Source organism: Haemaphysalis longicornis, unplaced genomic scaffold, assembly GCF_048455015.1.
Source record: "Haemaphysalis longicornis isolate Haplotype H1 unplaced genomic scaffold, Haemaphysalis longicornis Haplotype H1 scaffold_1, whole genome shotgun sequence".
Lineage (NCBI taxonomy): Eukaryota > Metazoa > Arthropoda > Arachnida > Ixodida > Ixodidae > Haemaphysalis > Haemaphysalis longicornis.
The window spans coordinates 202,772,693-202,844,781 of record NW_027526203.1 but is presented as its reverse complement, the minus strand read 5'-3'; the positions used below and the strand labels follow the sequence as shown (position 1 = coordinate 202,844,781).

The following is a 72,089-nucleotide window of genomic DNA, read 5'->3' as shown; positions in this document are numbered from 1 at the left end:
CGACAGTGGGCCTATATTTGAGCTGTGTAGATTGCGTTTAACTTCCATATACGGGAGTTTCTTAGCAAGTGAGCATTTTCAGCGTAGTTTCGATAAGTACTGAACAGTCTTATCTCGACGAAAAATGACCCAACAAGTTTGTAAAACCCACGCCTTTATGCCTGTGCAGCAACACGACCGTTTTTGTGAATCTCGTCAGTGCGAGGTTCCGTTAACCAGCTTCCGATGTAGAGTTCTTATTCTCAACTTTTATATGCGCCGGGCTCGTCTCACCTCTTCTGGCCTCAGCGCTGTTTGTGGTGCATACGAGACATTAGATCACCGAAGATGAAAGTTCGCCTACAGTTCTGACGCTCAGTTCATCTCTCGCAGATGCACTCGACTTTTTCGAAATCACGTTAAAGCTTTAATCCAAAATTTAAAGGTGCGGATTCTACGCCTAAGTTCATAAGGATCTTTGACCACCTTTTTGATGTTTTGAACTCAAGAAATCCCTCCACCTGATCGTACAAGGCACCTCTGCGAAAGGCGAATGAGGATTCAATGAGGACTTTTTTAAAGGCTGAATTGTACATAACAGCACTCCAGGATGCACAAGGAAAATCAGCGATTGAGGGCCTCAAGAAAACCGTATTTTTAGGACTCCCCATACGTATGAACAGTGTCATGGCAACTTTTGACAGGCTTGTGGAAACAGGGAAGCTGCAGAATTTGCTCACGCACAAGATGTCTCATAAGCACCTGAAAGCATTTTTTGGTTGCGTAAAAGGAAAGGGGTGTCAAAAAACAACAACCCTACTACCTTTGTTTGTTTAAAGCAGTTGTTTAAGCAATTTCATATTATCCGTACGCGATTAAATATGATCGAATACGCATTCAGCCGTTCGCGGGCGTAATGCGTATTCGCTTGAAACATTCCAAAAGTCATGTACTTGGTGGAAGCAACAAAGGGTGTATGATTTTTATTCACCCGGAATTAATTCGAAAGGCCGTAGAAGGTGAGACCAGCCCGGCGCACATAAAAATTCAGCACAGGAACTCTACACCGGAAGCTGGTTAACGGGACCTCCCACTGATGAGGCTCACAAAAACTGTCGCACTGCCATGCGGGCCGGAACGACCACACTCACGTGTTTTGCCTGAAGCCAGGCAAAACACGTGTTGTTTTGCCTGGCGAGCATCGGCGTCAATAGCGGGCGCCTCCTTCACTCCAGAATGTTTCCATTAAGGTCATCATTGCAAGTGCGCGTGCTTTGCAGCGACCAACTTTACTAGTAACGTTGGCAGCGAGTGTGTACGCTTTGCTCGTCGGTCATTTTTGGAACTGTTTTCGGCCTCGCGAAGGAGCTTGCATGAAGACAAGTACGTCATTCATCCACGGTTCGGCATGTCGACTTGCTTTGCGCCGGGGTGCAAGAGCGGCTACCGCAACGGCTACTCCACTTCACGACACTTCTACGGGCCACCAAAGGAACCTACGGAATTCAAAAGGTGGGAGCAAGCTTTACATCGCAAAGATATAAAGCTAACTGCGAAATGCAAAGTCTGTGACATTCATTTTGAAGATGACGACATTGTAAAGCACTACCGCATGTTGTTGCCGGACAAGAAATTTTGATAGCACGCGGAAAGTGGGAGCTCGCGCCCGGTGCCATTCCGCGTTTGTTCCCGGCACTTCCACCCCATATATCGAAGCCGAAACTTTCGGGATCAAGGCGCAAATCACCCCGAAAACGCACGGTGTCCCGCAAAAGTCCAGTGCCTAGTTCTTCGGCGGAGGAGCCGCCAGAAGTAAAAGAGCAAGACGAAAGGCAAGCGATTATTAGCAACGCTGTCGTGACTCAGAGTTGCCCTGGCCTCACACTGACAATTGATAAATTGTCAACTGTCACGCTGCCTTCAAAGCAGTGGATTTTCGAGAGTTTTTACGACGAGGCAACGAACAAAAGGTGTGGAATATTTTACACTTGCCGGCTCGTGAATAAAATAAAATATAAAATATAATATAAAGTAAAATAAATATAAAGTCACTATCTTACAGACGTGTTGGGTCGTTTTTGGTCGAGATAAGACAGCTCAGTAGTTATCGGAACTACGCTGAAAATGCTCACTCGCTAAGAAACTCCCGTATATGGAAGTTACACGCAATCTACACAGCTCAAATACAGGCCCGCCGTCGAATCAGCCAACCAATGAGTAACGCACGCAAGTCAATGCATACAGACGACCGTATGCATATCTACGTAAAGAGTGCGTAAATGTGATGCGGGGTGTCAACTAGAAGGATGACTAATTTTGAAGTTTGTCGACGGCAAGGATGATAAATGTTTAAGTTTAGCCATAGCACGACTAGAAAGCCGCCGCGGGCAACTCCGCGGCGGCCCACCGCGGCACGCCGCCGCCGCCGCAGTAGCAGACGACGCCCCGAGAGTAGCGCAAGACTTGACTGCAGCGCCGCTAGTTCTCGTGACCGCCGTTTGGCCCACCCTCCTCCGCTGGCGGAGATGCGGAGCTCCGAAACTGAGTTTATTCTAGTAACGTTGGGGCCAGCTAGGGGGCGCCACTGAAAGATCTCCGCCAATCCTGAGGTGCCGCGCTCGAGTGTTTCATTGGTTCCATCGCTCCGCGAAGACTGCAGCCAGCCGCCACGAGAGCTAGGCACCTGGCATTCTTCCATCGCTGGCAGAACGTTCGCACGGTGACATGGCGCACTGGGAGCCCCGGGCCTTTATGCACGGCGAGGATCCTCTCAAGGTCGTCGTTTGCCCATACAACCCTGACCACAAGGTCAGGAAAGACCACCTCGAGATCCACATTCCTGGATGCCGCGACGAATGCCGTCGCACCCTGGTCAGGTGCCGTTACGATTCCGGCCACCTGCTCCCGAGAGACGGCCAGCACCAGCACTTGACCTCCTGCCCCGACCGCTGCAGCGCCGGCCAGGCGAACCACCAGCCAGGGGGCGCAGCGGTGGCGGAGGCCGCCTACCCGACCGGGGCGTCGAGGAACCTTCCCGAGCCCGACCAATCCCTGGACAAGGACGCCGCAGAGTGGAAGAACTGGCGGATCTTCTGGCCAGTGCCGACTCGGGCGAGGCCAGCTGACCGCCGCGCCTTTTGCGACACCCTCAACGCCGCCCCGCACCAGCACTTGGCCCCCTGCCCCGACCGCTCCCGCGCCGTCCAGGCCAACCACCAGTCAGCGGGCGCAGCGGTGGCGGAGGCCGCCTACCCGACCGGGGCGTCGAGGAACCTTCCCGAGCCCGACCAATCCCGGGACAAGGACGCCGCCGAGTGGAAGAACTGGCGGATCTTCTGTCCAGTGCAGACTGGGGCGAGGCCAGCTGACCAACGCGCCTTTTGCGACGCCCTCAACGCCGCCCCGCACCACCACTTGGCCCCCTGCCCCGACCGCTCCAGCGCCGGCCAGGCCAACCACCAGCCAGGGGGCGCAGCGGTGGCGGAGGCCGCCTACCCGACCGGGGCGTCGAGGAACCTTCCCGAGCCCGACCAATCCCTGGACAAGGACGCCGCGGAGTGGAAGAAGTGGCGGATCTTCTGGCCAGTGCAGACTGGGGCGAGGCCAGCTGACCAACGCGCCTTTTGCGACACCCTCAACACCGCCCCGCACCAGCACTTGGCCTCCTGCCCCGACTGCTCCAGCGCCGGCCAGGCCAACCACCAGTCAGGGGGCGCAGCGGTGGCGGAGGCCGCCTACCCGACCGGGGCGTCGAGGAACCTTCCCGAGCCCGACCAATCCCGGGACAAGGACGCCGCCGAGTGGAAGAACTGGCGGATCTTCTGTCCAGTGCAGCCTGGGGCGAGGCCAGCTGACCAACGCGCCTTTTGCGACGCCCTCAACGCCGCCCCGCACCAGCACTTGGCCCCCTGCTCCGACCGCTCCAGCGCCGGCCAGGCCAACCACCAGCCAGGGGGCGCAGCGGTGGCGGAGGCCGCCTACCCGACCGGGGCGTCGAGGAACCTTCCCGAGCCCGACCAATCCCTGGACAAGGACGCCGCCGAGTGGAAGAACTGGCGGATCTTCTGTCCAGTGCAGCCTGGGGCGAGGCCAGCTGACCAACGCGCCTTTTGCGACGCCCTCAACGCCGCCCCGCACCAGCACTTGGCCCCCTGCCCCGACCGCTCCAGCGCCGGCCAGGCCAACCACCAGCCAGGGGGCGCAGCGGTGGCGGAGGCCGCCTACCCGACCGGGGCGTCGAGGAACCTTCCCGAGCCCGACCAATCCCTGGACAAGGACCGCGCGGAGTGGAAGAAGTGGCGGATCTTCTGGCCAGTGCAGACTGGGGCGAGGCCAGCTGACCAACGCGCCTTTTGCGACGCCCTCAACGCCGCCCCGCACCAGCACTTGGCCCCCTGCCCCGACCGCTCCAGCGCCGGCCAGGCCAACCACCAGCCAGGGGGCGCAGCGGTGGCGGAGGCCGCCTACCCGACCGGGGCGTCGAGGAACCTTCCCGAGCCCGACCAATCCCTGGACAAGGACGCCGCGGAGTGGAAGAAGTGGCGGATCTTCTGGCCAGTGCAGACTGGGGCGAGGCCAGCTGACCAACGCGCCTTTTGCGACACCCTCAACACCCCCCCGCACCAGCACTTGGCCTCCTGCCCCGACTGCTCCCGCGCCGTCCAGGCCAACCACCAGTCAGCGGGCGCAGCGGTGGCGGAGGCCGCCTACCCGACCGGGGCGTCGAGGAACCTTCCCGAGCCCGACCAATCCCGGGACAAGGACGCCGCCGAGTGGAAGAACTGGCGGATCTTCTGTCCAGTGCAGACTGGGGCGAGGCCAGCTGACCAACGCGCCTTTTGCGACGCCCTCAACGCCGCCCCGCACCACGACTTGGGCCCCTGCCCCGACCGCTCCAGCGCCGGCCAGGCCAACCACCAGCCAGGGGGCGAAGCGGTGGCGGAGGCCGCCTACCCGACCGGGGCGTCGAGGAACCTTCCCGAGCCCGACCAATCCCTGGACAAGGACGCCGCGGAGTGGAAGAAGTGGCGGATCTTCTGGCTAGTGCAGACTGGGGTGAGGCCAGCTGACCAACGCGCCTTTTGCGACACCCTCAACACCGCCCCGCACCAGCACTTGGCCTCCTGCCCCGACTGCTCCAGCGCCGGCCAGGCCAACCACCAGTCAGGGGGCGCAGCGGTGGCGGAGGCCGCCTACCCGACCGGGGCGTCGAGGAACCTTCCCGAGCCCGACCAATCCCGGGACAAGGACGCCGCCGAGTGGAAGAACTGGCGGATCTTCTGTCCAGTGCAGCCTGGGGCGAGGCCAGCTGACCAACGCGCCTTTTGCGACGCCCTCAACGCCGCCCCGCACCAGCACTTGGCCCCCTGCCCCGACCGCTCCAGCGCCGGCCAGGCCAACCACCAGCCAGGGGGCGCAGCGGTGGCGGAGGCCGCCTACCCGACCGGGGCGTCGAGGAACCTTCCCGAGCCCGACCAATCCCGGGACAAGGACGCCGCCGAGTGGAAGAACTGGCGGATCTTCTGTCCAGTGCAGCCTGGGGCGAGGCCAGCTGACCAACGCGCCTTTTGCGACGCCCTCAACGCCGCCCCGCACCAGCACTTGGCCCCCTGCCCCGACCGCTCCAGCGCCGGCCAGGCCAACCACCAGCCAGGGGGCGCAGCGGTGGCGGAGGCCGCCTACCCGACCGGGGCGTCGAGGAACCTTCCCGAGCCCGACCAATCCCTGGACAAGGACGCCGCGGAGTGGAAGAAGTGGCGGATCTTCTGGCCAGTGCAGACTGGGGCGAGGCCAGCTGACCAACGCGCCTTTTGCGACGCCCTCAACGCCGCCCCGCACCAGCACTTGGCCCCCTGCCCCGACCGCTCCAGCGCCGGCCAGGCCAACCACCAGCCAGGGGGCGCAGCGGTGGCGGAGGCCGCCTACCCGACCGGGGCGTCGAGGAACCTTCCCGAGCCCGACCAATCCCTGGACAAGGACGCCGCGGAGTGGAAGAAGTGGCGGATCTTCTGGCCAGTGCAGACTGGGGCGAGGCCAGCTGACCAACGCGCCTTTTGCGACACCCTCAACACCCCCCCGCACCAGCACTTGGCCTCCTGCCCCGACTGCTCCAGCGCCGGCCAGGCCAACCACCAGTCAGGGGGCGCAGCGGTGGCGGAGGCCGCCTACCCGACCGGGGCGTCGAGGAACCTTCCCGAGCCCGACCAATCCCGGGACAAGGACGCCGCCGAGTGGAAGAACTGGCGGATCTTCTGTCCAGTGCAGCCTGGGGCGAGGCCAGCTGACCAACGCGCCTTTTGCGACGCCCTCAACGCCGCCCCGCACCAGCACTTGGCCCCCTGCCCCGACCGCTCCAGCGCCGGCCAGGCCAACCACCAGCCAGGGGGCGCAGCGGTGGCGGAGGCCGCCTACCCGACCGGGGCGTCGAGGAACCTTCCCGAGCCCGACCAATCACTGGACAAGGACGCCGCGGAGTGGAAGAAGTGGCGGATCTTCTGGCCAGTGCAGACTGGGGCGAGGCCAGCTGACCAACGCGCCTTTTGCGACACCCTCAACACCGCCCCGCACGAGCACTTGGCCTCCTGCCCCGACTGCTCCAGCGCCGGCCAGGCCAACCACCAGCCAGGGGGCGCAGCGGTGGCGGAGGCCGCCTACCCGACCGGGGCGTCGAGGAACCTTCCCGAGCCCGACCAATCCCTGGACAAGGACGCCGCGGAGTGGAAGAAGTGGCGGATCTTCTGGCCAGTGCAGACTGGGGCGAGGCCAGCTGACCAACGCGCCTTTTGCGACACCCTCAACGCCGCCCCGCACCAGCACTTGGCCCCCTGCCCCGACCGCTCCAGCGCCGGCCAGGCCAACCACCAGCCAGGGGGCGCAGCGGTGGCGGAGGCCGCCTACCCGACCGGGGCGTCGAGGAACCTTCCCGAGCCCGACCAATCCCGGGACAAGGACGCCGCCGAGTGGAAGAACTGGCGGATCTTCTGTCCAGTGCAGCCTGGGGCGAGGCCAGCTGACCAACGCGCCTTTTGCGACGCCCTCAACGCCGCCCCGCACCAGCACTTGGCCCCCTGCCCCGACCGCTCCAGCGCCGGCCAGGCCAACCACCAGCCAGGGGGCGCAGCGGTGGCGGAGGCCGCCTACCCGACCGGGGCGTCGAGGAACCTTCCCGAGCCCGACCAATCCCTGGACAAGGACGCCGCGGAGTGGAAGAAGTGGCGGATCTTCTGGCCAGTGCAGACTGGGGCGAGGCCAGCTGACCAACGCGCCTTTTGCGACACCCTCAACGCCGCCCCGCACCAGCACTTGGCCCCCTGCCCCGACCTCTCCCGCGCCGTCCAGGCCAACCACCAGTCAGCGGGCGCAGCGGTGGCGGAGGCCGCCTACCCGACCGGGGCGTCGAGGAACCTTCCCGAGCCCGACCAATCCCGGGACAAGGACGCCGCCGAGTGGAAGAACTGGCGGATCTTCTGTCCAGTGCAGACTGGGGCGAGGCCAGCTGACCAACGCGCCTTTTGCGACGCCCTCAACGCCGCCCCGCACCAGCACTTGGCCCCCTGCCCCGACCGCTCCAGCGCCGGCCAGGCCAACCACCAGCCAGGGGGCGCAGCGGTGGCGGAGGCCGCCTACCCGACCGGGGCGTCGAGGAACCTTCCCGAGCCCGACCAATCCCTGGACAAGGACGCCGCGGAGTGGAAGAAGTGGCGGATCTTCTGGCCAGTGCAGACTGGGGCGAGGCCAGCTGACCAACGCGCCTTTTGCGACACCCTCAACACCGCCCCGCACCAGCACTTGGCCTCCTGCCCCGACTGCTCCAGCGCCGGCCAGGCCAACCACCAGTCAGGGGGCGCAGCGGTAGCGGAGGCCGGCTACCCAACCGGGGCGTCGAAGAACCTTTCCGAGCCCGACCAATCCTGGGACAAGGACGCCGCGGAGTGGAAGAACTGGCGGATCTTCTGGCCAGTGCAGACGAGCGAGAGCTCAAAGGAGGCGTTTACGAGGTCCACCCTCGAGGCTGCTGCTGCTAAGCCTGCCGCGCCGGAAGACCCTCGAGCGCGCGCGTCCACCCATGAAGAGCTGAGGGAGTACCCTCAGCCTAAGACCACCATTCGGTTCCTCCCGGCAGCCTGTTCCGATCCTTATTCCGACAGCGACTCCAAGGACGAGCCAGAAGTCTTGGCGAAAAGGCTGGCGGCGCTGGGGAGGGGGACCCGCAGAGACCCTGCTGAGCTGAGGGAGTACCCTCAGCCTAAGACCACCATCCGGTTCCTCCCGGCAGCCTGTTCCGATCCTGATTCCGACAGTGACTCCAAGAACGAGCCAGAAGTCTTGGCGAAAAGGCTGGCGGCGCTGGGGAGGGGGACCCGCAGATACCCTGCGGAGCTGAGGGAGTACCCGGAGCCTAAACCACCATCCACTACCTCCCGCAACTGCGGCTGGCCTGCCCCGGAGCATGGCCTCCTGCCCGGAGCCAAGGGCGAGTCTGAAGGCGTGCCAGACACCTTGAAGAAAAGGCTGGCCACTCTAGGTAGAGGGAGGGGCAGAGTGTAGACCCGAGAAGGCTTCCAGTCTAGCGGTGCCAAAAAATTTCTTCTCTTATGAAATAAATAGCTGGGAAAAGTCATTTCTTTTTCTTGTATTGCCTCTCAACTCTGTCAAAATTTATCACTTTCTTCAAGTAGCTCTCATATGCACTTTTTAATGCTAAGGGCTTCATATAATGATATTTATCACAAGATGGCAAGAACAGTCCTTGCTTTAGACCTGTTAATTCATTTAGTTTCCATGTATTGCACTGCAGTTAGTATTGGTGGTCTGAGCGCGACAAAACATGTTTTGTCACACTATGATGTATCACGAAGTTGGGCGAGCTAGTCCACGTTTCTATTAAAATTAGGCACAAAAATTACGCCCATCTTCCCGCGAGGGGAACCCTGATGTGATGCGACGCATCGGGGGGTTCAATTGGCGTTTCCATTGGTTGATTCTCTATGGTCGTAACGTTGCCTTGAGCGTTTGGGGTGACGCTGGTATTGGATTGTGTTAATCCACTCGCTGAAGGGACTGTCGCTTCCATCACGTCTTCATCGGAAGAATTAAGCCAAGCACGAAGTCATCAATCGAAGTCACGCGGAGTCGAACGAGAGCGAGCGCTGACTGAACCGCCGCAGCGCGCTACCCGCTTTATATTCACAGCGCCTGAAGGAGAGGAGACAACGGAGGAGAGTCGCGCATGCGCGCACTTGCGCGACGGGAGCGGAGCGCACGCAACTGTTGTTTATGATGAGACGGAGTGAGAGTGTTGCGCACAGCTGTCGGAGAGAAGACCGGAGGAGAGTCGCGCATGCGCAGGTGGCGTGCGGACGCCGCCGACGCCGACGCAGGAGGGACGTGCCTCAAAGCAAGAGATGCGTTGCATCTAAAAAATGTACACTGGTAGGACGTTCAACGTGGAGTGTTAGTTTTTTCTATGGTCCGTGTCACCACCTCCTTGTCCCCCCCCCTAATCCCCTTCCTGGGTGGATGGCTCGCAGGCACTCTGTTTTGCACCTATCTGCCCCGGTCCCTCTTTCTCTACTTCTTCACCCCTTCCCCTTCATTTCCAGTGCAATAAAATTACTAATATATTACTAAAAATTACTAATATATATCTGGCCTCAATATTGTTCTAACAAACTCCAGAAACGTTGTTAGACAGTGTGCCTAATTGCAGTGGAAAGCAGGCACTGCATGTTGGACAATTGGTTATCCAACTCATGGTCTGAAAGACAGGTAGCCCTCATCACCCACAGAGATGCATTTCGCTTCACAAAGCGTCTTGATGGGCAAGGTGCGTTTCAGAAGTCTGTGGGAAACCGCTTGATATTGCTTCTCGAAATGGTATAAAGGGCAGGCAGGCTGCAATGGAATGAACATACAAAGACCACCTTGCAAAACTGCAGATGAGGTAAAGAGAGAGAGAGAGAGAGAGAGAGAGAGAGAGAGAGATAAGCTTTATTAGAGCATGAGATTTGGTGTGGTGGTGCAAGAAGGCCATATAGCGTCGCAACTACCATACCTCGGCGGGGGGGACGAACCCAGGAGGAGGGAGATGGAGGAAAAGGAGGAAGTCAGCTGGACATTGGCAAAGGGGGGGGGGGGGGGGGTAGAGGGTGTCCAGCTTTCTACAGGATGCGCAGTTTGGGAATGTGAAGCGGTTGGGGTTGGTGTGGATAAGTTGTATTCTATGGGGTAATAAGTGTGGCTGTCGGGGGGGCAAATGTTTGTGGGGCAAGTGTGTAGTGTGTTTGTTGATGTTAGAGTATCGAGTAAGGCGTTCTGCAGACTGCCTTAATCCATACAGAACATTCAAGCTGCTTTTGGAACAAATATGTGAGTCAATCAAGCACAAATTGCTGAACGACGACTGAGCCCTTGGAGGAATTCTGCCAACTTCCAACATTGTGTTGGAACCAACATTATGCTACTGCTTACCATTGCACTGCCCCAACCAAAGTTGATCTGGATAACCTCACCTTGTTCTGCTGCAAATTCACTCGTCAATGTCCATTTTTCTCCTACACCAACTCTCACTCCGTGGACACTCACATCCCTTACCCCCATTCCACAATTTCCTCCCTCAGGCTGTTTAGCACAAGGAGATTAGAACGATCAGACAAATCCCCGTGACCAAACATGATCTCCACATGAATTTTCCTCCCAGAAGGCCCATGACGAGATCAAATGCCTATTTCTCAGAGCCCCCTCAGGTCGCCTTCACCCTTTCCCGCCTTTGCCCAACAGGGCCACAGCCGCCCCATCCTCGATGAAGACTTTTCTTTCTCTCTTTCAAATACAGAAGGCAAACCCGAATGAAATGTTGGAAACAGGCAGGGAAACAACTGACTGTGAAAAAGGAAACATCCTAAAAAGCATTTGAACAACCCTTTTGTTTGTGTTCGAAGCACATGCCATTGTAGGAGCTACTCAAGTAAGCTCCCACCTCCTGTTGATAACTCATCCCACAATTGCACAGCACAGCTTTTATTCGGTCAACAAAGCCCTCACCCCCGTCACAATGGCTAAGTGGCAAAGGGCCGATGCTACCAAGTAAAATGCCACAACTACAATCCCGGCAATTTTTCTGATTGTGCTGAAAGAGTAAAACACCTCTGTGCACCCCATTTCTGGGGATAACGACGAACCTCGGCTTACTGAAGAACCCCGTGTGACCAGAATTAATCCATAGCCCCCCACTACAGCACACCTCTCAGTCAATTAAGGTGAAGGTTTGGTTCGTAAAACTGCAAATTCGAAACATTTGACCAGTTGGTGTATCCAGAGAGCCCATCACAACTGCAAAACAGGCAACTCGATTGGTAACTCCTCCATGAATGTGCCAACACTTTCAGCCCTATTGCATGCATTAATGTAAGCAAACGCCACAGACGGCAACTGTGTTGTGCCACATGGGGTTGCAGTAACCGCACTGCCAACCCAATAATATGGGCTGGGTAGCTTGGGTGTGATGTGATCAGATAATGCACAAAGACTCAAAAAAACATGCTTGCACCATAAGGTATTAATCAGTGCACCTTGCATCTATGTGAAATTGGGTACCCATGCATGAGTATTTTGTCAGGGCTACTTAGAATGCAGTAGTAAGAGCCACATAAGGGAGCAGGGCAAGACGTTTAAGAAACCAAAGTTATTTCAAAACGTGCCTGGCTGGTATACGTCATATATTTGGGTAGTAACCTGACCAGTGACCTTTCATGGTCTACTCATACGAACTCAAATTACAGGATTATACCATGCTTGTCCACTCCAGATCAGAGTATGCTTCAGCAATCTGGGACCCTTACAAAAATTACCTTATCGACCTAGTGGAAGCGATTCAAAATCACGCAGTTAGGTTTACATTTTCTGACTCCTTTTCCTTCACAAGTGTCACAGAACTAAAGCAACCTTCCAACCTTCCTCTGCACAGTCACTGCCGAAAACTCGCGAAAATGGACCGGTTCCACAGATACTATCACTCACTCTCCCCCAGTAAGTACATTACCCCCTTCCGCAAAGTTCTTTCTGCAGTAGCAATTCAGTGTAACTATCATAGCCACACCATAGAACCACCACATTCGCAAACTCATATTTTATAACCCGTGCAAAACTTTGGAATCACCTGCCTGACTAATGCTGTTCAAATAAGCGACGACCCAGAACTGTTCAAATCAACAGTGCACGCCATGGCTTCATCTTAGTTTATACCAAACTGTACAATCTTTGCCTCAGTGCTGTTATCTATGAATTCAACAACTTTCCGTGTTATCCTGCTATCCAAACGGGCACACACACTTGTTTCGGTTTGGAAGAAATAACAGCACCTGCTTTATTTTTCGTGTAGCCTCTAGCCGCATTCTGTTAATGTTTGAAAAATATTACGGGAAATTAAGGTACAAAAATTCGTAGCCAAGTTTCGAAGAGGACAAGGTGGTGGATTAAATCGCACGTTTTTACATTTTCTTTGCGGTGTTATGAAATTAAATTTTGCGCGTAGCGTATTAACCACAAAAGTACTAAACATATTCGGCGGCAGAAAAACTCACCGGATGTTTTCAGACAGGCGACCCTCAGCAGATTGGGAACGCGGACACTGTCTGCAGAAAATGAACGGGTCACTGTGCCCGGGGCACGTGCATGACAAAAGGTCCATTCTGCCAATCTATTCCGTTGGGGTGCATTTCAGTAGATCAATTTTAGGCACACCTAATTACTCCATGTCAAACCCAGAAACGCCGTGTTCCTTGTAGCGTCAAGCTGACCTTCAAGCTCAGCCAGGGTCAAGCCAGCGTCTCGTGCGCTTCCGCAATGAAAGTGGCCAATCGCTCAAGTTCCAAAGGGAGGGGTGTGGCGGAGGACAATGGGAAATAGTAAGGGTGTGTGCCTTCAGGGGTGCTGGCTGCACCCGTTTACTGCGCGTTTGTGATAAGCAGCCGCGTTTTGTCTCGCAGGCACGAAAACAAAGCCTTCACTTGAATAACTTGGTTACGTGTTCAACCACGGCAAATTAGTCTGTAAATTCTGTATCACCTGCATGTCGTGTGCTAAAAAGCTTTGCTGGTCACCCACCTTCAGAGAGCAAGGGCTAGATTTTTCAAGTAATCGTTTGAACAGTCCAAAAACAATACGACTATCTCTTGGGTTAGCAAGAAACAATAGACGGTACCAATGCATGTCTCGTTTCGTCTGTAGTGGCAGTAGTACCCGGGTTAGACCATGGTATATTTTTCATTTCCTCTTATCCTTTTCGAAACATCGCACCCATTCATCCACTACTGATAATTTCATTATCACACACACCTAACATTCCGAGATGAATTCGCTGATTCACACCCATCAGCGGCAAGGTAATGGATTCTCACGCATAGGCACACTTCAAATCTGTCACACCAGCCGGTGACGTCAAGGGCATCTATCCAGCATAAGCCAGACATGCGATGACAGCTATCACAGGAAGTGCCACTTCACTGTGTGCCACTCTACTTGACATTGCAGGGAGATGCCCATAGGCTGCAGACTTGAATGCTATCAGTATTGCTTCGAGTATTATGCCAATTTCATTTTATTTGTGGCCACAAAGAATGCTTGTTGCGCTGCCAAGCTCAAGGAGACTATTTAAACCCTGGATGCGGAAGCAGTTTTTCCGATGGAGGCGAAGACTGGTAACACATTTCGGATCCCCAGGTGGTTTAAATGAACCCACAGCACCCTGCCACAATTAAATTGAAAGCACAGGTAAGGCTTCAGCACATTCCAAAATGCAAGTTAAATTTCTGTATAACTTTAGAGAGGGCGGGAGGAATTTGGCAAGAATTGCCTCAGCAATGGAAGGACAGTAGAAGTGATACTTTAGAAGCACTGTTTGCTGTTGGCAAAATAACCCGCAGGCATCTGTTTACGTAGTGCAAAATGCAATTTACTTCATGCCCCCGCACTTTCCACAACACAACCAAAGCACAGAATACTTTCCATGTGAATGGGGAAAGAAGGGTGAAAAAAGAGCTCGCGTCAAATTGAACCATGACACTGGCTCGACTTCAAAACACTGCATTGATAGAAAAAAAAGGTCACCGAGCTCCTTCGAAAAACTAGCTATCGGTTGAGAGCTGGGACGACGCAAAAAGCAAACATCAATTGGCAGCAATTTCTGCGAGAGTTAGGAATGCCATGGAGCCTAAAAATGAAGCATCCATGGCCCATTCCAGGTTCACAGAGCTATTCACACCTTGAAGAGGGTATTATTGACAAGAAGCACCGATAACAGTTAATGCAAGTATTTGGATTCCCCAAACAAACCTTGTGCAAACAAACCTTGTGCAGTCTGACAAGCAAGCCAATGTTTCGAGGGAGAGGAATGCACAACATACTCGGATGTGCAAGAAAGTGCAGTCTCACTCTGTGCGGGCCAAGCACTTCTGGTGCGAACTAGTACTTTAATAAAACGTGGTGATAGGCTCCATACCACACCCATGCTAGACCACCCTTATTAACAAAAGAATGCGTAGAACTGGTCTAAGAGATCATTTTACTAACAAAAAAAATCACAGAATTAAACAAGGTAAAATTGCTGGGGCTTGAACCCGGGATGCAAGCGTTAGAAGGCGTGAAGCTACCCACTAGGGCACGTATGCGGAACAGCGAGTTCGTCTTGGCAGGTCAAGAAGATTTCGGCAGTGTTCAAAGCTAATCACTCGATGGCGCTAGGTGTGTGTATTTCATGTGTATTTCTCCTTCGTACCACTTCAGGCAATTCACCGTAAAATTTTTAAAAAATTGTCTGCTGTGATTGCCGCTTACAGCTCTCTGTTAAAGCCCTGTTTCAAGGTCCCAAATACAGAAATTTGCGCAGGGGGAAACACAGTGCACGTTTTCTCCACACCCAAGTTCCACAGGAGGCACTGGTAAGCACACAATAAAAGCGTTGTCATACATGCAATGCAGTAACGTGCAGCCCGAAATTCTCTACTCTCATGAGATTCCTCACTTTGCGTCCAAATAAATATCACATTACTGACTTAAAATCTCATTAAAAGTTTGCACAACAAACGCCATGCACTAAAATGTCTCTCAAAGCATATCTAAAAACTAGTGGTGTGCGAATATGAAATTTTTCGAATACGAATCGAATACGACTATCTAGCTTTGAATATCGAATCGAATATCGAATACTTAAGGGGGGATGTTGCTTTAGAAATCAACCTTTTGATTTCTTTGTGAATTTTGATGAAAATTAGCACAACAAGTGGAAATGCTTTTGTGATAACACGTACCATAAAAATTTCAAAGTAATATTTTGAAAACTTCTTATTTATAAAATTTTCTTTCTGTCCACCTTGTACCGAGCTTGAGCGGCCTATAAAACATGATAGAAAACTTGTTCGAAGTACTTTGCATTCCCAAATGAATGGACGAGGTCGTGACAGTCTTAGATTTTTTTTAGTTTTCAGTTTTTTAGAGGTGAATGTACAACAGGCATATAGACAGTGAATGACCATTTGAATAAAAAATTCACAAAAAGTAAACCTGAGAAACCAAGAGTGTCACAACCTGAACTGTTCATCAAGGAATGTAACGCAAAAAACGGAATCAACAATAGACCTACAGGTCATGAAGAAATCACTAAAACAAGAGACGTAGGTTGCCAAAAAAAAAAAAAAAACTCTTTCGCGAAAACGGATTCCGAAGTTGAAAAATATATTTCGTTCATCAAAAGTCGCTCAAAAAAAAGTTTTTTTTTTTAACACGGGGCTTCTGGAATGCCTTGCCTTGAAATTGGAGTGCCTTTTGCAGCCTTTTTCTTTTCATAAAACATCAATTTCAGCTTCTCTGTGAAGAGTACACAGCCCAGTTTGCGGACCAAAAGGGGAGGAGATGGCTTTTGATGCAAAGTAGGTTAGCTGGTTGCTTGTATTGCACTGCAAAACTTCCCTCTGCAGTGATCATGGCAACAAATTAAGCACTCTTTTTTTTATATCCTTGCCTGGAGCAGCAGCTTACGTGCAGGCGTTCATTGCCAAAAGTTTACATACCACAAGGGTACAAATGAGCTACTTGGAAGCTTGGTATAATATTCTGCATAACTCCAACTTCAATACACGGGCATTTTTTGGTACTCTTAAAATTCAGGGCATCCAATATGCACTAAACTATAGATGTATGCATTGGTATTAATAATTTCGCTAAAAATCAATTTGTTAAATTCAACGGCTGTAAGGTGCATTTTTAACGCTGTCAACACGTTCTTGTTCCTAACTCGGACTTGTTTGCATAATTATTTGAAGTGCACGGGAAACGTTGCGCAAGAAAGCGATACGGCTCACCTGCATCGCGGCGCTCGTATACCGCAACATGTCGTACTTTGTGTACCCCTGGGCCCTGACATGGCCGGTAAGGTCGCTCTTAAGATTAATCTAAAGTCACAGGCATTAATTACCACTACTGGCGTTCAATCGTACCAGTTTGCGTACTCAGGCGATGCTAGCGGCTACGCCGTGCGCGCCGAAGCTTTTGACGCGTCGCCCGTTCCTTTCCCAAGGCTAGCGAGCATACTGCCAAGCTTAGCAATAACTAAGCGTGTAACATCGCAAATAAGGCGAAAAGTTCACTGCGTGAACTGCTATCACAAGCGTGCACACCGTGTTTCCCCCTCCAGGGTAAAGTCATGCGCACCACAAAAAGCGTTTGGTGACCGATCCGCCTTTCGAGCCACGCAACTTCCCCTAATATGGCTTGTGATCTCAGGCATTCCCATCGCGATAATGTCTTTGTTGAATACCACAGCAGATAAAATGATTGAACAGAAACTTGGCCAAGCGAAGCGGTGCAAATGAACTCAGAAACGTTCAGGTGACCGCCATCTTGAAATGCCGCAGCGACGCCCAATCAGGAGGGCCGTTTCAACGCGCGCCGACAGAAAGGCCAACCGCGCTTCAGCATCTATATCAAACTTCGTGTGTGCGCCTTTCTTTTTCTGCCATTCGTGCATTTGTGAATTAACGAAGATAAAAGAGACTGACCGGAAAGAGGATCGCTCGGTCGATCCAATGGTATAAAATGGCCGCGATCGGTGGCACCGTTGCGGAGATACAGCGCTCCGAAAATTGCCGCTTTTTCGCCCATTTGCGCTAACATTGTGCCACTTTGCGACGGTTTTCGGCGGAAAAACTTTCCAAATGCACAGGCTAGAAAACATATAAGCCGAATATGTGGCTTTCAAAAAAACGATGTTGTGGTCCTTTTTCCGAAGTTGAGAGACGCGTCCCCCCTAAACTAATCAACCCAAATATTCGATAATAGCCGAATATTTGAACCCGTTCGAATATTCGAAACATTTCGAATACATAGTTTTCGAAGCGAATATGAATATATCATATTTAATATTCGAGTAATATTCGAAATTTCCGAATATTCGCACACCCCTACTAAAAACCCACAAGGCACAGCGATTACTTGATGAATGCCCACCAAAAAAGTTTTTTCACACTCGCTGGAGTGGGCACTTTCTTTTTCAGTCTGCTCTCCTGAGGCGGGACCAAGGCTGGGGCTGTGTAGATAAAAAAAAGAAATTTAAAAAAAGTGGAAAAAAAAAAAATTCAATTAACTTTACAAACTAGAGAACTGTGAAGACAGAAGTGCATACTGGGAAATTTGATATTACCGTTGCAATAGGAAGCCACAAATTAATTCTTGTAGTACGTTTTTGCGGCTGGCGGTGCCATCATGATACCAACGACACACACCTACACCAAGCCACCTTTTAAGACTCAACTGACTTTAAATTCTCTTATAAACATGCATTAATAGTACTCGCGACTTCTCAAAGAAGCTGTCAGACACGCTTGACAACACTGAGTGCAACAGCTCAATGTCTGGCTGCCCACAAAAGCGCTTGCACTAAATAACTACGTCGGTTGCAAACGAAAATCATTAGGAGCTGACGGTTAAAGGATTTAAAGACATCAACAAGGTCCTGCTTTAACACAAAACTTGCACTTTTTACAGTTTTCATTAAGGTTTCTTGGATAATACCTAGGTTTCGAAGCTTTGGAACCAAACACAAATTTCTCCTACTTGCATCTCAGTTTCCAAAAAAATGGTGCCATGTTTTACAGATCAGGTCAAATATTCAAGTGCAGCATTTCTCTCTGAAGTTTCACATAAGTGGCTCTTTGATGCTCCAGGTGTGTTTGCAGATCGGCAGACTTCTGTTGAGTACTCTAATGACTGGCTTGTTACCCTACCCTGCAGACCTTCTTACCACACTGTCGTCATACCTTGTGGTCACAGTCGTGGGCTAACATACGGGATAGCAGATGACCCCGGCTACCTTCACTGGAGAAAGTGCTACCAGCCGTACACTAGCCCCAGCGAAATCGGAAGACTCACGCACGAATTCGGGCCCTCACATGCGGTAGACAAACTTCGGCAATCCCAATAAGGCTTTATTACCTGGCAGATACAGTGTACATAGCAGACAACGCAACTGTCGCTTGCAGGGAGACAAGGGCTCCATTCGCTCGCACGAGCCGCGGGGACTAGGTCTCAAATGTCGGCCATCGCAGCAGCAGAAAGAGAGGGGCTTCCCTTACAACCGAATCTCTGAGCAGAGTGTTGTGGCGCCCACTGGGTTGTCAGTCATCGTAGCCTTGAGAGTAGGCACTCCCGAACCAACCGAGTCCAACCGAATCGCCCAGTCGACCCCCTGCGGAACACACCCGCGTCCTGCAGGTCGGCTCAGGGGAGGAGATCCTGGGTCGGGGAGAGGGTGTCGCGAAGAAAGGCGACAAGCTGGCCCTCCATCCCCCGCGCCCTCCCGCACACGCTCAAGGCGAGCCATTTCGGTGCGTTGCATGGGGTTGTCACTCCTCAAGTGGCACGCCGGCTGTCGAAAATGGCGGCTCCCAGCTTGCCAAAACATGTGCGGACAAGGTGTAGGGAAACAAGGGTCCCCACACACTTGGCCTCACTATGCCTTAACTAGAAAAATCAAACAGTTGCGCCTCGATGGTATGCACTGGAAACTGGTGACTGCAACTACGCATACCTTTCCCCAGCTGCCAAAAGGTGAACATGCAAGAGCTCGAGCTTCTTTGCAGACGAAATACGAGTGGCTCATTTTCGTTTGTTTACTGCCTAAAACTTTGTGAATAGCACTGTTCTTTTTTAAATTGGGGTAAGGCAAAATTTTAGCTGCTGCGGCGGGATATTTTCTCGCTACCAGTAACTGTGCAACAGTGAGACCCCCAAAGCATCACTGCAGCATGCCAACTGCATTTAATTATGATTCTTACAGACTGCCTTTCTGCCCAAAAACGATTGCACGTACACCTGTGAAAATAGGAATTGTAGCCGCACAGCTGTTTTCTACCTTACATAGCTGGCATATACTCACAGGGCCTTCAGAGCACCCCAGGAATTGAACCGTATTATAACAGAACGGAACGGAACAGAACAGTATTTCAATGGAACAGAACATACCCCTGCACACCTATCAAGGGACACTGGGGGTGAGGGGGGCGGTGCAAATCATTCCGCTTTCGGAGTTCAAGGTAGCAGTGCTTGGAAGCACCAAGGAAAGTTCCCATGCTTCATTAATGAAACGATTAGCAGCATGGACAGCCTCAGTGGGCAGTTTTTTAACAGAGTGAGACACCGAAGCCACGGCAAGGAGCGCTTCAGTATTTGGACCTAACTGCTGTTGTTTTGAAATAAGTGCTAAACAAAAATTAAACCCAGAGACACCTAGTGTGAAATCTTCTGAAACAGCTGAGCCATGGTTCTCTTTGTGTCGGCTCGAATGTCAACAGCCGCATTCCCAGGAATGGCAGCAATGGAATCGGCAGAGTGGTGGGAGAGGAACCCAACCCTGCAAGACCAGTGCGCCCTCTATCGATGGGTCTAGCAACCTGCTCCAACCCCTGCGTGATGCACGACCTACAGCAGATGGACTAAAAGGCTCCACCTACAACAGGTCTGCAGTTTAAAAGAACGAGCATGCATGCTGTGGTATCACTCAAGGATCGACCACGCAGACAAAGACAGAACTGGGGAGGACAGATACAACGCAGTGCTGGTGTAGTACATTCTCCATCCTGTCGGCCCTTTTTTCCATATATGTCAATCACTTTTCCTTTATAACACAATGTGATGCGTGCCTCAAAGGCATCTTCCCAGATTTCCCCTCTCTTCCCGTTTGCTCCAGAGTGAGGCCATTATGGGAGTGCACACAGACACACTGATCAGGAGACAAGGCTGAGTGGTGTCAGTGCAGCCCTTACCCAGTGCCTGTCGCTGCCCTCTCCAGCACCAGTGGTTGAACTGGTACCCTTCGTGCTGCACCAGACCCCTCTGTCACCTTGAGCAGTATCAGGGTGGAACACAAAGCCCGACTCAATGGGGGGAAGCAGCGGTGGCCCAAAGCCCTGCATCATCTCCAAGGAGTAGCACGACCTGAGGTGCAGGCGAACCAAGGAGTTGCGCCGGTGGAGCTCGCTGAAGCGCCCCAGGGGGTCCTCCTCTTCCCCCTCCTTTTCGGGGAGAGGGGCCCAGGCTCCCCAAAGACCGGTTGAACACCTCCTCCTCCCCATCTTCCTCTGGCGCCTCTCTCCTCTCTGAAGGAGATTCAGGGCAAGGGGGCACACATTGCTCAAGCGGCACTCCAAAGAGAGCAAAAAGATAAGACCCTTCAATCTCAAAGTACATTTTTTGATGCAAAACCTTTATTAGAAACACCTGCAGTCACTTGGAGTAGAAGTTGAAAGCAGGTAGCCCACCTTGATGAGCTAGAAAAATAGAAGTAGCACTGGAGACCGCAGTTACCCTATAGTATCCTCGATTCTAAGCATGCCTTTTTCTCAAACTTGTCCTATTTCACATAGTTACACATGATGCTTGTGGCCAAGGCACTTTTATGTTAAAAATGTTTTGAAATATCCTACGCTAAAATATGGGGCAGGGTGTGTACAATCAGTGGTGCTTCGAAGTTCTGCTTCGTCCAAGTGAATGGCTACGCCGTGCCAAGAGTACTTTCATATTCTCTAGCAAAACCTAAAGGGGCCACGCTGAAAAAATACAACTTTGTTTTATTCGAAGATTTCATGTTATATAATGTCCCGAGCACTTTTCCGGCAGAAAACGATGCTCTATTCCCTGAGAAATTAATCAATTTAACTTAAAATTTTGATTCTCCCAGCAAACCGCGTGTTTCGTGACGTCTGACATGACATCACATGGATGGGTCTTCAAGCAAACTTCTAGTTGGTTGTGTTTGCACCTGCAATCTTTTGGTTATGGCAGGCAGTAATGGTTTCATGAAACATGGGGTATGCTCGACAAACAGGGTCACATAAGACAATGTCACTTACGCCAATCAGGCAGTGTGGTCTGAGACAATCCCAAAGCGCTGCACTGCTGTGCAGCTATGACAAGCATAGTGTGCGCAGTACCAACAGCAGTACGAGCTGGTATTCCTATTTTCGTGCACTTTCGTTACTTCCATTGTTTCACCCTATGATTCTTACTGCTATAAAATAATTATGCATTACACTTAAGTGACAAATAGGTTGTTGCGCAAGTTCATAAGCCCCAACTAACTTGTGTTTGCTTTTGTGGGCCTCAGCCAATCACACGGGTGTGCATATGATGTCATATGTTCTAGTTCGGAAAATGAGCTAGTGAGTCGCATGGCCATTCCCATTTTTCCTAATTATGTAGCTTATTTAAGCGAAGTTTACGTTGGAAGTGGTGTCAGTATGATTCTAATGAGGCAATCTTTCGAATGAACCAAACTTGTGTTTTGTCTGCATGGCCCCTCTAAAGGAGCCATGAAGACAAAATACAAGTTGGTTTTATTAAAAAGCTTTCGTGTTTTATAGCGTCCCCAGCGCTTGCGTGGCAGCAAACGATGCCGTATTCACTGAGAAATTAATCAATTTAGGTTAAAATTTTGATCCTCCCGCCAAATCGTGTGTTTTGGTGATGTCTACAATGAAGTCATAACGGCGCGTATACAAACGAACTTCCACAGCGCCATTCGGCTCTGCAGCCTTGCTTACGATCAAACCTCCCAGGTGGCGCTAGCATACTCAGCACTCCGCCATTGGTTTTTTTTTTTTACCGTATTTACACCTAGCTTGTTTTTGTTATGGTAGAAAGTAATCGCTTCGTGAAACATGGGGTACTCTTGACAAACAGGGTCACGTAAGGCAACGTCGCTTACGCCAATCGGCCGCTGTTGTGTAAGACAACTCCAAAGCGTCGGACTGCCGTGTAGCTAAAACAGGCATAGTGCGCCCAGTACCAACAGCAGTGCGCATTGGTACTTCTAAGTTTACGTGTATTTTCGTAACTTTTGTTGTTTACCACACCATTCTTACTGCTGTAAAATGGATATGCATGGCATTTAGGCGCATATAGCTCATTCGGCTCATTTAGCTCATTCGGCAAGCATACAAGCCCTGCCTAATTTGCGTTTGCTTTTGCCGGCCTCAGCCAATCGCACAGCTGGGCTAATATGACATAATAGGTTCTGTTGCAGAAAATGAGCTAGTGGGTCGCATGGCCATTCCCTTTACTCCTACTTATATAGCTTATTTGAGCGAAGAGTATGTTAAAAATGGTGTCAGTATGCTTCTAACGAGGCAACCTTTCGAATGAACCAAGCTTGTGTTTTGTCTTCATGGCTCCTTTAAAAATGACAACAGAGGTTGCCCCGTCCCCTCACCATCGCAGCCTGATAATGCTCCGTGTGGCATAATGATTGCATTACCTATTACGAGTTCTTTAAACGTGGCATGAGTCTTTTCCCTGACTTGACAGACTTAATCCGCTCCTGCACGAATGCAGCGACAACAAACTAGGTGAGAACACGCAGACGATGTCACTCAATCTTCTTTCAAGGCGCGAGCATGCGGTGACATTCCTGTCCACCACTTCGGCGGCGTGATCCACAACATAAGGTATTCTTCTTAACCTGCACCCATGTGTAGTCTTTCTTGCAAAGAATTCGATGTACAAAACAATGAAGCACTTGAAAATGCTTAGCTTTATGTTTACAACTGATTCTGCAAATGCTACAAAGCCACATATCTTATATTTCCGTGTTCAATTCATTTTTTATTACAGTGAGTGCATTTTTTGTTATGCACATGTAATTCTTGACTTCAGTCACTGATGATGACAGCAGCACCCAACCTTTGCACCATTCAACTATATGAAAAGTTAGGTACACATTTGTGTATATAAGCAAGGCAGCAAGAATGCCTCCACACCATGGCACCACAAACAAGCATGCAACACGCTTCTGGCCCTACTCAAGTCACCAAAAATATCGATGCAATGAAATAAAGCCTCTCAATCGATCCCACGTGGAAACAGGGCATTACGCAGGGATGCTTGCTGATACCACCATTATTCATTAGCGAACACTTGGATTTACAAGAGTTAGCCTTCCTGCTCCTTCCACTTAAACACGCTGGCCTGTTACACTAATTTGTGTTCACAGGCTACAGATTAACTGCAACTGAAGCAGATGAGGGTGCAAGCGACTCTTCAGATTGTCATTATCTTTTTACAATTTCAGCCGAACACCTTCAACCCCATTGCACCAGAGATTACACGGCCCCATTTGTCCCCAAGGTACTCACCACCAAATCTCTTGGGAGGTGGTGAAGCGACGTCCCTTATCGACCTTGCACTTGATAGGCGCTGCCTGCGATCAGCGACAAAAGGCACGGCCAGTTTTCTGAAGGAGTCGCTTCGTGTTCTCTCCAAAACTCAGCGACTTTACTCAGCAACACTGGCTCATTTCAAAGACCCAGGTACAACCATTGCCCGGCTGCAAGGTTGCACCACATTGCAGGGTTAGAATGCTTCGTGTTACAATTCAGACATTCCATGCAAGCCCAACGATTCAGAAAGCATAGGTGCGGAAATTAGTATAAACGTAGAGTAACTGTGTGGTGCTCACCCATGCACACTGGAACCACTGGGTCAGCTGGACGGGGCTGGAAAATCGAAAAGTAAAAAGGAAAGACATGGAAATAGGGCATTACTGTCCCGCTACGCTTCCTTTTACAGGTGCACAAATAGGGCAATTTAAAACAGAATGACTCCAATACCCTTGAAAAGCAGCAAATGTAACTCGAAGATCAAACCCCATACCAAATATAGTGGCGTGTTTACTTTGGACACAGTTTGCAACCAAAAGGGAAAAAAAAAAAAAAAAGACACCTTGGCCTCGGCATTTGCAGTGTCCAACGTAAAGCTTGCCAGAAATCAGGTAAATTCATAGAATTCATACGCAACACGTATGTAAAAGCTGCTTTTATTTTGATCATTTCAGTCGGGACTAGACAAGCTTGGGGGGCTCCAATACATACACTAGGGGAGTGTACGGACTAGACTACCTGAAGAAACCTGATTTTGCTGCAAGTTGACAGACACCTTGGCCTCCCACCGTCCACTGTCAGAGCTACAGCTATAATGTGTACCAGGCATGACATACAATGAAACAGTCTGTCTGAGGCAACACTTCCCATCCCAAGACTGGGCTGCATCATGACATTGGGAGGACAGACACCGGGTTGTAGTACTTGGGAAGCCCTCGGAGGCCGTGCTAACGAGCTAGTTCTGCCGGGTGTCGGGTGGGTGCTGCGACCAGAGGGTGCCCAGGCTAGGAGAGGAGCACAGCGACGCATTGACAGCCCCAGCTCTACTCCGGAAGGACTTGTTGCCCTCCGGTGAGTCCCTTAGCTTGGCGTCACAGTAGCTCAGCTGGGCCTTCAGTGACCGGTTCTGTGCACAGGCGTCAACAAGGGGAGTGAGTTGGGCTTTCAAAGAGGGCTACGCAGGTTTTAGTTTGACATTAAAGGGACAGACAACCGCTTTTTGTCGAGTATATGTTCTCTATCCGAAATGAAAGAGCATCCCTTAAAGCCCCTTAACGAGAAACGGTTTTGCTGATAACACCATAGAACTTTTTAAATTGAAAGTTTTAGATCTACGTGCCGTATGCATCATAGAAAAGTTGCGGGAAATTGGCTAGGGGGTCTCGACTGTTTCACACGTTTTCTTTAATACCTCCATTATTTGTTCGAAGATTGCGATGATATTGGTATCATTGTTGTCGGGACTAAGCAGTCTTTCTACTAAATCCAACTTGTATTTTGTCTTCATGGCTCCTTTAAGATGCAGCGTTAAAAACAGAACAGATGACGTGAACGGCAGGCTAACTACCGTTCACTTGAGACTACTCGTGTGTAGCCAGACTGTATTCATGTGTAGCCAAATATATAGCCAAACATGGTCAACTTAGAGGTGCACACCGCCTAACTTAAATGCATGCTGTTCAGTTCAATCACGAGGCAAAGAAATGAGATCGTGCACTGGAGCAGTGCATTGAATGTGCACAATTGCAATTGTGTTTCACTTTCTGGCAGCACTGAAACGTGTGTCACTTGCAGCATTCTCCTCTCATGGTGACCAAATAGAGTCGCAGTGATCTCAAACTTCAGAGAACTCCCGCACCTGCCTCAACCAACCATTGGGTTGGTTGAGAATGCCTGCCATAGCACTGATGCCTGCTAGCACTGATAGCACTGGTGCCATAGGAGAATGCCTGCCATAGCACTGATACAAGCTTGTGGGTGTTGCTATCTGCCCTACACTAATCTTTTGTGTGCCGGATAAATAAATGGCACATTAAAGGGGCACTGGTGTGATTTGTAAACATTGCGGGATTGCTAGCGCTAATTGTAGTCTGGTGTCTCCAGGCCATGTTTCGAGCACTCTCACTGCGTTTACGCGACTTTATTCAGTATAAAAATTAATTCAAAAATGCTGTCAATGCCAATGCTGTCTTTGCCAATTTCCAAAGACGTTTCAAACGACGTCAAAACAAGATGGCTTGGCTTGACTGCATGCTACTGCACGGCTCTCCAACCCTCCGACAGCATCAGTTGGCCCAGCATTTAGTCGGCTGGCCACCGGCAGGTCATCGCAATTCGTTCGCTCAGTTGAAACTAAGCCAGTTTGTGCCTGAAAGAATGTGCCTTCAGTTTGTTAGTTTGTATACTGTATCAAGCTCTAAGTCCAAGTCCCTCCCCACAAGCGACTAGAACGCTAGTAGAACAATCTAAGGACAACTGAAGACGGGAGAAGAGTCAATGAAGTTAATACAGGTACTAAAAAAATTAAAATCAACCGAAACTTTTATCGTACAGCATAAAACCAAGGTGCAGGAAGTACTTTTTGCGTTGGCTCACAGCTGAGGCTGGGTGAACTAGCACAGCGATCTGCAGCACAACCCCACATCTGCGAACCCGCTCCTGCATGAGGAATGCAGTTGCTAGAGACGAGAGATTTGTGGAAATTTCTGGGGAGCTTACTGCACGAACGCTATTCAAGAAATAGTCATCTCAGCTGCTGGGAATGCTAAAACTAAATAAAAATGTAAACTTATATTAAATGCAGAGCATTTCTTAGCCTCGCCTGTTCCTGCGTCGGACGGTGTCAACAGTTCCGCGTCCGCAGCAGGTGCGCCTCTCCTTCCCTTTTCTCTCTCAACAGCAGCTGGCGCGCGCATGCGTCGTAGTCAGCCCGTTTGCTCCGTCGCGGTCTCTGCGTAACAGGTGTGTGATAGCAGCACGGTGGGGCGTGGAAGGGCGCGCGCTGCTTGCGCATGCGCGCTCTCCCCCCCGTACTGCTCTCCCTCTACTGCGCGCGCTGAAAATATAGCGGCTAGCGGTCGCTTGTGTTTCAGTCACTGCGTTGCTCCTTCCTTCCTTGGTCGACGCTCGTGCCCACGTTTACTCGTGTCTGCTACTACAGCATCACGGAAGGAGCGATGGAAGCAACACTGCCTTCAATCAGTACTGAGGCCCCAATGCTCTGCGTTTACTCGTGTTCCCCTCGCGGGAAGGCGCGGGAATTTTTTTCTGCCTCTTGCCTCGCAGGCTTATGGCCGAGTGGGTCAGAGTCTAAGGTGTATTGTTTTGCAATTAGCAAGTACGAATCCCCATAGCACATTTTTTTAAAGTTGATTTATTTGTTTTCGGGAAATGTTTTCTATGCTGAATTCATCATTTTTGCGCTGCAATGTTCATTGCTACACGAACGAGTTCACAGAACACGTGCAGACTGCAGTGACACGGTGGCGAGAGAGAGAGACTAAACATTTATTGTTTCCTCGTAAAGAATCTTTAGGGTGGCCTCCTCATTCCAGGAGTCCATATGCACCCAGTGCATCATGCCAACCGGAGAGAAGCAAGAGCACGTGCTATCTTAAGGGGGGACGTGGCAAGTAAAACGACTTTTTTATTTATGAACCAAATTGAACCAAATTAGGAGCATTTATGTAGCTAGCCATTCTAACAAAAATACTGAAACCAGAATAAAGACACCTTCTATACTTTTTAAGTTGGAAGACTAATTACCTGAAGCTTGCAATCAGCATAATTAACTAATTAGGCAAGAAGTCAACTAGATTTTTATGTCAGTGTGATTCTAAATGTCTATTCTGTGAAAGGAAGCTATTAGATTATTGCATTACATCCTTTAAGCATAAAGAAAGAACAAGAAAAATTTCACCTTCCTTTCAAAATCAGAAATAGTGTCATGCCAAAAAGAAAGTGAATCTTCTTTCTTTTTGGATACCTAAAGGAAATAAATCAATAATCAAATAGCTTCCTTGCACAGAATGGACCTTCCTGGTAATGCTGACATAAAAATCTTGTTGAGTTCTTGCCCAATTAGTTAATTAATCTTGCGACAGCTCTGTGAAGGTAATTAGTCTGGTAACTCAAAAAGTATAGAAGATATTTTAAAACTGATTTAAGTTTTGTTGTCAGGTTAGTTAACTATATAAAATCTCCTAATTTGGCTAAATTTGGTCCATAATTAACAAAAATAGTTTTACTTGCCACGTCCCCCCCTTAAGGGAAGACATGGCTCTTAAAACAATTTTTTAATTTTTAAGTAAACTGTGAAACTTGTTGGTCTTGCTGCTTTTTTCCACTGATTTCAAATACGGCATTACTTTTTATACTCAAGTGAGTCAATTAGTTACCAAGATAACAAGAGATAATTAGCCATTTTTGGAGGACAGTGTTGGTCATAAAACTGTAATCTTTATATTTTCCAATAGTACTATGAACCCTGGTCAGCGCAATAAGGGAATCGGTTTTTTGATCCTCCACTTGGAACTAATTTTACAGCTCATTAAACTTCGGTGTTTGAAATGGGCATTCGAAACAGTTCCTTGCCACTGGTGCTACCAAAGTTTAATGAGCTGTAAAATTAGTTTCAAGTGGTGCATCAAAAAACAGATTCTTTTATTGCGCTGACCAGGGTTCACAGCAGGTATTGGAAATTTATAAAGATTTTAGTTTTATGACTAGTAACACTGTTTTGTCTATTGTCCCTCCAAAGATGACTAATTATCTCTAATTATCTTGGGTACTAATTGACTGACTCAAAAAGTAATGCCGCATTTGAAATCAGTGGGGAAAAAAAAACAGCAAGACATACAAGTTTGACAGAGTTTACTTAACAATTAAAGGATGCTGTTTTAAGAGCAGTGCCCCCCTTAACTCTTATTATTACACCTATTCAAATCGATCACCGGTGATCGATTATTTATATTCCTATTTCAACATGTTATAGTCGTTTCTTGTACACCTAATGCGGCCAGTGGGTAGTCTAGGCACTGCAGTTTTAGAATCAGTTTAAATTTTCCCACTCCGGCGAAATTGAGCTTTTTGACGGCATTTTTTGTGAGCTGAGGTGTCTGTGTTTTTGAGGAAGGGGACGTGGCTGCTGCACTTGACAGAAAGAATGCAGATCGTGGTTAGGCTGCATTACCATAATATTTTTTAGATGCGACGCTGAAAGCATCTCTTGTCGGCGGCCCTGTCCTTCCTGCGTGCGTCCATCGTCGTCGGCGTCCGCACTCTCCTCCGCTTATCCGCTTACCCCCTCTCCTCTCCGATAGCGAACACACTCTCGCGAGGGGCATTGGATTGGATTCGATTGGATTGGCTTGGCTTGGATTGTGTTGGATTGTGTTGCGTCATAGCCGCGGCAGACGCACTGGCGCGGGCGCGTGCCCAGGTGAGAGCGAACACTCTCTCTTTCAACATCTGCGGGTGTGCGGCCCAGCGCGCTCTCCCCCCGCCGGTGGGCGGTGCTGCATGCGGTTTCCTCTCCTTCGGGCGCGCTGCGCATATAACTGGTGTGCCGCTCTCAGGCAGCCTTTCGGTCGACGGTTGCTCTCCGCATGCGCTTGAACCCCCCTCAGCATCGCATCACACCAGGGTTCCTGCGAGGGGAGGTGGGTGTAATTTTTTTTTTTCATGAAAAGGCTCCTAGTAAATCAAGTACCAAACAATGTTGTCAGCTTTGTAATCCGACAGCATTCAGAGGTGATAATTACTTGAAAATGACACCGGCTATTCACTAGTGATCTTTGACTCGGAGAAAGGAGAGCTTTATTTTGCCAAAGCCTATTTTTGATGATCCCCCGCATGTCTAGCAACTGTGCCTGGCATTTTCAGCCAGTTTCCAGCAGTGTTGGTTTCATTTTTGCGTCGCGAAATTCATATTTCGCGCTACTACGCAGTTACCCAACTACAAGCTCATTTGCAATGGCGCCTCCGTTGCCCGCTACTGTTCCTTGAAACAAGCATGCCGCTCGTGCTTCCACTTTATCTACGCCTTACTTCTGCGATAACAGCTTCCGCTGAAAATTAAAAGATAACTACAAGTCATCGGGTATCAGTTCAGACGAGGAGAACGCTTTCAATTGCCCTTGAACACCGCCAGCTGTTCACCGGCCAGTTTCAGTTTCATAAAACCTTTTCTTTCCTCCATGGCTCAAGTCATGGCGGGACTCGGCTTCACAAATGTGACGTCAGGGCCTCTCCTAACCTTTTCTTTCCTCCATGCATACAACGGTATTTCAGAAAGTATAGTATCGCTACTTAGTAGAACTGTCTATTCTGACGAAGTCTCCAACAGCCTTGTATTTGTTTCTTTTCGAAATTGTTAGGTGGCGCTGTAATGTAGTAGGCTCGTAGTGCTGAACTCGCTTCATAGCACAATGGTGGCTTGGTGAAAGCTTGCTGGGCATGATTCCAGCGCATCGTACCTTATTCCTGCAAGCAGGGCTACCATAGCGAGTTAGAACATGATAATAAACCGCAAATTAAAGTTCTGACTGTTAAGTGATCATCACAACATCAACAAGCATAGTGGCTAGTTTTCAACTCCAAGCAGATTTTTTCGCATCGCTTGCTTAACATCAATATTGTGCTGGTCATATCACTCACAAGGTGTTTTTACATCACGTGGAGGCTAATCAGGGCCTTTAAAAATGTCAAACCACCAGATTTCTTCTAGACAACCATACAAAATAGCAAATTTGAAATAATGGTTGGGCTTCACCACAGGGCACGGGCAGCACGCGGGTTAACATTTTCTTTTATATCTGACCAATTGCACAGCGCAACTCAATTTTTTTTCTAGGACGGGTTTTTTAAATGTTTACCTATAAAATGTATATTTTAAACTTTTTCTACTACTGATGGTTTATTATACACAACTTTTATTTATTTTCTTCAACACCTAGACAAAAATTTCGAATTTGATAATTTTTTTTCGCAATCATTATTTAGGAAAACATCAAAACTGGTGTCGTTGGAAAGCGTGTGGAATCATCTGCATTTTATGTCACTGCGATGTGTGCCCAACCAATATGTATAGCACAGAAAAAATGTTTTGTTAGACCCCTCAAAATTGGTCAATTTCCCACCGTAACAAAAGATTTAAAGCAGAATGGAAGCCATCCTGCCATGGCATATACGGACGCGGCCCTCTATCTCGGAAGGCGGGCCTCAGTAGCGACAGTTGTAGGCCAAGAGCACCACCCCAGCACTGGACTCAGCCAACCCTTACTCGCCAACGAAGAGGGCGAGTAGCACCTTGGCACATACCCAAACTCAAGTTGAGACCATATTTACAGACTCTTAATGGGCCTGTCGCAACTTTTCCTGTGGCCGTATACACAAAACTGCACTTAAAATACTGCAACAGAAGCCACAAGCAAGACCCGTCAAGATAATCTGGGCGCCTGTGCACATTGGAGTCTCAGGGAACGAATTGCCCATCTCACAGCTCGAGAATTGACCGGCCAAGCACCTGAAGATGAAGACCTGTGTCCGGTTCCTCTAGTCTCGCATCATGAGATTACCGTGCACTATCCACTACAGAAACAAATGTACGCCCCACCGGACAAACAACTACCCAAGGGCCACGATAGAATACTTCGTGCCCTGAAAACTAATACTTACCCCCACCCAAGCAGAAACCACTACATAGCCCCCACCCTGTATCCCAGTTTATGACGGACTGGCAAGTTCTGGTTGCCGTGCTGTTGCCATAAGCACCGACTGCTTGCGGGCACAGTCCTCAATCAGCAAACCCTTAGCAAGGTGTGAACACGCCTCTTACGATAGGGGCACGAGCCAGGCAAGCTCCAAAGACGGGGTGAAAGCACATCACATTTGAGTGTCTCCGGTGACGTGGAGAGCGTTCATTCACTGCATACACCTCAGCTAGTGATTGCTACTATTCCAAGCCGTGCTGGTAGGCTTATCTGACACATTTTACAGCCGACAACACGGCAGAAGTGCAGCATGCCGATTACAGATATCGAGAATGCCCAGCCAACGACCACGTCGGATGCCAAGCATGTTATTTCACAGAACCGAAACTAAAAGTGGTTTGAATTCTAACCTTGGACATCGTCCAATCCCTTAGCACCTTGTATGGACGTCACTGCTTTAGTTGGTGTGGCCGCCACAGACCACGAATGGTAGTTTTTCTTCTTTCGAGCTTTATAAAATAAATATTGCCTCATCGACCAGATAAGCGATGAAAAGTGTGTTTATGCAATTGAGGGATGCAGAGGGATGCAGCAAGAGAGATGCAAGCAAGAGGGATGCAGAGCTTTGACCGGTGCTATCTTCTAGCACATTATTGGAAACATGCACACGTTGCTTCTGTCAAACATTACGCTACGATGATGCTAATGTTGAAGTGGAATTTCAGTTGCATAAGAAAAATACCTGGTTGAATGGAACATACACGCATGCATGAAACGATACAGGTAGAATAATAACATAGTTGCATTAACACCCCACACTTCATTTTTTTTACACACTCAAATGAAAGGAGCATCTTTTTAGGGTTACACACTGACCTCCAATGCTTTTTTTTCCAGTAGCAATCTGCGCAAGCTTGCTGCTTGGGGAGCAGCTATGCTTCCTAGGGCTGCACGTTTTCATTTCCTCTTTTTGGACAGTTTGCAGCGAGTTAATACGTTCACACAAAAAAGGCTTTCATAGGAAAGAGGCAAAAATGTTTGAGGCTGGCCACGCTGTAAGCACTTGGCTACCAGGGAGGGCGCAACAAAATGCAAAAAAAGTGAAGAAAACGGGGCGCTTCGGCCACTGCAGATCAGTCACGCGAGTGTGCGCTTGCTATACTCGGGAACAAGTTAAGAACGGCAATAGCTCACGTACAGTATCACTTCGCCTAAGCGGCGGACCCGGATGTCAACGGGCGCGCGTATTTTGAAAGGAGACTGCTATGAATGCGTGGTATCGTCTGCCTTTCCTCACGTAGTTTGTTTGTCGTCACTGCAGTGGTTTATAAGCAATATAAATCCAAAAAATAACTAAAATGGCTCTTGCGGCGTTCGAAGTATTCCCAGCAATGCACTAGTACTTGCGCCGCGCGGAGTAACATCCGGCTGCGGTGACGAGGCACAATGGGAACTTCCGTTGCCGTTCTTAAGTTGTAACCGGGTATACTGTGAAATTCATGTGGAAGGCACAGGTGACGGGTGGGTACGGGAGGGATTGCAGGACGAGAAAGTTTCGTGCCCGAGTTCGCCAAAAGCCAAACATTTTTGGGGGCGTGACTTACTGCCAGTTTAGGTTCGCCGTGGCGGCCGCTAGGAAGACTGGTACTGGAAAAAGGTTCATTTCCATTGGTCTCACTTGAGGGCATATATGTTGAATTACTGTTACTCTACACCGCAGTAAAAATATAAATAGCGTGTGCCTGTCTTGTGGTCAGTGCATGCTGTGTTTGTACTGCTGGTGTACAAAACCGGATTGTTAAAAAGAAGAGAAAAGACAGGCCTAGTGCAGCAGGTCAAGCTGCAGAAGGATCCGTGCAATGACAGACCACAATGCTACATTACATTTGCACCAAAAGGACACGCCGACTTCACAGAGAAAGGAGCACAGAACTCTCGGTACCTGGGTGAGATGCATACATGGTTTTCAACCGCTGCCCCTTGGTGAGTACATTGATTTTATCAGAAAACAAGCCCAAAAATTGCACTATGTCCTTAACAGGCATCTTCTGATGTGTACACACACCCCAGCTATCAACAGCTGCAAAGCTGCAAAGTCTCCAATGACTCGTTGTGGGCATGGCAGTCTTCGACACACTTCTCAAGCTCAGTCTGGTTGGTCAGTTTCGCTTCCAGATCCCCCACTCGGAATTTCAGCACTTGGCTTTCTTCTTTGAGGGGAACAGAGGTCTTCCCTTTTGGCTCTACCACACGTACAATGAGGTTTACAGTGTCATCGTGTGTGTACAGCAGCTCTTTTACATCCGACAGCTCCTGGCTTGGGTCCAGTGGCTTTTGGTTTGTGCCCGACAGATCTTTCTTCGCACCCAACTGCTTCATGCCTGACAGCTCTCCTCTTGTGTTCGACAAAACAGACACTGGCCACGATGGCTGTTCATTCTCAATACAGTACTCCTCTGCCTTGAGCCTTGCATCCCCTTCACCTGTCTAACGGGCTTCTCGGAGGGAGCGTAAAGTGTCTCCTGCAGTCATGAAGGACCAGTGCAGAAACTGCTTTTCAAGATCCATCCTCACAATCACCTCACGAAGAATGGACACCGCATGCTTCAAAGCATCAATTTGTTGCAACTCCTCAGTGAGCTCAGACTTGTCAGCATCTTTGGTGACTGCTCCTCCCTCTTCAAGACTCCACGGCTTAGGATTAGTTGAAAACGCGTTGGCACATCACCGGCCAATGTCTTCACCGAAGACCCAAATCAGGGCTCGTGCAGGATTCAGGGACAAGAATTCAAGGATATTTAAGGTCTTTCAAGGCCCTACCAAGGCATTTTCAAGGGTGCAGGGGAGCACGTGTATTAACGTTTCACAACTGTTTTCACACGCTAAATGTTTGTTTCTTTATATCTCAAAACATGACCACAAAAAAAATCTCTCTGGAACAGCTCCACCCTTTGGAAGTGGTCAAGTTTACCCCACCCACAGTAATACTGAGGCAGCTTTAAAATCCATGCAATCTTGAACTTTTTCTAGCTCTGCAAATGCTCTTAAAACAAAGTCTCGGATAGCGAGGAACATAACTCAATACCCCCTCCTGCCATTCTCATCTGCTGAATTTCTGTGTTTATTAGAATTGGGGGGAGGGGGGGAATTGACGACTCTACTGGCTCTGCCCACCCATACACCTGTGAAAATAAAATATTCCACTAAAGCTTGGGAGTTAGATGCCCTGTGTTCTCACATTCAGAGTTTTGCTTATCTGTGCTCATTTTTATTTCACCCTGGAGTGTCAGCACCATTTTTCAAAATGTAGTGGGGCATAGCTATGGCGAGGCACAGCAATGGGAAGATGTGTAAAATGAATAACAGGATGAGGCAATGCACAAAACAGCATAAAAAATTGGAAGGGGCCATGTGCTAATTTATACCTCGTCTGATGCAGGGATTTCGTTCTGTATGAGCCAATCAGCACGCCAGCCCTAGTAGCACAAATTGTTGCTGCAACGTTTCTGCCGTGTTGCCAATGTTGCGTAACGTTACGCAACGTTACACAACGTGGTGACAATGTTGCCGAATGTGGGCCAACGATGGACACATTTAGCAACATTCACGCAACGTTTACAAACAACGTATAGGCAACGTTGCCCGTATGCACGTTTTTCACGTTGGAGCAATGTTGCCAAATGTGGGCCAACATTGGACACATTCAACAACATTCACGCAACGTTTACAAACAACCGATTGGCAACGTTGCCCTTATGCACCTTTTTTCACGTTGCAGAAATGTTGGCAAATGTGGGCTAACATTGGACGCAATTCAACAACATTCACGCAACGTTTACAAACAACAGATGGGCATGCGTTGCCCATATGCACGTTTTTTCACGTTGCAGAAATGTTGACAAATGTGGGCCAACGTTGGACGAATTCAACAACATTCACGCAACGTTTACAAACAACGCACAGGCAACGTCGCCGACAGGCACGTTTTCTTGCGTTGCAGCAATGTTGTCAAATGTGGGCCAATGTTGGATACATTCATGCAACGTTTAAAAACAATGCATGGGCAACGTTGCCCTTTACACGCTTTTTTCGCGTTGCAGCAATGTTGCCAAATGTTGGCAAATGTCATATTTATGATGTTAAACGATTGTATGGGAAGTTACATAAGCTGCCTAAAAATTCAAATGATCCCGTACAGCAGACTTGAATGTTTGCGATGTAGTACACGTAACGTCGGGATACGGTAATTTCGGGAGTGTGGTTAAATGTGATCCACGGTTTCTACATATTTAGCAATGCTCACGAAAAACCCAGAAATAACATTGCCTGTGTGAATGTTTATCTAGGCTGCCGAAATATTGAGGAATGTTGAATATACAGCAGCTTTCCATTTATTTATTTGTGAAACACCACACTAACCCAAGTTTTGGAGGAATTATGTCGCCTATAAAAGTTCAAATGGTTATGCAGAACGGACGCCTTAGCCGCAGTTCACTGTACCATCGCCTCCTGTACTTTACTACACCTTAGCTGCGTATAATACGGCACTTACACACGTGCCGCACGACGCACGCACATAAATGAAATCCCCATCGTCAGCCTGCCCACTGCAGGACGGGGGCCTCTCCCAATACAGGAGGTTTTCACCGAATGCTACACCAAAGGGGCCAATCTTGTTCTCGTGAATGGATGCCGTTTTCTTAGGCATCGCCTATCTGATTTAGCCTCTCTGATATCCGCTAATGATATACCACAGGACCAGGCAGCACCCCAGACCGAGGAATATAACAGAACAAAGGCCGGCACCTGCACTTGATTTGAAGTTATTCAGAGGCAGACAGCAGGGCACCCTAAATCAATGCGTGATCATTTAGAGACACAGCTCTCAAAAAACTGCAGAATGCATGTGGAGGAGTGCCACGCTGAGCTTATAGATTCCCCCATAAAATCTAAAAGGGACCGCGAATGTTTAAACGTTTCCGAAAACGGCAGAAACGCGTGGTGCCGGTTCGATAGATGGCGCAGCCAAACTCGGCGGCAGATCCGTTTATTTTAGTCCCTCATTTGTTGAGTGATCACACATTACTACTTTAGAGTGGATACAGCCTAGAATAAAATATTACCGCCATTCCGCGCTTCGCGCATCCTGTGTTTCGTTTAAGCCAGGTGCTGCGCCGTTTTAAGACGGTCATTTTTTCAAGATGGCCGCCCGCTGTCCCATAAATGAAATTCGTTTTTACTTCATTTCTTTTAGTAAGTGGGTAAATCTCATCGCCGTTCTTGGTGTTAATGAAAATATACCACAAATATGGGACCTTCAATTGAAAATTTAGAGCGAACAAACGATTGTTTTGTTCAGGAAAAACTTGCAAAAACGCGCATTTATTGCTGTATCATTCTGTATAACTAAAATACCCAAAGTGGCTTCGTTTATGTTGCAGAACAGAATTTGACATATCAGGCAGGCAAATTCCCGATCATATCCGATACTCTTTCTAGCCTCACTAAGCTATCGGTGTCGTACATGAGCTCGCGTCATCCGCAATGATCGTGTTGGCAGCGGCATTTCTTTGTGTCGGGCGCATGGGCCCGTGCCGATTTCGTCCACGTGGGAGAAATCGAACCTAACCGCCGCGGTGGCTCAGTGGCTAAGGCGTTGCGCTGCTGAGCACGAGGTCGCGGGTTCGATTCCCGGCCGTGGCGGCTGCTTTTCTGATGGAGGCGAAAAGCAAAACGCCCGTGTGTATGAGATTTCGGCGCACGTTAAAGATCCCCAGGTGGTCAAAATTAATCCGGAGCCCTCCACTACAGCGCGCCTCATCACCTGCGTTGCGCCGGCGCGTTGAACCCTACAATCAAAATCAATTAGAAATCGAACCTCTGTTAGCCACGCAGGCGTAATTATTATAACCATTGTATAAATTACTTCCTATAAATATAAATGTCCGTATTCCACCTGTTTCCTTTTAGTTTTACGGAACAGCAAGCTCAGTTAATCGTTGAAGTGCGTTATCTGTTTTCAGCAATAAACAATAATGAGAAGTTTGCATTCCCCCTCGCCCCCTACTTGTTGCTTACTCCTGCTCCATTTATATGTCCCACTTGAACTTCAGCCTTCGTGATGTCGCTCAAAAACAGTCACTTTCAAGAGCAATCATGAATTCTCTACACGTCGTGCTAGTCTCACTTTCCTTATGGAGTTGCTGAACAAACTTTTTTTGCGGTGAGGTGCCCGCAATAATTTGAAGATATGACTCAACAACGAGACACCTTATTTCTATACCCGTTTTTTTTTTATTTTATTTTTTTCACTCACTTTTCCTAAAGTTACATACGCGTACGACGTATACACGCAAACATTTCTTGGCGGCGTGCATCTGACACACGAGTTTCTTGAGGACAGACTGGACTTACAATAACTGTAAGCGGTCGCTTTTGTTGGCTATCGACGCGTTTCCGTGAAGTCCAGTCCCCGTGAAATTTGTGAACGTGTACAATGAAGCGTTGCTGCGCCACACCTAGATGAAAGCCAATCAAATTATATAGGTGCGACAGTCCCGTGCTCTGAAAAATCGCTACCTCCAGTGTAAATCAACTTAGATCCGTGTAAATGTCACCCAAATAATAGCGTGTTTTAAGCATGCTGTACGAAACCAACTTCACCATTCTGCGAATACGCTCTTGGAACATCCTTGCGGTATACCAGTCGGGTCTCAACGGTTCACACCAGCCCCTGCAGGCGTGTCGCTCATGCAATTGGTATGCCGATTGTCTCATCTTATAGTGTGAATTAGTTATTTTAGGAACCCACCACGGTGGCTGCAGTGTTGTGCTGCTGAGCCCAAGAATTGAGCCCAAGGACGTGGGTTCGATTCCAGGCCGTGGCATCCGATTTTTGTGTGTGTGTGTGGAGGTGAGAAGCAAAAATGCTTGCGAGTTCGAGATTTCGGCGCACGTTAATTAGATCCCCAGGTGGTCAAAATTAATCCGGAGCCCTCTACTACGGCGCGCCTCATCGCCTGTGTAGCGTCGACACGTGAAACCTCATAATCAGTCAAACCAGATATTTTATGGCATGTTTAACACATTGAGCAAAACACAGCTGCTGAGCACCAATAAAGCCGCGCGCAGCTTTCACCCTTGACTGTGGGTTGTCACGCATGGCCAGCTATCGGGCTGTTTTCGTGAGTCTTTCACAAATGCCAGTCGGGTGCGTTTTTGTCCATGTGTATAAAACTGACCGAATACACAGCGCCTGCTAATTAACCCAACGCTCGCATGAAACGGGCAGCGCAGCATTCCGACTTCAATGCATGCGTGAAGCACGAATGAGAACTTGGGTTGCATTGCTTTGTGTTATTTTGCACTTATTATTTGCTGCATAAATAAATAAACTGGAATTACAACAAGAAAATAACTTTTTATGCCGTCTTCAAATAGTATGGAGTTTACTCTGCTCCGACTTGGCGTTCTTATAGCCGCTCACTTCACCATGTACATGCCGAAATTTAACGCGGCCTCTTTAGAATGCATGTTCTTTTGGGGAACGTGCACCATATGGAAAGACAAACTGACCGGTTATACGCCGTGTCTTTCATTCAACGTGTCGGCCGTATCTTTAAGAAGTTCGTGCAGATACGCGTACACCTTAAAGGAGCCATGAAGAGAAAATGCAACTTGGTTTAATTTGAAAGAACTAGGATTCGGTATCTCACTCAGCTCCATTCCAGCCGCAAAAGTTGTTTTTTAATGAAAAAAATGCAAGAAGTATTGAAAAACTTTCAAATTTCGCGCCACAGTGACGTCTTATGAGCAGAGTGACGTCATATGAGCCAGCACTAAAAACAATTTTCAGTGCGTTAACCGCACGTTAGCATTCAAGTGATGCGGTCAAATGGAACTAGAGGCCCCATTACAGACGTCCAGTCATGTGTCGTCGCGACAGGTCAGTTAGGCGGCCGTTAATCGCACAAACAATGTTCCGTGACGTCATAGACAAGTTGCGGGAAATTGGCTAGGGAGTCGCCACTGCTTCACACGTTTTCTTTAATATCTCCGTTATTTTTTCAAAGATTGCGATGATATTGGTATCATTGTTATCGGGACTAAGCAGTCTTTCTAATAAAACCAACTTGTATGTTGTCTTCATGGCTCCTTTAACACAGCTTTTTGTTTCCTAACTGCCTGAAAACAGCACCCAGAAATGGCTTCCCAGCTTTCCTTTCCTATTGTTGAAACACTGCGCGCCTTTCTTAGGTAGTAGATTACGGTTGTATTGTAAAGAGGTAATCGTGAATCGACAAGGGAAACTTCCAGTGCCATTTTGCTAAGTTTTCACAAGCGTCTCGCACTGTTAACTTTCTCTCTTAAAGAAGTACTGACACCAAATTTTTACTTCATGTTTTGATGGTTAGGTGTAATAGGTGTAATATTTGGTATACGTTGCCGTGAAGGGGTATTCTAGCGATTGCGCGATTGAAATGGTGACACTTCGGAAGCCTATTTAGGACCCCTTACATGCATGGCCGGGTTGTTTTTATGTTGTCACCTGTATATCCTTAGACAAAAATAATCTAGATAGAAGGCTCAAACATTTCCTTGTTGCTGGATCCTCATAATTGTTTGAAAAAATTAATTTACTGGAGAAATTTTATATGCACGCTATATAAACTGGGAGTGGAGTGACGTGGGAGTGCGAGCCATACATGTTGCCAGCTAATTACAATCGTATGTTTTCCCATCATATTGCCGCCGTAATTACAGTTGATTCATGAAATGGATTCAAACCCAAAGTTCATGTTCTTTAAATTGCCCCCTTCTTGTGACATTTAGTCACTTTTATAGCCCCTCTGATCAGCGAACGTTCAAACTAGTCCACAGCCTGCAGCCTTGTTTGAAATAAACAACATGAATTGGGCTGTTTTATACCTCGAGCGCCAAAGTCAGAGCACCATCATACGGTAACATATATGAAACAATAAAACAAAACAAAGACCTAACCCTGGTCTGACACCCATTTTCCAGCTGATACTGCCTGTACGAAAGCTCACTGGCCTATTTCAAGGACTTTTCTCATTATACAAACGAACCTTCCTAGTAACCTGATAACTAACTTCCCCATTTTTGCTTTTGTTCCCTTCCAATAGCATTGCACACACTATCTTCAGATTCTTCCTGGTGTAATTTTTATTTGTAAGAGGTTCCAAATGCATCGAACACTTGTCGCATTCTGCTTGGCGTGAAACGAAATACAGGGCACCAGGCGTTTTCAGAAAAAGGTGGGGCGCTGGGAGCTGGCACGCTGTCTCGCGCATTCCTTTCTTCCTACATGCCTTATTTTTTGTTTTCGTCGCCGCCCCGTCCCTTCTAGAGTGTGTCGCAAAGGAAGTTTTAGCAGCCGAGCGCGATGTTGGGGAGGGCCAAAAAAAAAAATAAAAAGGTCCTTGGCCAATGTCCTACCCTCCTCTCACACGCGCACACGTGCGCGCCCCTCGCAGAGCGGTCCCCTTCTGCTCCTCTGCGCCTGGCAGCCGTAGCTGGGGCGGCGTTGGGTTGGGGAGAGTGAACGAAAAGCGCGCACTTTTGCAGAAACGAGCAGCCATCCTGACAATCAAACGGAATGGAGAAGGAACCATGTCATACGAAATTTTGTTGTGTGGCCGCATGTTACGGCGAATATTTGTGGGCCAGAAAGCCCATAGCAACCAACCAGTGAAGGTAAGCGCTCGATTTTCTGAGCTCGCGTCGTTCTTTCGAATGCAGTTTACTTCGTAAAAGAGCGGGAACAAGACTGCCCTCCCGTTTCTAGCTTCTAAGCATCATTCTTGCTTTTGCGAATGCGTACGGTTGTAAAACGTGGAACATGTATTCAGCGCTTAAATTTCATGGAAAGGGTATAATGCGAAATTAGGTGGGCGCTCAGAGGTAGATTTTTTGTTATGATGCTGAAATAGAGTGTAGGTTCTGCAAGAACCTTGATACGTAGGATTGGCTTTTAATTTACTTCTTGCCGCAGCTGCTCACGCACTCGAAAAATATAACTAATAAATTTAACTTTGTTATGTTTAATTTCACGCGAGTTTCAGTGGCATGGTGTTCCAGAACACAATTTGGCGTTGCAGTTAAGCCATGTGTTATCAGCTGCTTATGCTAACCATCTTGTGATGTAAAACAACGCCTGACGTCTTGCAAAGTTTGTGAATACTAGTACAAACTTTCCATGTGAAAAGCTGGTCTACGTCAAGAAAATGGCATACGCAAAAAAAATAAAACAGCTCAATGCCAGTTTTAAGCACATTTTTCGAGAGCAAAAGGTAAAATTAGGCAACCAAGAAAATACGTGGTTGTAATTTCGTCTAGTTGTGTAATGCTTCCATTCTTGACAATTGCCTGTTTCCAATTTTTGTTCGTTGCGTTTTTATGTTTATGGGCACTGAGGCAATTATTGACCTCTTTCAACTAATATTGCCGACGTACCGCGTCGTCATCAGTTGGTCGGCTTCTCTTGCTAATTGAAAATCCTCTTGCAAGCTGTCTAAAGACTTTTCACTTAATTACTCAATGAGCTGCAAAGAAAGATGTAATGTATTTTATATAATTAAGTAGTTTTGTCCTTTTGTGTTTTCCAGGGATGCTTGATAAACCCACTCATGCGATGTGCGTGTCATAAAGTTGACACAGGCATTAGAAAAAGTCAAGCAAGTCAAAGTGGAAAGTGAAGAGGCCTGTTTTGCTATATTCATAAAGGTAAGATTTTCTCCATTAGCTAAAATTTGCTTTACTTCAGTTTTCTGCACCACTTCTATACACTCTGTTTTGTTTTCAAAAATGCCTTAAGATTTACCAGCACCACAAAATTGACACAGGAATAAGCTCATCTCGCAGCAAACGTCATCCAAAGTGCAGGTGAGCTTCTGAGCACCCTATGTGATGCCCTTTTGTTTGTTTTCCAGGAATGGCTGTCAAATCTCATTTGAACTGCCGGTACAAGAAAATCAATGAGGCCATATTGTATACCAAAAGTCCTGGTGTTCTGAGAGGTGAGATATTGTCTATGCTGTAACAACTTTGCAACTTCTTCTAAGCTACAGCGTTTGTTCATTTCGCAGAAGCGCCGCAGTAACAACCCTATGTTACTGGGTTCATGCATGGCCAAGTATGTCATCAAATTGACCTGTCAAGGCAGAAGAACAAGCAAGCCCCGGAGGAGGAAAACGAAGACATCGGTTGAAACAGTGTACTTGCGACATTCAAGACTTTAACAGAATACGTATTCGGCTCGATTGTTAATGGTAAAATAAAACGCACATGTCCTTTCATTTAAGTGTCAGTGTTGTTACTATTTACGCTAGCTGCGTGTTCCTTGCTTTAAAATTCCGCCATTTCCTATTATTTTGCCGGAATGCCTTAATTGTATGTGTGTTGGTCAGTGTAGGGATCAAATGTATGAATATACAGGTCTAAAATGCTGGTTTATACCTTTCAGGAGTTTATGCGGACGAAGTTTGAACTGCTCGCTTATCATGCAGTCAACAATCGTCTCTAGGAAAAAGTTAACTTCTAATATTTTCATCTTGTTATTGTTGCATGTATATTAGATTCATGTAACTGTAAGTTACCTGAACATTGCTGCAATATTATTGCTTTGTAAGAGAAACATTGCTTGAAAGTCATATCAACAGTGCGCTGATGTGGCCCTCGTGGTGAAAAAACGTATCTGTAAAGTCGCGGTAACGTTGTACGAAGCATCGCTTGAACATTAAAGCGACGTTTTCTAAATGTTACCCGCACGTTGGAAAAATATAGCTGGAAAGTTATCGCAAAATTGTAGCAATGTTATTGCAACTTCATAAAAACATTGCTTGAACGTTCAAGAAACGTTCTTTGTATGTTAAAAGTGTAAATCTAAAGTTTCTGCAATATTGTAGCAATGTTATCACAACGTCTGAATGATACAGAGATATGCTTAAATGTGGTGTGCACATTGCGAAAATGTAGGTGAAAAGTTGTTGCAACGTCACCAGAAAACGTCTTACAAATGTTGTTCAAATGTGTCCTGCACGTGGCAGGAAGGTTGCTACAAGAGTGGAGCAACGTTGGCGAACGTCAGAAACAACGTTATCCAAACATTAGAACAACACCCTTCAAATATTGCCCCCATGTTGGAGCAATGCTAATATCATGTTGATGCAATGTTTCTGGGAAACATGGCACTAACGTTAAAAAAAAGCGGACATTAGCCACATTTTGGCAACGTTAAGGGGAAACGTTGCAGAAATGTTCGGGCAACATTCTGTGCTACCAGGGAGTGCTCCCAAGCTCACTTTAAATTGTAAAAAGCATGTTTTGGATGGGGAGCGTGCAGGGCCACACTGATATAAGCCACGAAAACCCGGTCACGTAATCGGGTCTCCTCTCTGTTGCCCCAAAAAATCAAGGGTTTTCAAGGAGAAGGAAGAAATTGCAGGCTTTCAAGCCCCTTGAAAACTCAATTTTCAATTTCAAAGGTTTTCAAGGTTTTCAAGGACCTGTACGAACCCTGCAGATGTAACGGTGCCCTTTTCCGCAGCCGTGACCACGAGTTTCATTTTGAGTCATCAAGGCTTTTTTGGTACACAGACTGCGTGCTCATCCCATCCTCAACACTGACATCATGGTGTTCTTTATCAAGCTTGGCAGTGTCCCTACCACTTGTAATCGTAGTGATCTTGATTGGAAGACAATCACTGCACGTGGCTTGACCTCCACCTTTTTCTTCAAGCTTGTCTGATCTCTCCCTTGCCTCCAGCGCATGAATTTCCAGTTTGCCTGTCTCTGCAGCCTTGTCTTTGATGCATCCCTCAAGCATTCCACTCTCACTGGCTACACTTGGACTTTGTTCATGTTCTGAGCAGCAGTTCTCGTGATGCTCTTTGTAAGGCTGAGCGGCTTGAGACAACTGCTGTTTGAGTCTCGGCTGAAGCTTGCCAGCCAAGGCGTTGTGCCCCAGCAGCTTACTCTGGAGCTTGGTGATCTCAAGGCTCTGCTGGGCGCAGTCCTGAGTGAGCCGAGACACTTCCGCATCCAGCCGGGCCCTTATCTCCTCTAGCTGCGTGATGGTGGCCTCGAAAGCACTACTTTCCATTTCATGCTTGGCCACCTTTTCTTCAAGCTCACCCTGGAAAAAAGAATCGAGAAGTGCTTGGGGCATAGATGAAAGGTCAAGCAAGCAAAGCAGACAAGAAGCAAAAGCTTAATGGTTGCAAACCAACCACGCCAATGAGCTGTGTACCGCTGCCGGCAAGTAGGAGAAAGATCTTGAAAGAGGTGTCCAGATTCCACATGCAGTTGATTGTAGAGATACTCCCACTTTTTTCATCCCTGGCTGCTGCAAAACTGTAACCTGGGGCGAAGAAGGTGTGATAGCTGTTTGCTCACCCACACAGAGGCTGAGAATTTCATGGAAACTGCAGCCGAAATAACGCTTACTGACTAGATCCCAAATTACCAATGACCCAACCTTGGGTGCACGGAGGCCTCTTCGTTGTCAAAGCGGGAGCACATTTTTCAAGCTACACCCTGCACACACTGTCCTCAAACGAGAAGGAAGTTCAGGCCACCATTCCTCAAGGGGGTGGCATATCCACTCCAGGAGTTATTGACCATTTCAGGCCCTCATAGATCCCTGCGGAAGACACCAAAAGGGCTGACACCACACCCTACAGGAGAGAATGCGTGCAAGGTCCAAACAATGTGCCCTGACCCTTAGGTGGGAGTTGTCCTCTTCCAGCTCCGCCAGGCGCACCTTCTGGAAGCAGGTGGTGGCCCGGCACTCTGTTGGAGTGAGTGGGGTCTGCTGACTGTTCAGGAAGATCACCCAGCTCTCCTTTTGGCTGGCGCAGAACTCCCGGATGGATTCCAGTTCTTCAGCCTGGTCGGCCATGGCACAGGTCAGAAACGCCCGCGCCTCCTCCAACGCACACAGCTGTGCCTGGAGCTCCAGGCCGTGTAACAGGGCCTAAGCCAGCCTCCCTTGCAGACCCTGGCGCTCTGACTCCCACTCACTCAGCTGCTGATTCTGGTGGAGGGAAAGAACACAAGGCACATGAGTTAGGGCGATGGGCTGATGTATCTTCGATCAGTGAAGCACACCAGACTGATCATTCAGTCGGCTGTTTGTTCAGACGAAGGGGAAATGCAGCACATGCACAAGAGTTCTGCAATCAGCCCAGTGTCAAGTCTGTGAACTCAGCCTTTGGGTAGCCCTCACTTCCAGGTGAACACCTGAGGGAATAACCAGAGTCAACATGTGTTTCCTTGCACTCAAGAATGTGTTTCATTCTAATTAGAAATTTAGTAAGAAAACTGGAAGGGCAAGGAACGGGGTCACAAGCCTGTAACGCAATAGCACTAGCTTTTCCCCCTTCTTGATTACACAGCCACAGAATAAAGTTTGCAATGAAACTTCGTGCAAACCAATCTCTAAACGTCTTCATCACACAATCTCGACCTCCTTTTACCATTATAACTTGCTCTACTGGTAGCAGTTTGTAAAAAAGAACTTCTTTGCTCGTAATTTCTCTTAGGCCACAAGATCACTACTTTCACACCCACAATGAGACTTCACTACATTGCTTTCACATATGTCAGCACTGGGTAAAACTACTTAGTCACAGTACTACAAGAGTCCTTCAATGCTTTTCTGGTCATAAAATTCCCGCCCAAGTTTCGTTTGGGGACAAAGGCTACCGCGAGGGGCACCCCCACAGATCGGAAGGCATTGGGTGGGCACCACTGCTCCGTGCGTGCAACCGCGCGCAGCAGAAACTGCACCCACCCTTGGCGGCACTTTTTTGAGAGAAACGCGTTGTTGGTAATTATACCCTCAATTGTTGCTACAAGACGAAGCCGACAGGAAAGTCTTATAATTGCAGCCCTTACGGAATCCGTATCAGGCAGAACACATGCTCAAAACTGTCGACTGCTGTCTGGGTTTGAGTCTGAGAAATTTTAGAGTCCCCAGGAGTGGCAGACTTCAGGTAAAGTTGGGTTCCGAGATGATCTAAATTCTTTCTTGTCCTTTGACAGCGCTCCTCGTAGCCCTCCCCAGCTGCAACTCTCAACCTTGAAAATCAATTTCACAGCATGGCCATCGAACCTCTGGAAACTGCGCTGTTCGCTTCAAGGGAAAATTCACACGCGTTGAAAACCTAAATAGCTTGGCCGTGGTGCTCCGTGCTTGCATGCCATGCTTGCATGCAGGCGCCGATGTTCATTTTCTTTCATCTTGCAATGAGATGGATGTATTGAGTGACATTCTAATTCTTGACACTCCTAGGACTGAAGCCCATGCGAAAAGCAGGGAAGACATACACCGACGTGGTAGGAAAGAAACAGTGTGCACGGGTGGATAGTTAATTTCTAGCTTCCTTCGGACTCAACTTCTTCAATGTTTTCCTTTAACGGATTCTGGAATGCAGTGTGGTGTCACAGTGCGCTTTCTCAAAACGCTGAAAGCCTTGGCATTATTGAACACTATAACACGAAGATTACTCTCGCGAGTGCCTCCAAGTTCTGATGGAAACAAGTTGGTTGTTGAATTCATGTTTGGAATGGGAATGGCAGTTAGAGTATTTTTTCCTAATTTTCGGCATTGTACTACATCACTCGTTACGCGTGCACTCACAGTTGGGCTCCTAATATTACTAATATCTTTTAAGCTGCTAAAAAAAAGCTTTAGTTTCTGCGAGAAAATTGAAACTGGCACCGCCATCGGTGAAGCTATCTCCCTATCTAGCAATTTTTAGGCCAACATTAGAGTACGCTAGCATCATCTAGGATCCGTATCAGAAAGCAATAATTCATAAGCTTGAAAAAGTGCAAAAAAAGGTGGCTCGGTTTATATTATCACGTTACTCGGGCACTGACTACACCTGAAATATGCTCGAAATCCTCTACTTGCCAACCCTAGCTGATCTTTTACTGAACTTTTTATTTTCACCCACCCAGAATGCCTTCAACATTACAACTACCCAACCCCTCATTCAAAGACAAGGCAGAGACTTCCGAGGTACAAACAGCTGCGCTTAGAGAACCATCAACCATTATGCATATTCCTTTTTCCACGCACAATACATCACCGGCACGCATTACCAGAACCTGTCGTCTAATCTCGAATCGTTTGGGAATTTCAGCACGGCATTCAGGCAGTCCCAAGTAAAAATCAACCACAAGTTTTTAATAGTTCGAATGCATGGTCGCGTACATGTGGGTGCAGCTTGTCATAACATTTGTATCTCTAGCCTGAATAAAATTGACAGTTGGGCTACTTGGTTTTGATTCATTGTAAGTAGCGCTAGATACGGGACACAGAAGAGAAGACACACACGACAGCGCTATACACGACGACACACACACGACAGCGCCGTCGTGTGTGTCTTCTCTTCTGTGTCCCATATCTAGCGCTACTTACGATGTATCTCTAGCCTGCATTCGACTGCATTGTTTGCGCATTATTTGTGTGCATAGCTTTTGAACAAATTTAGGCAGTCCGCGGCATCTTAGCCTTCAACCCAGCGTACCGCCTAATTGTGGTCGTAGCGCCAAATCCTCCCCTGGCGAGCCTGGGCGGGCAAAAGTGAGTTGTAATTGCCATAGCAACGTCACCGCCATCTTGAGCTTGGGGGCGTACTAATTGTCATGGCAACACAGCGAGGAGGCGCAAAATGGGAGGGGGGGGGGGGGGGGGGGGGGGGGGGGGGCTGATGCTTTTTTCCCCCCGCTTCGTCCCGCCGCTCCGCTGCCGGCCCCGCTAGCCCCGCGCCGCCCGCTAGGCCTCGCCGAGACCGGCGCGCCTCCATGCAGGCGTACGTACGCAGCTGGGACAGTAAAGGCACATTCCCACTGGCGATGCGCCTCGTTGCGCGACGAAAAGCGACGAGCCGGCCGTCGCTTTTCGGCGTTTTGCGACGGCGGAGCCGATCGCTCTCGGTCCGAATTCCCTCGTCGCGCGACGGCCCCGCAAAACCGGTAAGCCAATCATGGCCGCGGAGTAGGCTGACGTAGCCGGAAACGAAACGTTTCTTTACATCCGGTATGCAAACGCTGCGGGCGGGCGGGCGAGGACGAGCCGCCGCCTCCACCGCCGCTGGCTCGCTCGGCCAGGCGCTTGGCCCGCTATCGCTGTACCCGCCGGGTCGAGCCGGCAAGCAACTTCCCGTGTGCATCGGTTCTTTGGTCAGTGGCTTCAGTGTACGCGTGCACTAATCAACGAATAGCGTGGAACTCATCAGTGTGGAGAAGCGTGTATGGATTGTAAAAGCAAGTAATCACCGTATAGAGCTAGGTGGACAGCGAGACGGTAGGTTGACTTGCAGCCTCATCGTTCTATCGGCGACTGGTAAACACGCATAGAGTTCGGTGGCGTCAGAACTTTGCGCCTGTGAAAAGAAGCGACATTTGTGGGCCGTGATGCGGGTGTTGTGGCGTGAAAGCAAGCGTGTGCATTTCTTCAAGCAATATTATGTTGAAAAGAGCCTTCTTGAGTTTGTTATTTTCTGCTCCTCCCGCAACCCGCAAATGTTTTCGGCATTGCTCCAGGTTAGTAGCATGTGTTTTAGTTTGATTTCTACCTGCTTTTGTCGCGTAACATCATTTTCTTTGACTGCGAATGGTTGACGCACCAACGAGGTCGTACAAGTCGGGAAGCAGCTGCGCTGAACGCAGTCGCATCATCGCTCATCGCAAGTGCGAACACCACCTCAAGGCCTCATCGCGCGACGAGACAAATCGCCAGTGGGAATGTGCCTTAAGACGGCAGCAGAAATCGCACTTCAACACTTTATTCATGTTACGAAAATACGACCGAGCACAAATGCAACGTGCCGTGATAAGCACTGATGTTCGACACGGCATTGCATAAGTTGACATCGAACACGGTACACGTAGTTGTACAGCCGGTACAGCTCACGACACCGGCGCTATCGTTCAGATTAAATTCACGCTTTACGAACGAGCGTCTCACCTTTTGCTAACACGAAGCAAAATCACTTCTTGCTGCGCTTCCTCCCTGTGCATGGGGCATATAACCGCTCTTCTGTGGTCTTCAGAACGCTGTCACGATATTTCCGCTATGCTACGACTCGCACGCGAGCCCCGCGGCTTCTCTCGCGCACCGGCGCCGCTGTTGCTCCGGCAGCTGCGACGACCGTTACCCCGCTGTCGCGCATGCGCGCCTAAAGTCGCGCCGGGAAGAGGTAGAGTGGGAAAAACAGCGAGAGAAGGAGGAGTGTTTTGCTTGCCCCGTGCCGCTGCGACTTGGAGCGCGTAAATCAAAGAGGAACTAGCAAAAAGTCACCTCGGACTGATTTAGGCGTGCATGATTATGTCCGTGCTTGTGTGCTTTTTGTGCTTGTATGTTAATACAAGGATTTTGTAACCCCCAGGCCAACAGTAGGAGTAAAGAAAACTCATTCAAAGCAAGCATTTATATTTTCAGATTTTTAATTACATATTCACTTTACATATTATATTAACATAGTTGGCATAGTTACAGGCATATGGTGATGCAGCCTTTTACATAGCGAGGTTATTTCTGGCCCATTAATCCCCAGAAACAAAGGTCGTCGGGGCGATAAAAAAGAGAAGTGTTCGCCAAACAAAAAGGCGGTGGGTTTTACAGTCCAGCTATATGCCTGACTAAAAATCAATCAACACCCCCTCCAGCCCCCCTCCTCAAAGGAAAAAAAAGAGAAGGAGAGGACAATGCCAGAAAAAAAAAAAAAAAAGAAATCTCCACACCAGCTTTCACAGGGCCGGCTTCACCTTCACTTGCTGGGCATTATGAGCGAACCGCTGTTGTTGAAGCCTCATCATTTTTTACAGTAAAAAAATGCCAGACGCACTTAAAAAATTGTGGATCTTATCTGCTATTGTGCCCGAAAAACGCAACGTGCGTCCAAGCGAGGAGTATGCTCTCTCTATATCTGCGCACACATTAACGCTCTATTCACAACACGTTCGCCAAGCTGGTGGGAAAATGTTTCTTTTTACTCATGCGGACGTGCAATAATTAAAAGCTGAATTCGCTAACCTTTTTCGGGGAATGGTTTGCTTCTATCTCGTGCGCAGCTCGGAGTCAGAAGGAGAGCGAAATAGTGACGCTCTTGTCGCCGTTTCCTCTGTTGCCAGATAAGCAGGCAGGAACGCAGTAACAGCATGACTGTCCACATGAAATTTTTCAGTACTCAAAAAATGCCAAGTCCATTTCAGCGGCACATGACAAGTAATGCGAACGGGGCGAGCGTCCGTTCCCTGCCAAACGCCCTCCGACCGCTTCCCCAGCTGCCCTCCAATCAATTCCAGCGCAGCGGTGCAGCCTCCTTGGGCAGCGCACGAAGCTCTCCCATACCGTAACGGCGGAGTTTCACGACCAGAAAAGCACTGAAGGGCTCCAATACTACTAATACCATCACATCTTCTGACATGGCATCACATCTGCCATTGAACATTTGCACTTTTTTACTTATGTTCACTGGTCATTAAGGGTAACAGAGTGGATCCCTAGAGAAGGCAAGCGCTGCAGGGGGCGGCAGAAAGTTAGATGGGCAGATGAGATCAAGAAGTTTGCGGGGATAAATTGGTCACAGTTGGCACAGGACCGAGGTAATTGGAGAATAATGGGAGAGGCCTTTGCCCTGCAGTGGGCGTAGATAGGCCGGTGATGATGATGACTTATGTTCATATTTTTTGCACATCTTTATAGTTTGGGTGGCCATCGCCTCACAACCTTACGATATACGAAAAGAGAAATCGGTCACCACAAAGCCCCGTGAGGATGCACCCCAGAGAGTCCGTGCCAGTGGAGATTCAACAAGCAATAAGGAAATAATAGAGGGAGCAGCAGCCAGCCAGCTTGCCTCCTCCTGGAACTGTGCATTGTGTCGGATGGGGTCGTCGTAGCCCGCCTGGACCCTCTGCTGGGACAGCAGTTGCTGACAGAAAAGCCAGTTCTGGGCATCCAGGGTTGTTGTTGAGAAACGGAAAGGGAAAGCAGAAAATGAATTCTGCCGGCAGTCTGTAGGGTTGCACGCAAATACCTGCACTGGGTGAGGATGTGTAATTTCCAGAGTAAAAACAATGGCTGCAAGCACATTGTAAATGCCTTGCTCAATCCTTGTCTGCGGAAGACATTCTTTTGAAAAACAGATTGCACATACTGCATTTTACACGCCTTCGTTCTGCGAGCATTGCGTGTCAATACAGCCTGGAGCAGTGGTGACAACAGCTCAGGTAACCTGGCCTTACAGGGTATATCTGGTTCTTTCATCTGAACAGCTAAACCCACAAGTACAATCTCCACCCACCTGAGAATACGCTATATGCGCGCGCGCGCACACGCACGCACACACGCACGCACACACACATACACACGCGGGCACACGCACACACACGCACACACATGTACGTCTTGGCAGTTACAACAGACACAGCACAGTGATTGTTTCTACACAGACTGGAAGTGGCTGCAACAGCTCGGGATGTGGATATGCAGCGCTCAGCCAAAATGCTTCCTTCTAGTGCCCTCATAAGATTTCTCTGCAGAACCCAAGTATAAACCATGCTATCACTGCACTGCCACTTTGCTCCAAATAATAAAACGAGAATTGCCGCCAATCTTATTATATTGCTTCTCCTAGCTGTAACATTGCAGTAGTGGCCTGCTGCTCATAAGCTGATTAACAGAAATGTCCATCAAAAAGGTAAAAAAGAAGAGAGGGAGGAGGCGTACCGTTCGATGCGTTCCCGGTGTCACTCCAGGCAGCTGGCATCTCCACTGGAGCCAGCCTCCAGGGTCGCCAGCTTTTCTCTTTGCCTCACAATCTCCTTGTCTGCACTAACGGGAAACGAACAAAGAAACGCAGAAAGGGGTGACTTTGCATACGTGATGACATTTACGTGTAGACAGGAGACCAAGCTACAGGTATCACAGCACAGGACAAATTAAAAAGCTGCTAGGTGAGTGGGTGTGACACGCGCTCTGTAGTTTACAGAGATAAAAGCACATAGCAGGGTTACCATGTTCTTTGCTTTCGCTGTTGTGAACATTCCAATATCTGAATTTTAAGGAATCGCTCATGACAACTGCAAGCAGGCTGGGCTTTTCCGTCCATCCTACCCAAGGACCAACTGGCTGCACACAGTTATCCGATCATACAGTGAAAAAGAATTCTAAAAGGGGCTAAGACCACTGAAGTACTCTCACCTACTCAGCCCTCAAATTTCAGGCTTGCGTGTTTCCATGAGAACACCATATAAGATGTCAGTCTTTGGTGAGGAGACTGTTCCTTGCAACCGATACAATGCATACCTGAAGATAACCCTTTTAAATGCCGTAGCGAACTTGTCATTGCACTGTCTTGAAGCAGCAACCTTAAAGTGCACTGGAAGGGAGCTGCTGAAGTGCATCAATTGCCGTGCTACTCGCCCTCTCATCGCCATAGTCGTCCCAATACTCCCGTCTCCTTTTTGGCTCTCTCTGCCCCCAGCCAACTCAGCTAAGTTTTGTTTTCTCCACATTCGAGATACAACTCCCACCCACCTGAGTTTGACCCCCGTCATAAAAGCTTACGTCCAACTATTAAGATCCTAAAGGGTATGACCTGCCTTGGTTTTTTGCCGAGAAGAAAATTCATTCTAAACTTTCCTTTTAATTGACACAGTACGTTTATTACATAAGGGTGTCACAAAGGCCCCCAGACCTGCACTAATTCTGTTAGACCCATCGATAATGGAAGTTAAACCTCAGAAAGCATCACACAAAGTAGGGTATCCATGAAAGTTCAGTCGATTATTTTGCGAACACAAAGGTCTGCAGTTTACTTGTATATGATGCTCGTATACATGAGTGAATTTATGTGTGAGTAAACATAACTAAAAAAACAATTATTTTACACTTCCAAATACTCCTTGATCTCTATAAAAATATAAAGCCATACAATGCGGTAAAAAATATCGATAAAGAAAGTAAAAAAAACGTGGTTAAAGAAAAAAAAGAGGGGGGAAAAGTGGGCGTCAACAAGACGCAAAAATAAGACTTGACGGATAAAGCAGAGAGTTACCAAGAAATTAGGCCTTCTTGGAATGATTTGAACACTTGGCCCTTCTGATTGATTATGAGTGATAGCGCGTCGACACCACACAGGCGATGAGGCACGCCGTAGTGGAGGGCTCTGGATTAATTTTGACCTCCTGGGGGTCTTTAACCGCGCACCAAAATCTCAAACACACGGACGTCTTTGCTTTTTGCCTGCATCAGAAAAACGGCCGCCGCAGCCGGGAATCGAACCCGCGTTCTTGGGAACACTTGGCGCTCCAGGCACAGATCTATAGAAATGCGTACTTTCGTTATACGCACACTTAACTTCTTGTTCATACTCTATAATGGAGAGAATGAAGCCTGTGGCCCCAAACACTCAGCAGTACAATGTCTAATCTACTTACGTAGGAACGTTTCCCCAGAAATGACTAGGGAGTCAGTGTGATAGTTGCTAAGCTATGGCGTTGTGTAGCAACTTACGTATTCAGAGAAGACGCAATTCAAAAAGCCTGAAATGAAAAAACTGAAAACATTCACCTCGCGCCTCAGGTCACAAGTTCATCTCAAAACTGGTGTTGGCCAAGCAAACTCCTCTCAGCCCAGTGTAGAGTCCATAGCTACCTCTTCCCCTGAGGGCCTTCACGAGCCGGGAGTCTTCGGCCTGGAGATTGGCGGACATCTGTTCCTCATTGCTGATCTGCTCTCTCAGCAGCTGCCTCTCCCTCAGCTGCGCCGGCTGATAGCGGGGAAAGGAGAGGTGCAATCAAGCACTTCAACCCTCCCCTTCACATTTTGCGTTTCCGAGAGTGAATGAAGCAAGGAAAACGCCTGCTGAGTTTGCGACATTGGCAAGACAAGGCAACTGCAGCACTCTGCTACAGCTGAACATGTGAACTAGAGGCAGTTTCAGGCCTGTTTAAAAACGATGGAGAGATAACAAGAGGACAAAACTAGCAGGGGCAATTCGGCCAGTTTAGTGGCTGCTGTCTTCGCATCCGCAGAAAGAACATGGAGAGGAAAGTTAAGGCATCAGAGGGACGCTTGACAAGATGTTTTAAGACAAATCAGTCACGCGAGTAAGGAGAAAATTTCAAAGCAGCGATGGAGAGTAACAGAGGTGCTCCTTACGGTATCATCAGTCTGAAAAAAATTGGGTTAGGCTAGGCTGTTTTATATTAGGTTAGGTTAGATTTCATTTGGTTAGGTTAGGTTATTTTATGTTTTCTGAGCAATAAATGGTTGTTGTCGAGTGGTCTGGTTGAAAGGGAGTATCGTGTTCATCACTCAAACTTCACACACAAACTCAAAACTCAAAAGAAACCCCGAAACTGTGCGTACAGGTTCAGGCAGAAAAGAGGTTGGTGCACAGCGCTGACGACAGCGGATTGCCACAGCTGCAAAGTTGACCAGCAAGAGCCAATAGGGCAGCCGTAACCGCAATGACGTCATTTCGGCCATGCCAGGGGTGCATTAGAGGAAAATTTAAGAGAGCGCGGTTGGTTTTTCTACGACTTTCACAGCGATTTGCATCTTCATCGTTTCCCGTGCACGTGTTATATTTGGCTCAGGTATTCCTGGCAGTGTAATCTAAACGTCGCCCCGGTTTACTTGCACTGCTCAGAGAGTGTTGCAGGGTCCCTTTGAGTGCTCCATTCTGCGAAAAGCATCGTCACTGTTGTGGTGGTGTTTGTCCAGTCAAGAAAATGGCAGCCACTGTAAAGGGTCTGCAGAGCAGCAGCCCGATCTATCTGCACACATTGCCAGCAGAGAGCAAAAGTTGTTGCCGGTGACATTCCTTTCTTTGTGGCACATACCCAGTTGGGGGATTGGCCAGGAACCGCGAGCTTTGAGGGGCTAATGTGCCCACTCCACAGAACTCGCTAAACTGTGAATTGGAAACATAAAATTTGTCGAATAGGGTGCGTACTGTGTGAGAACTGAACGTGATGACACCCGAGTGGAACAGGTGCACGCCAGCTGCACAGAACCCTGATTCCAAGGGAGGCTGTGGCATGTGCCAGTCTGCCTGTGGATGTAATTCGTGCCGTAAGATGAAGAAACGGAAGCGAAGGGAGAGACGCATACGAGGTGTAGCAAAAAAGAAGCCGGTCAAAGTAATTCGTGCCAAAAGACAACCAAGTGAAAGCAAAGAAAGAGACGCAAATACTATCTAGTAGTAACGAAGTTGCTATAAAGTATCATTAGGCTTTCATCTTCAAGGAACGTAAGCATATGTAAGTGCCTCGAGAATTTTTTTAAATTGAGAATTAGGTTCAAAACTACATTTATATATGACAATACTGGTGGACAGCAAAATAAAAATTTTAAGTGTATTGTAGCTATTACAATTCGTTACCTTATTGCAACTGGGAACCGTTCCTTTCAGAGAAATCGTGGGAAACAAATGACAGAAACCAAGGCGAGAATGCTAATACAGTAAAAGTTCGTCACAAGAGACACTGTTACAAGAGACACTTATTAATAAGATACATTTGAATAAAACTGGTCTGGTTGGTTTTCCTACCTTCACCATTGCATACAAGGAACCTTGGTTATTGGTTACAAGAGACATGTTTCCCATGTCCTTAGGGTGTTTCTTGTTATGAGGCTTTATGTATTTAAGGAAGCAAGCATCAACTCTCAACCAATGGTATTACATGAAAGCCAAGCTTATATGAACGGTCATTAACAAATGAAATGCGAACACGAAAATACGAACCAGAACACGCAAAATTAAAAAAAAAAAACTTTTGGTGGAGGTCTACTAATGGCACGCTATTGGCATATTGGGAAAGCCACAATTCCCAACTTTGTTTCTGTAACCACGGCATGTGCCATTTTAACTTCCATGGCAAAAAATCATGCTATTTGCTCTGGTTCATATTTTCGTGTTCGCGTTTCCATTGTCCATGACTGTACTGACATGTTCCCATGCTCTTCTATGCAGACAAGTTCATGAAACCCAAGAAAGCATGACAGCGGAAGACTAAGGGCAAAATAGCTGAAACACACCTTTCAGAGTGAATTGTGAAAGAGCGTCTGACAGCCATACACCACAGATCATGTGAGTGAGCCAAGAAGAACCATGAATTGGTGGGGCAACAGAGAAAAAACTGAACACATAAGTGTTCATTTGGTGAAAAACTATCGTCCTTGCAGAAAACAGTGAGAAATGCGAAACAGAACAAGTGAAGTAAATCCATACTGTGAATCCACACTGTAGAGACGACATGACACACAACGCCTGTGCTGTAACGAACAAAATGAAAAATTATACCCTGCATCACACAACAAAAACAAAAATAACGAACAAAATGAAAAATTATACCCTGCATCACACAACAAAAACAAAAATAAAAAGTCCAAAAAAACAAACTGAAACAGCAAAAAACTATTGAAATCCATGTACGTGTGGCATTTGCACAAAACTATGTTTCTTAGTGAAGCTTACATGTTTAATCTATGGGTCTATTCGATTCAGCCTGCACCTCTTGAACCAGTTCACAGCGGTGCAAAGTGGGTTCCGCCATCGGCGGAACCAGCCCTGCACTTTTTTCGTCTGCTTCTGCACCTCCTCGGCAGGGAGTGCAGGCAAAGCCGTGAACCCGTCCTGCACCCGTCGGCACCACCGGTGAATCGAACGGCACGGTTCAGGTGCCGCGAGCTGCACCGCTGAAACGAACGGCGAAGTGCGGCACCGCCTGAACTGGTTCACGCGGTGCAGGTGAAACGAATAGACCCTATCTAATAAGGTAGATGTGCATGATTTGTCGAAAGAAAAGCCCCTAAAATGAAGGGAAGCGTCCCAGTAATGCTTGTTAGTAGCCGCCTTTTCCTCACATATCAACCGACAACCATTCAGTCACACATGACTTTATCGCTGACTTGCTTCAATGCCAATCTACTGTAGAGCCAACAAAATGATATCAAAGCTGCAGATGTGGTTTGGCACATAGCGCAGACTGCCCGCCTCTAAAAATAATCGTTCTGTTCGCTCGGCGCGCCTCAGAACGCACCCCCGGGTTCCTTGAATATTTGGAACAATGAGGCACCAGCACCACAATCAAGAAAATTGGCATGCAGTTACTGACTATCGAAGGACCCCCGTGCGCACTCACCTACCTCGACAGCAGGCGCTGAGCCAGAAGGTGTTGCGCCGATAGTTTTCCCGCACTGCTAGCTTGGTACTATCTCGATCCTAGTTGGGGTGAACACGGGAGCGCGTGTCATTCCGTGCACGGGAGACGCCTGTCGGCGTTCCGGGTAACTTCGCACGCATGTGCAGTTCATTTGCAACGAGGCTATGTGTGATCGCGCGCATCACGTCACCAAGACGCCCACTGGTCGTCTGCTATGCCGATTGTCGTCTGCTCTCCACTCTGATTGCGTGAGCCAAGCACCCCGCTGCATTGTAAAACTATTGTTGGCCCGTTGCTTTCCTTTTCTTTCCGCTAGTTTCCAGTGAGAAGTTTTAAGAGGTGATCCAGGAATTGTGTCGGCTCTTTACGAGTCGCTTCCCAAATTTCTGAGGTTATTGCGGCCGGCGGAGAAATGACACGCTACTAATCAGTGCGGCCTTTGCTAAAAAATAACACTGTTTTCTTGGGAGAAAAAGATCCAGGAAAAGATCGGTGTTTTCTCCTTGCTTGCAGCCAATAATATTGTTCGTGTTTTACCAGAAACACTCACTCCGTGAACGTTTTATAGTGATGAAACTAGCACGTTGTTCAGCGCAGCCTGCTAGAAATAGTTTCACAATGCAACGGATGGCTCGGCTCACGCAACCAGAAAGAGGAGAGCAGACGACATTCGGCATAGCAGACGACAAGTGGGCATCTTGGTGACGTGGTGCACGCGATGGACACATAGCCTCGTTGCAAACGAACTGTGCATGCGTGCGAAGTTACCCGGAACGCCGGCAGGCGGCTCCCACTCTCAGAATGGCACGCACTCCCGTGTTCACCCCAACTGTGATCAAGATAGTACATTTTATTTTCTGGCCGCCTGTACCAACCTGATTAAGCAGGGAAAAGTTCATTAATGAACATTACTGAAGAATAATACTCAGGGTCCCTTTTAGTGCACCTACTGCTGCCGACAATTAAAGTGGCATGCAGGTCTGGAGACACGGGGTAAAAACAAAACCCAGGGTTATTAAAAATATTCAAGAAAATTTCGCTATGCTAAGAAGGTAACGTACCACATAAGACAAACTTCAAAGCGTGCATAAAGTTAGCATAAGGTTCAAAATGTAGCCAAAGACGTATTTTATGAAAGGACTAGGGAGGAAACGTCACGAAGACATGTCAGTGCTAGTGCTAAACTGACTAGGTTAAAAAAAAAAAAACATTTGTTTGCATGTTCGCTTGTAGATGACAAAACCAGAATCGATGTGAGAAGCCGAGTAGTCGCTTCTCAGCATATATTTGGGAAGCTGGAAGGTCGGTTCGTGCGGGAGGTACTTTCGGAAAGACTAATTAAACTGCATTTTCCCCCTAGTCTTTCTCAGAGTCTAACACTTCTGTGATGCGCCGAAAACTCGTCAGTCCTCCAGACTACCTCAGGTCGAGATGCAAGCTAGCATTTCAGAGTTTTTCAGTGGGGGGGCAGCTAAGGAGGGGGTTGTAGCTTCGAGAATGAGCGAGTAGTCGCGAAATAACCAAAGAACTTTGAACTGGCGAGTCTGCATGTTTTTGAGTAAACTGAGTGACAGGCTCTCAGGAAACACCCCAAAGTTCTGTATGACCAACGCACTCACGGGGTCTGCCCTCAAAAGCTTCCAACGACCACCATCCCCCCCAAGAGAACCACTCCCATTCGAAAAAGAAAAGAGAATGACGGTGGGAGCTTACTGTATCGGTGGCACGGTATATTACCTTCGTACGGTCGCGCGGTCAGTCCTCGCGCGCCTCGCGCTGTTTCGGATCACGCGCTTAGTCCTCCCTGTTCTGCGGCCATGCTTAGACCAACGTTTTTAGATTAAAAGAGCGCGCACTCGCCACGGCGGCGGAGCTGGGCGGAGCGGCCCCATCCTGTCGCCCGCGCAGCGGCGGCGCTGCGGTTGTGTCGAGGTAAGGGGTGCCTCGATGCGTCGAGGTCGCTCCTCCTGAAGTAGTCTGCTACTGCTCCGTGTTGAACAGCGCAAGCGAGTAGCTTTGCTTCAGTGTAAAGCCCTTGAAGTAGATTGAAAAGAGGTAGTTGGATAATACCCAGTGCAGTAAAAATAAAAGCAATAATAGTACTCCCAAAAAATTGGAGTTGTTTGCATGTAGCAGGGCTCCTGCAGTACTCGGTTTTAATCAGACAGATTTCGCTGCTTAGCGTAAACCTATGTTTAAGCCAGGTCACACGGAACACACGCCAGGTCACACACGTAGCATAAATAAAAGATGTACATAAAAGATGCTACGTGTATTATGAAGGAATGCCGTTGGGCTTTTGGATTTGTGGCCGCCCCTGTCAATGCGACCATGCGCCTAAACGGTGCATTGTTTTCTTTTTTTTCGGTTTTTCGCACTTGATCTCACCCCCACTGCTCTCTGCGCATGCGCCGCGTTGCTATGGTAACGGAGGCGCGTCGCTTCGTCGTCTGCTTCCTCTCCGCCGCGGCTGCGCGTCGCGGCGCCGAAGTCAAACGGGAGCGCGCGGCACGCCGGTCGTCGATGCGCGCCGTCGGCAACGAGAAGCGTGTAGCCGCGTATGCGATCGCGATGGTAACAAAACAAAAACAAAAACAAAAAAAAAAGAAAGAAAAGAAGAAGATTCGAACGTGGAGATCTAGGCATTGGGCACATTTGGCTCAGCCTAGCGATGAAAAGCTGATCTCACGATTCATGTCGTATTTCGAAATGCGCTGGTTGTGACTAAGCTAACCGGCGCTAGCATGGGCTTTCATTGCGATGGTCACTTGATACAATCGGCGCCCTTGGCTGTGCATCCCATCCTCGTAGCGCCTGTTTCAGAACTGTTTACGCAAATGATCAACTTTTGTAAGCTGTGTATTTGATGTGCTTCCTGCTTTGTCGGGGACGATGCTAGTCTCGTACGTGTTGCTCAGTCTTTTTGTTGATGTCGAAGTTGTTATATTGACCCTCCTGTGCTGGGCCTAAACAGAGGCCTGCTTTACAAACAAACAAACAATGAAATAAATAAATAAATAAATAAATAATAAATAAATATTTTTATTACTAACTATTCATTGAAAACCCGAATGAAAAGGGCAAAGGTTACGCGCAACTGCAGGGTTGAAAGCCTTCCACGCGCGCAGTGTTTTTTTCTTTTTTTTCATTAGGCCGGGAAAGATGAACCACGTAATGAAAGAAGCTTCATCCCATGGTTGTTTTTCGGCTCTTTCATAGACCCCACAAAGCAGAATTCGCTTCTATCTAAACGCTCTCAAGCAGACGCCTTCATACACCGCACAAGGCGTGTTTACATCGTGCATTTAAAGTTGCCAAAAATTACGCAATAATAAAAATATAATACACGTGCCGTCATTGCGTAGAAAACGTCAAGGCGTCTTAAGCATTTCTTTTGTTCGGGCCCTGATCGTTTGAGATGGATTATGCCATTCTTCAATGACAAAGGGAGACTGGTTATAGCACAGGATCCATGAATCATTCATTTATTTAAAAATAAACAAAGCACAGAACATATTTATTACGTGCAAGAATTAACACCAGTTTTGTTGAATATACACGTATGGGGTACACAGTGTAGGAAAACATATCAAAATAGGAAACTGCTCCTGACTCAAAATTGCTAAACCAGAACAAAGTGTACTAAACCAGAATGAGAGCGTAGATTGTGTCCTCTAGTAACTCTATGAGAGTGATTTCACGTGTCCCAGAAACAATATATTCATCAAATAAAAACAGGACAGGCAAAACAAAGCATACATGTTTTGCTAATGACAAAAAAATGCGTCCCATGACCAGATGCGCGTACATGGATTATGTTACTAGAAGCTGTGAAATATATACCTAACTCTGGCTCTCTTGGGCTGTAGGATTCAAAAAAAAATTTCTCTTGGCTCTGAAACAACGGTATGTATCAAACCGGGTGCTTTATACAATCCCCTCAACATTTCTGCTTTCTACCCTACCCGGCCACGAGAAAGCCGGTGTTCCTTGAGAGGCAAGGACTTCTTTGTGGGCAGATCCTTCACTTCCATTCCATCTACTGACACTTCCGTTCCTTTCTTCCGTTTTAATCCTGAGCACCCCTTTGTAGGTGAACCTCTAATAGCAATTCCACTACTTGTGGCCACATTTTCCTTGGCAATGCTTTCGGATTCACCGAGCAGAGAAAGTATGCGCTGTAGCGCTGTCTGGTCGTGAACGTAGCAAAGAGAAGACAGAACTTGGGAGCTCTTAGCTCTTATCTGCGACTTTAGGTGGTGCGTCGTTTGCTGAGAAGCCCTGGGCAACTCTGATGCACAGCATTTGGCAGTATCTCCTCCGTCAGCATCAGCTGATGCTACTTGCTGTTCGTCGTCCTTTGGCGAGTCAGCTTCCGAGTCCATTTCAGACAATGTCGTACTGATGGCCCTGAGGGAAGTTAAATACGGTCCGTCCCCCTGTATACGCCGCCGGGAGGCGAGGAAATGTCCATCCATCGACGAGCAAAAATACTGCGCCGAAATGCTTGCACGGTAGCTTGGACTTTTTAAAGGCCAAGCAGAAACAACTTGGGAGGTTGAAGTCCACTTCATGGAAACCACGTCCTTCCCGTTCAGACTTAATCTGAAAAGTTCCCTCCTTAGTTCCAGATGTTACATCCTCGCTACTATACTCTGACGCCCTTGTTAAGCGCTCCATGACGTGCTTTATTACAGCAGGTGGCCGTCCATGCAGGTAACTAGGCACGCTTTCATGATAGAGGCGGTAGCTCGATGAGAAGCTGATGTTTGCCTGAATGAGTTGCGCCTGTTTTTCAGGGAAGAATTTTTCTACTAGCGTTTGAAGAAGGCCTCGCATGCTACGCCGCCCGCTGTTTCCAGCCAAGCACATTTTCAGTGTCTTGTTCTTGGACTCTGTTCCATTATTTGTATTGAATAGAAGGTCTAACCGATACATCTTCACCCACATCTCCAGTACAGACAGCCAATTCTGGGTAATATATGACTGAAGCTTCTAATTTTGTGGCCACTGAGGGGACAGCTTCAAATTGTCCAGCGCAATTTTCAGTTCACCTTCACTTGTGCTAGACGCTACCTCCCTCATGAGTTTCTTCACAGTGGGGATGTCCTCCACTTCATTTTCTTTCTTTTTTTTTTGCCTGCTCACGATGAAATGCACACATTGCAGTGCGGCTCAACGAAAAAAACTGCATTGAGGGCAGCAATCTCTGCCTGACTGTAATCTACCATCTAGTACTTCGGATTACGGTGTGGGTTCCAATCCTTGAAGATTTGAAGCGCCTCCTCAGTGCACTCAGCGGTCTCAAACTGAACCACGAAGGCCCCTACAACAGCAAAATTACTCGAAGTCTTTACCACAATCAAAATAGTGGAGAAGAGTAATGCGTAGTTTTGTATGTAGCGTCCAAGCAAACTACATCGCCACCGTACTTGAGCAAAAGCTTTCGCATAAACTCTGTTTGGATGCAAAGCAACAGAGTTCCGTCACACTCTCCTGCTACAGTGTGCAGAACATCTGCATCAGATGGTGCCAACTGCTTTTCATCTCCCTCTGGTAAGCTAGCCTCAGTATCTTTCGTCCGATAGGGACGAAAAACGCATTTTGTGTTGTTGGTGCCTTTAGTCACAGCTGCTCCACATATGCGGCACCGTTTTCCTGGTCTACAGAGCTGCACCTGTCATTCCTGAGTGCTCTTTGGATGTGGTCCTTGATATCTGCTCTTGTAGAATAAAAATCCCTACGTGCTGATGAGGGACACTGCCTTCTTTTATTTCTTTTTTTGTTTTGTTTTTGTTTTTGTTTCCATCGCGATCGCATACGCGCCTACACGCTTCTCGTTGCAGACGCCGCGCATCGACGAGCGGCGTGCCGCGCGCTCCCGTTTGACTTCGGCGCCGCGGCGCGCAGCCGCGGCGGAGAGGAAGCAGACGACGAAGCGACGTGCCTCCGTTGCCATAGCAACGCGGCGCATGCGCAGAGAGCAGTGGCGGTGAGATCAAGTGCGAAAAACCGGTCCCTGTTTTCTGTGAGTAACACTACTGCTGGAGTAATTTTACCACCGCATTTACTGTCAGAATGCCTCACATATCCCAGGTAGCACAAACGAGCTTAATCTACTATCAGGGTTTTTCAGGACGAAAGAAATGGCTTGTAAACATCCCAGACAATCCTATAACGCTTTCGCGGCGTTTTAGAGGGGTCTTAAATCACGTCTAATGTCCAGCGGGTATTACTATTTCTAGACAACTTATTTACCCGCTTTAAAACGTCTTTGGAAATCGGTCTAAAAGTGGGATTTTGCAAGAGCTGTATAAGTCCGTCAATGTGGCTTTTCAATCGACATTTTAGATGGTTTAAAGACGTCTCGATAATTACGGTCTAGAAAAGGGCTTTGGAAAGACGGTAAGAATCCGTTTCTTGGGATATTTAGAGCCGCATTTTATACCTATAAAATACGGCTGCATTAGCCCGCTCCCCTACTACCCCCCCCCCTCCCCCGGAGGTGATGCTAGGCGTGAATGCGGCCATTTTGCTGCACGCATTCGCAATAAAAAGGCCTTTGGTTTTAGAAAACATTTTATTTGAGACCAAGCAAACAAAATACCATTACCATTCAAAACACACAATTTAGTGGGAAAATCTTCCTTGCACGTTCCAAAAGCAACATTATACAAAAACACTACATGAATTCAGTGCAAATAAAACATTGAACAAAAAAGATCAATTCAAGAAACTTGTACCAGCAGGTCCACAAATTTTCACTTTCTTATTTTTAAAGCAAGAATGAAGCGCACACAAAACATTGAAAACAAAACAAAAATAATCAATGCAAGAAACTTGTACAATCAGGTCCACAACTCTGCGCATTTTCTTATAAATATTTGGAGGCAAGAATGCAGCACAAATAAAACATTGTACAAAAAAGGGTATACATGCAAGAAACTTGCACTACCACGTCCACAACTTTGTACATTTGCGTATGGTTATTTGAAAGCAAGAATGCAACACAAATAAAGCACTGACAAAAAACGGTCAATCCCAGAAAATTTTATCATCAAGTTCACAACTTTATACATTTGCTTTTCACGTTTAAACAACAAAATGCAAGGACAACTGGTTCTGCAAAAAATGACCGCCACTTAGGAAAGTGAAACAATTAAACTGAATTTATTTAAAAGATCACATTGCAAAGAGTGTACAAGAAAATGACTAGGCAGAATGCCAGTGCTCACCTGGCGCCAGCAACGTTGAAAACTTTTTCTAAACAAATTAAAAGCCATGTGTAGCATGCAGACACTTTTCTCCTTGGAATAAGCACCATAAGCACTGGTTAAACCCCCTTCTAAAAAATGACTACTGCAAACAGCACCTGCTAACACACCATAAAAAGAACATTTACTGGTCTGGATAACAAAAACTGAAACAGTGCCGAAAAGCGCACGCAATGAAAAGGTGAATGAGTATACTGGACAAGTCAAATACGGATGACAGCCACTGCAGCTAAACAAATGAGTTTCATTCATCTGCACTCGCTACCACCTTGGGTTACCCCGAATATTAAGGGCATGAAAAAAGACTGCCCAATTGCGTTAGAGCAAACAGCAGTGTAGTCAGTTTTCCCTGCTCCGTCATTTAACGTTACACTGTCCACGAGGCTGCTACAAGCACTTACTTGCTGTGCCAAATACCCGTACGTCGTGCTTTTTGAAGGAAGGGTCCGGTCGGTCAAATTGAGTAATTGCCTTTTTTAGCCGTGTTGTACTGTAGGCGACCGGCCAAAAGCAAATCTTGTCTCATACCCATGAAGAAGGTACCGCGCCTCCACTTCATCAGTCTTCAGGTAGTACCGCACAACTGTAAAGGCTGAAACAGGCACGTTGCATTAGTGCACTTGCAACACGGAAGCCTGAAAGTTTTGCACGTAAACTGGCGTTTACTGAAATTTCAGCAGGAAGTAACCTCCAGTTGTGAAATTAAAGAAGTCAAAAGCGCACACATGAGAACACTGATGAAAGCTGTTTAGCAGTTGTAAATAGACAGAACGAAAATAAAAAAATTCAACGCTCGCATGCATGGAAGAAATAATGTTTCGAGCTGATATATTTTATGAATCGCTTTAAAATATTCAAAAATAGCAATCCCACGATATTTCCGCACTACTTTAATGTAATGCTGCCCAAGGATCGAGCCTTATCGCGAACCGGGTTTTGACGTAATTACAACGCTTACCTCGTCAATCATCGGGCTGGGGTCATGTCGCCAGGTCGACGTCGGGTTCTAAGTTCTGAGACAAAGCAGGGAGTGGTTGGAACCTCCGTACGCAACACGCGGCAATGCGTGGATTTGAATTGTTGCAAAAAAAAAAAAATAAACAGGCGCAAATAAAAGCGCAGTTTGGCTTAGAGCAGAGAGACACGCACGTTGTAGACGGTTTGCTGAGCTTTATCGGCATCAAAACACGGACACCTGAACGCTACGGCGCGCTAAAGACCGCGTGCGTTCACCCACGATGCCCACGACGCCTTGCCATGCAGGCACTGCGTCACGTGGTACGGCATAATTCTCTCATAAGGAGTGAAACGAACCCGCTTGCTTGCGTACGAGTCGACCCTCCAGCTGGGATACTAAGGGTGAATGCAGGCTTACGAAGGATATCCCATAATTTTGAAGCCGACTTTCGCAAACATTATGGTGGAAGCGCAGCTTAGCGCTGCCGACCAATGATTCCAAGATAGAGCACAAGTTGTCGCTCAAGTAAACCGAAACACTTAACAAATGTTACAGTGCGAACAGTATATTTGAGAGCGATGCATGCAGTTGCTTACCCAAACGCTTCCTGCTTATAACTAGCCACGGCATTACGTATACAACATTTTAATACTTCACAACAGCGCGAAACTGCACACATCAAAACAACGTAACGGTGCTTGTATGGAAATAAAATGCTTTCCTTCGCAATCACGATCACAAATATCTCAGAAACATTTACGGTTCATAGCACGGCAGTCACATCGGGCGGAACAGATTCTGAAGTACGGACCCGGCACAAACTGCAAATTTATTACTTACAAAAATCCTCCCTGTTCTCTGCGCGTACTATGACAGCGATGCATGCAAAGAAGCTCCACCACCGCGCCGGCGTCGCAGAACAGCGCTGCCGCCAACTCTATGCCACTGGCTTTTGGCGCCAAAACTGATTACTCTCTAACCAGAGCGCGCCCAGACCATAGCCTCCATACGCATGCGGACGCTGCCAACGCGGCAGAGGAGGCCAGGAGGCAGAGGCGGAGAGCAAGGCTTTTACGTGAATTCTCTCCCACCGCTTTCTCAGTCACACGAGGCTACGAAAAATGGTGCGTTAAGGCACTACACCCTCGACAAAAGTATTGGCATGGGATTTTACGGACGGCTACAAGAAAGCCAGAGAACAACTGCTCAAAGCAGTTGTAAAAATACGTTTTAAAGACGCATTTTTCCGAGGGATCTTATCCTTGCAATTATTGACTAAGCCGTCTTCTCCAGTCTAAAATCCCTTTCTGACGTTTAATCCATGAATACGACGTTTTCTGGACATTCCGTGCTGCCTGCAGCATGGGATACGCAGTTTGCTTGGCTATGAAATAAAAATGTTCTGATACATACCCAGCTTTCTCGCTCAAAATTCCGACCTCTCAGGAACCTAGCGAAACCACTTCACGAAAGTGATATTTGGCATAAAGCAAGGAGCCAACGTGAACATCTAAATACTAAAAGTATATTCCAGGATTCTGAATATTTTGTGTGTAATTCTATGTCAAATCTTACTCCCCATGCATTTCTATGGGACGGTTTATATGGCTCAGGAACCTAGTCGCGCAATGTGCGAGACTTAAAACTGCGCACAAAGCAAGTTTTCTCCCCCAATGTTAGCTGCGCAAAATAACTTTACATTTCGCTGAAGAACTACGGAGTAATCGCTGTTGAAAGGACTGCCATGAGCGGGAAAGCTGCACATGTTAGCTGCCAAAGAGGCTCGTAATGGTGGATGAGAAATAAACAAGCGTCCGTCCAACTCGCTAACAAGTCATTTGGAACTGTTTTCTGTGGATTGCGAAAACAAATTAGCCGACTTTGTACAGGAATAATTGTTATTAGGTTAGCCTCAAACCAATAGGCTACAGTTCTAGCACCATCCTGAAAGCTAGTGAATAATCCGAGTTGTCCGACACCAGCGTGGTGTCATCAGCGCAGTACATTATAGTAGTTTTAGCAACAATAGCAAGATCATTAACAAACAAATTAAAAAGAAGAGGTGACAAAATATATCCTTGCGGGGCACCACTCTTAAGACTGATACAACTACTCAGCACTGATCCAAGTGATACTACTTGAGAACGATCCCGAAGGTAATTTTGAAACAGAGACAAATGGTACGCGGATGCCTTAACGGTATAATTTTTCGCAGAACACATCTTGGTTCAAGGTACTGCTGACGGTGGTCTCCCAGGAAAGACACACACTATTAGAGCGAGCCGCTTTCTGCTGACCATCAGTGAGATTGAATTCCCGCAAGGTATTTTTTTGCGCACGCAAAACAAAAATACACGCTACTCTAGCCTTTGTTTGTCCCAAACCCGAAGTCCTTTACGTGTAAATTTAGTAACATCAGCGAAAGAAATGGTTTCTTGATGTATGCCGCCCTAGAGACCACGTCCCGAGCTCATTTCGCGAGTATCCGTGTGTATTCCATATTTTCGCGGTCAACATCGAAATAATACGCCGTTTGAAATGTGAAAAAAAAAAAAAAAAAAAAAAAAAAACGCGCGTACACACCCCGGCTTTCGGTTTTGAGCGCCTCGAGCTTCGAACAGTTTTTTTTTTTTTTCGCAGACATGAAAAATATAATTAACTTGTAAATTTCGGAACACCATCCTTGCGCAAACTGAATACAGTTGGACATCTATAGCCAACGAAGTACGAAGTTTGGTTGGTCGCGCTTCATTTTTTTATTGCGGAAGTTTGCTATTCATCATAAGCATCGTAAGGAAAAACTAAATGTGCAGATACACGCCTGAGTGGCATTTATTCTTTTAACAGCAGAGCTTTTTAAGCTTTTAGTTCCGCCGTCCCGCGTAACAAGACAAAAAATCTGGGGAAGCTTGCAATAAGTTGCACAAGGCTTGAAACGTAGCGAAGCTGCAGGATTTCTTTCTACGTGAGCTCCAAGGGCAGATCACAGCGCAATTTTAGAAGTTTGAAATTGTTTATTGACATGCTACGTCGTCGCTTTGCACTGTGCTAGTCGTAGTCATCGACATATGCATCGAGCGACGCGCTCACGAGCGCTCGGCATTTCCTCGCTGCTCGGGGTTTCCGTTTTTTTTTGTTTGTTTGTTTGTTTGTTTGTTTGTTTGTTTGTTTGCAAAAGCCACTGGGCGTGCCGGGAACGCTCGGAGCACCGCGAGGCACGCGCTCACGAGAGTTCTACACAGAGCCGGATTAATACGGGGGCTGCAGCCCCGGGCCCCCAGCTGTCTGGGGACCCGGTCGACCATTTGAAAAAAAAAAAAAAATTCTTGAGTGTGCTTGCTCCCCGAATCGAAAGTTCATGGTTAGGCGCTTAAACCTCACCTTCACACCGAAGCTGACTAACTCGTAACAGGTGGGGAGGAGCGGGGGGTCCCCGCACGTTATCGTTGACAACCTTTGAGACTATTTCAATTCAATTAGCTTATTCCTACTCCTCCTTCTTATTTTCCCGAGGTTTCTGAGAAGACGTTTCGGAACAAAAGTCGCGGGTACACAGCTTGATGGGGCCTAAGAAGCCACATAAAAAAGGCCCCGAGCTCGGCTCCTGTCTTTGTCGACACAGGTTGTTTCGGTAGTCTTTTCGGTACACGTAGCTCTAAAGGCCCAACCACATGCACGCGTAAAATCGATGTACTCGCGCAACGACGCCTGCGGCGACATACGCCGCTGCCTTTACGCCGGCCGACGACGTCGGAGAGGGCGAGTAAACACAGAAAAGGCGGACCAAGGAGGGTAAAGTACAGCTCTCTCCCCTCCCAAATAATCTGGGACCAGACAATCAATGCCTCCTCTACACCGACGCCTCGGGCCCAGGAACACATGGAGTGACAGCGTGGACCAGCCCCACCCATCCAAGCATCGAAGGCCGTATTCCCTACGCCTCTGCCACATGCACCCCAATCCTGATGGAATTGCAGGCTATACACGACGCCCTGCTGTGTGCAGCCGCCTCCAATGAAGTCTTGACAACCATCAATCTTCATACCGACTCTACCCAAGCGATGTACTATCTGAAACAGGTTGCGCAGACCCCCATAATCTGCCAACGTATCCACCAGCTCCACAGCAAAATGCCATCAAAGGGGATTGTGTCATGGGTTCCTGGTCCCACCAGTATTGCAAGAAATGAATGGGATGACTTCCTGGCACACAACTGCCCAGCTCCATCATCCCCCGCCCAGATCCCAAGTGACCCATGGGCCACACGAATGGCTGCAAAGGAGGATCTTCGACGCCGAACGTGGGCTGTTATACCTCCGTGTTCGGTTCTCCTCCCCCTCAATCAGAGGTTGTACTACAAAGGATCCGACTGGGCGTGGCTCTTACTCCTGCGCGCCATACAGTCAAACCCGGCTATAACGAACCCGCGTAGAGCGAATTATGCTATATATCGAACAAAAATAATTCAGTTACGGAAATACATGGGAAACATATTCCTTATAACGAAGTTCACATCCGATATATCGAACTCTGCGAACTCTGCGCGCCAAGAATGGCCGCCGAAATGCATGGTCTCGGAGCGATGATTGAGATGTGGATTGCCCGCGACCACGGAGCAAGAGCCGAGACTGAGACATTGCGCCTTGCACGGAGCGACGTGACGCCCGACACTTTCCGTAACTGATTCCGACGCGCGGGACTCACGACGGAACCCGCCCCCTCAGCGAGTCCAGACCAAGACACCAGCATCGGTAAACTGGGGGGGGGAAATGAATGTTCCCGGAAGAGCTCGCCAATGTTCCCGATGATGTCGCGAGTGAAAGCCGCCCGACGCATATAATTAAGCGCTTTCGCCAGTCGATGTGCTCCGCCAAAGCTTCTTCGATTTTGGAGGACGCGGACTCGAACTGGTGCAAACAATGTTTCGTGTACAGAATGCTTTGCTAGTTGAAGCCGCCAAAAGGAAAGTGAAGACAAAAATCACGGCTTTTTTTTTTGCAAAGTAGGCAGTTAAGGCGGAAAAATAGCTTTATTACTTGCAACAAATGGGTTATTTTGGGTAGGCTAATGGCTACTTTACTGTGTTCGTTTCTGCATGCGGGGATGGCGGAGTTGGGGTGAAGGTAGTGGGGGGGCTCCCGTGGATCGCGAACTTGTAACAATAAGCTCGTTATAGGCGGGTTCGGCTATATCGAACTATTGGATATATCGAACTAATCGTGGTGCATATTGCAGTTCGCTATAAACGGGTTTAACTGTAGTGGATGGGCAGGGCCCAGGGGAATACCAAAGGCACGTCAAATGTCCAACGTGCTCTGATAAAACTGTTCCGGCAGACCTTCACCACCTATTATGGACATGCCCTGGAACTAAGGACATTCGAAGGGAATGTCTGATGGCAGCAGGCCTAAATTTGCGGCAGGACGCCCATTACCATCGGTGCCTCCATGGCTCTGCCTACCCTTCCTTGTTGGACTTTATCTGGGAGGCCAACCTAGTTTCCTGGATATAGATCGGACTCGCTTAATATCTACTAAGCCTTGAGGCTATTAAATAAACGCAAACAACAACAACATATCACCACAACGCGCGCTTAAACCAATGCGTCGCACAGTGTGGCTCGACTACATCGGACTAAGCTTTGTTGCGACCACTTCAACTGCATTTTAACTCACATAAAACAACTAATGCCTATCCTCACAAAAGTACGTATATTTAATACGCAAACTGTTCTTGGGACAACCCGCCGCGGTGGCTCAGGGGCTAAGGCGTTGCGCTGCTGTGCACGAGGCCGCGGGTTCGATTCCCTGCCGCGGCGGCCGCTTTTCTGATGAAGGCGAAAAGCAAAAACGCCCGTGTGTACGAGATTTCGTCGCACGTTAAAGATCCCCAGGTGGTCAAAATTAATCCGGAGCCCTCCACTACGGCGCGCCTCATCGCCTGCGTTGCGTCGGCGCGTTAAAACCCTACAATCAATCTCCCATAGTTGCTCTTTGCTTTGCGTGTTTTGTCCGGTTATTTGCTCCCCGTATTTTACAAATTACTTCGTTTTATCGCATAATGAATAGTAAAGTTCGCTTATTTATCAATTTGCTGTCTTGTTATGCGACCTGACCGCCAGATAACATCACCGCCAGAGGTCTATGTCAACGCCGTGCGCCCGAAAGAAATTTGCGGCGATGTCTGGCGGGCTCTGACTTGGGGAACAAGCGCGTAGCAATGCATTCGGCGTACGCCGGATCCAGTGCGC

At 48.1% G+C, this 72,089-nt stretch overlaps 1 protein-coding gene across 8 annotated transcripts; it reads right to left on the bottom strand.

Annotated features, from left to right (window-relative positions):
- Positions 1–17,449: 17,449 nt before the first annotated feature.
- LOC144167946 (uncharacterized) lies at positions 17,450–59,499 on the bottom strand. 8 transcript variants are annotated; one of them, XM_077697090.1, is made up of 6 exons: positions 59,345–59,499; positions 52,161–52,265; positions 23,981–24,017; positions 23,658–23,722; positions 20,292–20,624; positions 17,450–17,557 (listed from the first exon to the last, which is right to left on the bottom strand). In XM_077697090.1, the coding sequence occupies exons 5-6, from the start codon at positions 20,598–20,600 to the stop codon at positions 17,522–17,524; spliced, it is 345 nt and encodes a 114-aa protein (XP_077553216.1). In that variant the 5' UTR covers positions 20,601–20,624; positions 23,658–23,722; positions 23,981–24,017; positions 52,161–52,265; positions 59,345–59,499; the 3' UTR covers positions 17,450–17,521. The 8 variants fall into 8 exon arrangements, with proteins under 8 accessions (XP_077553216.1, XP_077553220.1, XP_077553198.1 ...); XM_077697094.1 differs by lacking the exon at positions 17,450–17,557 and adding an exon at positions 45,135–45,449 and having other exon boundaries at positions 18,458–20,624; XM_077697072.1 differs by lacking the exons at positions 17,450–17,557; positions 20,292–20,624; positions 23,658–23,722; positions 23,981–24,017 and adding exons at positions 43,910–44,549; positions 45,135–45,449; positions 54,090–54,204.
- Positions 59,500–72,089: the final 12,590 nt, after the last annotated feature.

Excerpts from the sequence above, each read along its gene's own strand:
- LOC144167946 (XM_077697076.1), bottom strand. The coding sequence starts at position 45,314 with ATGGCCGACCAGGCTGAAGAACTGGAATCCATCCGGGAGTTCTGCGCC. Across the intron at positions 44,550-45,134 it reads AGGACAACTCCCACCTAAGG|GGTGAGCTTGAAGAAAAGGT; the intron begins GTCAGGGCACAT and ends TCTTTTTTCCAG.